The sequence below is a fragment of the Coenobita brevimanus genome, chromosome 49 (genome assembly GCF_032717465.1).
Source record: "Coenobita brevimanus isolate Jiangsu-jjx chromosome 49, ASM3271746v2, whole genome shotgun sequence".
Taxonomy (NCBI): domain Eukaryota; kingdom Metazoa; phylum Arthropoda; class Malacostraca; order Decapoda; family Coenobitidae; genus Coenobita; species Coenobita brevimanus.
This window is the reverse complement of record NC_137002.1, coordinates 5,639,417-5,711,505: the sequence shown is the minus strand read 5'-3', so window position 1 is coordinate 5,711,505 and position 72,089 is coordinate 5,639,417. Positions and strand designations below refer to the sequence as shown.

At 40.5% G+C, this 72,089-nt stretch overlaps 3 protein-coding genes, 1 non-coding gene and 1 pseudogene across 4 annotated transcripts; 1 reads left to right on the top strand and 4 right to left on the bottom strand.

The window, feature by feature from the left end:
- Window positions 1–25: 25 nt before the first annotated feature.
- On the bottom strand, window positions 26–10,290 carry wfs1 (wolframin ER transmembrane glycoprotein wfs1). Its single transcript, XM_080272122.1, has 6 exons — window positions 10,089–10,290; window positions 8,987–9,094; window positions 8,266–8,388; window positions 6,228–6,324; window positions 4,897–5,017; window positions 26–4,592 (listed from the first exon to the last, which is right to left on the bottom strand). The coding sequence occupies exons 1-6, from the start codon at window positions 10,183–10,185 to the stop codon at window positions 2,649–2,651; spliced, it is 2,490 nt and encodes an 829-aa protein (XP_080128248.1). The 5' UTR covers window positions 10,186–10,290; the 3' UTR covers window positions 26–2,648.
- A 753-nt stretch (window positions 10,291–11,043) lies between these two features.
- On the top strand, window positions 11,044–28,411 carry Nelf-A (Negative elongation factor A). The gene is made up of 10 exons (XM_080272030.1): window positions 11,044–11,253; window positions 15,154–15,275; window positions 16,338–16,482; window positions 17,050–17,215; window positions 17,729–17,892; window positions 18,675–18,948; window positions 20,661–20,965; window positions 22,828–23,064; window positions 23,330–23,429; window positions 25,464–28,411. The coding sequence occupies exons 1-10, from the start codon at window positions 11,044–11,046 to the stop codon at window positions 25,640–25,642; spliced, it is 1,902 nt and encodes a 633-aa protein (XP_080128156.1). The 3' UTR covers window positions 25,643–28,411.
- On the bottom strand, window positions 15,653–15,771 carry LOC145399570 (5S ribosomal RNA). The gene has a single exon (XR_013897321.1). It is a non-coding gene; the product is annotated as a 5S ribosomal RNA (ribosomal RNA).
- Window positions 28,412–37,240: 8,829 nt separating the features above from the next.
- Window positions 37,241–67,030, bottom strand: LOC145399471 (solute carrier organic anion transporter family member 74D-like). The gene is made up of 15 exons (XM_080272079.1): window positions 67,026–67,030; window positions 52,243–52,400; window positions 50,834–51,001; window positions 50,059–50,286; window positions 49,100–49,183; window positions 48,129–48,224; window positions 47,499–47,604; window positions 46,617–46,819; window positions 45,271–45,435; window positions 44,915–45,116; window positions 44,266–44,442; window positions 43,514–43,654; window positions 43,146–43,322; window positions 41,759–41,978; window positions 37,241–37,276 (listed from the first exon to the last, which is right to left on the bottom strand). The coding sequence occupies exons 1-15, from the start codon at window positions 67,028–67,030 to the stop codon at window positions 37,241–37,243; spliced, it is 2,166 nt and encodes a 721-aa protein (XP_080128205.1).
- On the bottom strand, window positions 48,598–48,714 carry LOC145399587 (5S ribosomal RNA; annotated as a pseudogene).
- Window positions 67,031–72,089: the final 5,059 nt, after the last annotated feature.

Genomic DNA, 72,089 nt, shown 5'->3' with positions numbered 1-72,089 from the left:
CAGAAAAATACAAAAAACTGCTTTATTCAGTAATTTTCCACAAAGCACACAGAGACAATTTAAATATATAACAGCTTTGCTATTGTAATTACTGAAGTATAATGGAGCTAGGAACAAATTACAGATCACTAATTGCCCTTTACATCAGTATCTATTTACAATGTTATTCACAGCAACAAGCAATACAAAGAATACTTGAACTATTATTTGTACAAAAATATAATTTGTACCTCTGAGGTTAGAAAGGTTAGAAAAAGATAAGGCACCAATAATACAGAACAGCACTACAAAACTTGTTACTAAACGGTTCATACTGTGTATATTTTTTTAATTAGTGTTTCTTTAAGCTTTATGATTCACTGACCAAAATATCTGGAACCTTGTATAAAATGTTATTCCTCTGTCTCTTCTTACAGTAGTCCATAGTAAAATAACATACATCCACTCCCATAATACCCACTTGTAAGGTATAACGGCCCAAGACTAGGCTACCACAGTCCAAAACACATAACGGTAGGTGACTTGCTCGTCCCTAGTGGCAGCATACAATCATAAAGCCTTCAGTCACCTCTTACGGATTTCAGAGATGACCTGCACATGCCCCTGATGATAACACAGTCATAAAAACAGTGTCTAATTTTTACAGATTTGAATGGTGAGCCGTACATGCCCCTATTCTATCTATCTATTGCCAGACGTCTTAATCCCTTACGGGGTGGCCACAAACATATCGCCTCCACATTGTCCTGTCCCCCGCCATTTCACTGCCCCGCTCCCAACTCACACCCCCCCTCTCTCATATACCAGTGACTGCACATAATTGTAAAACCTTCAGCCACCTATTACGGATTTATGACACATGACCACAGTGCCATTTTAAGTCATTACACCACCAAATGTCTAACTTTGCCAAAAATCCTCTAAACTTAAAGTCAACTAATAAGAACTACCCGACACATGACTGTACGTACAAAAGTTGTACCATGTTCATTATATACATACAGAATTCATTCATGCAGCTAGCACTCCAAAATAAATACAATAATAGTAATCAAAACAATCACTGTTCTAACCCTAATTCCCAGTAATGAATGGGATGGTTAAGACCAGAAGTTCTACGTTGAACATAACTTACCCAACTGGATAAAAATAACATTCTAAGTAGGTTATCTGTACTAAGATTTCCCATTAAGCTCCACTCACAGCCAGTATTAATATCAATGAAGGAAAATTTCCAAACATAAGGAAAACATGGTTCCTCTACACAGAAAGTAATGCGGTGCAAAAATATATCTCAGTTGTAACTTATCAATTGTAAACAAGGCAGTTGTAAACATATAAGCAAAATATAAATCGGTAAAGTGAGATTCCAAAGTCTGCCACTCAATTTACAATAGAGGTACATATGCTGTAGTCACAAATCCTTCAGGAAGAGTGTCTTTAATTCAATTTTTGCTACAGCCATAATTTTAAACTTTAGGGGAATGACTCTTTTTAGTTAACCCTTTCGCATGATGACAATATCTCTTTTAGTGAATCCTTTCCCACGATGACACCTTGTCCTTACATGACATGATTCACCTTATGGGGCCATTGTATTATGATCATGTTAACTCATTCTCCATTATTTGAAGGTGGTAGGCAAGATTAAATCATATAAACTGCACTTAATCTATTATCTGACAATTTAAATGAACTTAACAGTTACTATTTCAGTATCAGTCTCAGTCATTCCTCACTCTCATAAGTCTTGCCCCTCGGACACACTTTCTGTCAACTTTTCATTCTACATGCATGTCATACATCCATATTGCCTCAATGCATTCCTATTAGTAACAATGTTATTCATAGAAAATCCACATCTAAAACAGTTTACAACATGGAACTTGGCTGCAAAGAGTTTGACTCCAAAGTTGCATATATAAGGTACTTAAGATCAGTCAGAGAATGCATACACCTCTGCTGAACTTTTTATATGAACACACAAAAACATGTAAAAGATATACGATGCATATACAGTACTAGCTCTGATTTGTTAAGAGAGAACAATCTCAACTATTCATAAAAGCTGCATAAAACTTTCATGATGTGTTTTATAAAAAGCCAAATACCATAGGTTTGAATGATTACAGACAGGAACAATTAATAGTAACTATCTTTTACAATTTGCAACTAAAGGACTGCCACAGCTCAAGTACAGGTATACCTTTAAAATGTTTAAGTAGGGTGCATTACTGTGGACAGTAATACTGCTAGGCTAATCAGTTATATGTCACTGCCCACCATCTTGTTATTTATTGTCAGAAGTGAATCATTACTAATGTCCACAACAGTACAGTCATAACTAAAGTATACTTAATCAGCCAGCAGACAAACCTTATGGCTAAGAGGTTAGAGCACCAGCATTAAAAACAGGCACGTTGCTCTTGCTGCACGTATAACTTCCATGCTATCCATCTCAAAATAATTACCCTCTACTTTAATAAACTGTGACACTACATTAACTATCATGTAGAAAGAATTGTAGTAAAGCATTATTTTCCAGAAATTATATTAGTACTTAAAATTACACACAAGACTCATACACTTAGAATTTCAGAATACAGTAGTCCTTAAGTTTTTTTCTTGGCATAACTCACTCAAGCGTGTCATATTGTTAGTGTTGGTCCCATGAGAAAGTTGAAGACGAAGATTGGAGCGGTATGTAGGTTTGTGCTGGCTGGTGGATCCTGCTTTTGGACAAACCCTAACTTGGCCTTGCAGTTAATGCATCTCACAGCCGAGAGCTCAAGTCCAGGTGTTTTTGTCCCTACGCCTTCCGATAGTGATGCTAGGAACTCCACTTGATCCCCAACACTAAGTCTGAAAAGGAAATCACGGAAGGTGTCATCGGCTAGGAGCGTCACATCAAAACCCTGCATCATCCCAATCCCGAACCTCCAATATGATGGAGTCATAGAGATACGAACCTCAAACGTGTACTCATTCCAGTTATCAAGAGTACAAGTGTCTGAGCCCAAGACTGAGTGGAGAAGCTGGCATCGCTCTACCTCGGTACTTGGGGTTTTAGTGACTGGACATGCTGGGAGCTTCTGACCCAGGTAGCACCTCAGAGGCTTCTCGACTATATCTGGAAGATAAGTCAGTGCAGTCTTGGGGAGGTTGCGGACTCTGGCAATATTTACGTGGGTCACGGTTCCCTTCCACCTAACTATTGTCCCTTGCAGTGGTAGGCATCCATGTATAGTAGCAGCCTCAGCATCTTTACTCGGCAGGCAGACATTCTTGAAGCTCTCCCACTGCAGGCTGGAATACCTTAAGGAACTGGTGCGCAGAAAGACGCTAGGCTGCAGCAACATGACCACCACCCCAGCCAGCAGGACCAATTTGAATATCAGCATAAGTGTGGGCCACCAGTGCCTAGAGGCCCATAAGACTAGTACACTGCTCAAGAACACAACCACCAGCATCTCATAACTAAGTGCAACATGTAAGCTCAACCCAGCGCAAATGACAGCCGGCCCAAGGATGAGGACTAGACTCGATGCTGTGGGGAAAATAGCTACCAGGGACCATCCAGCAAGGGGGTACAGAACATCTACGGGCGTCACAACCTTCTGTGCTGCCAGAACAGTCAGATGACACCACACTAAGCTCAGTATGTGTGAAGGGAGATGTGCTGGGCCACTTATAACAGCAACACAAACCTGTAAACAGCACCACAGCAGATGTAGAAGAGGTCCAACACCAAGATGTACAGTCATTCGCCCAAGTACCTCATATTGCCCCTCCACCAGCAGCTGATCTAGACCAATGTACTCCAGTTTCAAATGACTAGCGATGGATTCCCGAACACCTGGGGTAATGGCGGTGAGATAGAGGCCAAGTGAGATGAATTGCCACATACGAAGCCGCTCAGGAACAAGAATGAAAGTGAGGACAAAACAGGCAAACATGACTGGCAGACATATGACCATGAGCCTGGGAGAGGTGAGGGGGATAGTGGCAAGGTATAGGAGCACTGCCACAAAGGCCACCAAATAGGGCATCCTACACCGAGATCTGAACTTCCCCTCAGCTTGTTCGACATCCAGCTCGGGGCAGAAGTGTGAGAAGACAGTAGACCAGGTACAAAAGGCATCAAAGCGGCGTCTGTTCAGCAGGATACGTGCCGTGGAAGCAAGCATGACAGCAAATGCAGAAATAGACAAAACGGCTGGTAGAATGACAGCTGCAGCCTCTGTCCCACCAAACAGGGACACCAGGGCAGCCAGCAAGCATAGCACCAGCACCCCTGTCACAGGATTCACTGCCCGCCAAACCCTCCCAGTGCGAGTCGTAAGCGTGACGCCCAGGAAGTGAACCGAGGAGTGATAAACAGTGACCAGTATCCTCCACGGCAACCACACAGTTTGGCTAAGAAGTGAGGAAGCCTGGGGTGGGTGTGCTGACTCAAGGAAATGGTGTATGGGAGGAAGTCGACCCTGGCAGTATAACACAGCACCAGACACCAGGTGATCCTCAGTGAACCTCTCCCCTCCGTACAGCTTCTCCAGATTGCTGCCACTGCTACCAATGCCATCACTCTGATTCTGATGAAATAAAGATCACAGTAAGCATTAAAGGTATGTGCTATCTGCTGTTTTAAAGTTTTGGTATGGCATACTAGAACCATCATGCAATGCCCCAAAGTAGACATTTCAGTTACTCTGTAATTTCATATCTGTGGTACTAAGTTCCTACAAACTGCAATTGTGACATCATATATGCTTGGAGACAACATTATATCATCATCCTAGCCACTGTTGCATTATCTGATAGTACTAGGGATGATTTAGAAACAGAAACAGGATATTATATATATAAAAATTAAAAAAGTGCTTCATTATGACTGACCTTGTTATCTTCCATTTCCTCTTCCTTTCTCTCCTCATCCTCCTCTCCTCCCCCACTCAGTATCTGGTTCACTTTGCTGGCCAGGCTGCTGCTGCTGATCACCTCATTGCCATCGCTGATACTGCAATCCCAACAATTGTCAACAATTGGCATTTATGAGTTTAGTATAATCAATAAACACAAAAAGTTTATCAATAACTGTGTCTTTAGTCTGACGCTCAGGCCTGTATTTCCAAACATCTTATCTTTTCTTTATATCTGAATTATGATGATGAAAATGTTCCTCTCAATGACAGCAAAGATGTACTGTACATAAAGCAACTTATCATCTGATGGTAAAAACCTTATCTTAAAATAGAAATGTCATTCAAGTAAGCTGGCATCATTATAGTATCATGGAATCCTGAGTGTGCACATCAGTAAGAAGTCACGTTAATTACATTTAAAGCTGCTCACTCTCAGGCTATGAATTAATCCCTTCATGAGAGTTGATCTATAATTATTTGGCTGGTAATATGGTAATTTCTACCTATCTATATATCTACTGTCTGATGCCTCAATCCCGTAAGGGGTGGCCACAAACAAACAGTCTCCATGTCGCCCCGTCCAATGCCACTTCACTGCCATGTTCACACCTCCCTCTCATATACCTCTCCACTCCATCCCTCCATCTCATTCTTGGCCTCCCCCCCTCCACCTAACTCGCATACACTCTTCTCGTTAGTCTCTCACTCTCCATCCTCTCCACATGGCCAAAGCACCTCAATGTATTTCTCCTAATGCTTTCTATCACATCCACACCACAGTGCTCCTACATTTCCTCCTTTGTTAGTCTGTTTCTCCATGTAACTCCACATGCTCCTCTCAAATAACTCATTTCCACTGCTCTCACTCTTGACTTGTGTCTTTCCAACAAGGTCCAAGCTTCACTTCCATACGTTAAGAGTTGGTATCACAATAATGTCATGCAGTGACTTTTTTTTACTTTCGTGCTCACATTATACAAACAGTTAAAAACACAGTACCGGGTATACATCCTAACAGCTACAGTTCAATCGCCTTAAACTGGTCTCAATTTCTGTCCTTTTGCAGTTTATTTCCTGTAGCTTAATGGCAGTGCAAGACAATAGTACAGCTTTATTCTCTTCCACTGCACTTCTTTGTGGCAACATCATATTCTAATGTTAATCTAATGCTACAGCTCAGCATTCAAGATTAAGAGGTAGCACTTTTAGGTCAAGCTAAAATAAAACAAGTGTAGCTGTCTGACATAACCAACAGTGAATGCAAATGACTGCCAACAAATACAAACATGGTGATGGCATACGTACCTATGGAAGAGCATATGAGCTGAGCGTCTAGCCAGTTTCTCCTGCAAGTCCATGGCTAAACACTCTCGTACCTCGTGGTAGTTATGTTCACAGATTCCTGAGGGATACAGTTCAATGGAATATGAGTAAATTTGATTACTCATCCCTGACACAAATGGATATCTGTACAGTGCACACACAATTATAGCAAGACTAATACCAGCACTACAACAACTATTACCACTATTAATAAAATAATATGGTCATAAAAACACCCAACAGTATTTTGAAGAATATAAATATCAGTCTGGTGCAAAAATGCAGTCCTAAAGTTTTATTTACATGTATTACTTGAATGATGATGATGAATATTACTTGAATACGGTAAGCACTTGATTATCCAGACACTCTGTATTATTCGGATGCTCTATATACGGATGTTAGGCCTTGAATCAATTATTTCTGTATCCGGATATATTTGTCCGAATCTGAACATAAATGTTCCAATATTGGTCACTGACAAGTTTTAAAAATTGGCTGAGTGGCTCGCTGGCCTCTCTGTTCACGGGTGGGTAATGGACCGTAACCCATAAGGCGAGCTAAAATGGCTGTCAGGATCCCTACCAAATGGTCGGAGTCCCTTGGCCATCCAGATCACTTGGATGCTAACAACCACACATGAGTAATACAGACCGCAACACACAAACTGACTGAAAACGCCCATCTGGCAACTCACTGAATGGTCAAAGTCCCCTGGCCGGCCATATCAATGGGAACGTACCTGTTTTGCACAAGTAACACAGAGCCTAACCCACCTGCAGAGCAAAAGCGCCCATCTGCCTCCTCACCAAACAGTCAAAGTCCTCCAGCAGCTCCCACTTCTCTCCCACCCCCCATCCCTCATTTATCCCCTCTCATGTTCACCACTGCCAGGCGTATCTCCTTCCCCATCCCTCAGTCTTCCCCCACCCTAATGTCGCTTGCCGGGCCTTCCAACCTTCCTGCATCACCACCAATGAGTTTTTTAGTTTTTGGCGATTTACTCAAATACTATTGGTCGTATCAAAATTCCAAAAACACCAAGTGAAAGCTCATGAAATTCTGCATCTGGACATATCCTTAGTTCTTGCACAGTATGGGCAGAATTTTGCACTGGGATGTTGGGAAATTATTTGAAGGTATTTTTTACTCTAGTATATTCTCACTCCATTTCTGCACATTTACTCATCATATTTTGTGTTTTTATATGCTTATCATATAGTATAAACACCAGCAAAGACGATGGTAGGCAGTTTATACCAAAATAATCTATTGACGAGGCCATATATGGCCGTGGAAATTATTTTCTTTGTGCTGCGGAAGCAGCCATCACTCTGTTGTTGTCTCAGAAACTTTCTGAAAACTTATGGTTCCCGAAAGGGTTAAAAACCCTTACCACAACCGTCGTCTTCATTGATTTTTTTTGTGGACTTTTATTCTTTATGCACTGCTTTCTTAGTGTCTAGGATTCTATTGGATATTCCCATGTTTGTTTTGATGTCAAGTAATGCCGAAAGACCGGAGGACACTGCCAAACTTTGGAGGGGTACGGTACCTTATAGGTAAGATATTTGTGGATTTTTGTTGTTTATGCATTATTTTCTTAGTGTCTATCATTACACTGGATATTCCCATGTGTGTTTTGATGTCTAAATATAGCTGAAAGACCGGAGAACACTGCCAAAATTAGGAGGGGTATTGTATATATATAGGTTGGGTACTGGTAGGGTAAGGGTGCAGTAAAGGATATTGCTCCGTAACCAGATTTTGCACGTATCCAAACATGCCTTTGACTCTATTATGTTGGATAAGCAAGGGATTACTGTAATTGTACACGGTTTCCATAACAGTGTCGGGGATAATTAGTGTAATATATAGTGACACCTACTGCATGTTTTTGAAAGCACATGTTGAACCTAGAGTTTAAATCAAAAGTAAGTACAAGTACAGAGAGAGATTCATCCATCGTCAAATTACTACCGTAATGTCACAGATATATACGACAATGCTGTGTATTAACCAATATTGTTGTTGAGGCACTCGGTCAGCAGAGTGGTGGCCTCAGTGCTTCCTTGTAGTGATGCTCGGGTCAGCCAGAACACAGCCAGACGTGCACCCTCCTCTCCCTCCTCACCTCCGTCTTCTGCAAAATGGGAGATAGAAGTTAAGCAGTAGCTACTAAAGTAGCAGATCCAGAGAGAGGGGAAGGAGTCCGGATCCCCCCCCCTCACCATTTTTATGTGTAAATTTTATCCAAGAAACAAGTATACTGGTATTATAAAGAATGAGTGAATGAAATACAAAAACACGTTTGAAAGTTCTTAACAGGAATCTGAGTGCTGCAGTATATTGATGAAAATGGAGGATGAGAAAGAGGAGTATTTACTGTCAGATATGATGAAAATTGCCCCTATTAAGGTTTGCAGCTCATAGTTGTAAAACTTACTGTGTTAATGTATACTGTATAAATATTTGTTACTACACTAGAAATTTAAGTGTATGACTAACATCAACAGGTACCGTAAAAACATTAAGATTTGGAGGATTCTTCCTCCATGAATGCTGGATCCACCCACATGGTTAGGGTTCCCTGTAAGCTGATACTGCTGTGACAGTGATTATGAAGCTTTTACTGGCACACCATTATACAACACATTCACTGTGACCCACAGAATATATCATCATCTGCCAGTATCAGGAACTCATGAAAAAGATAACCATGTGAACAACATGACTGTTACCTTGTTTGAGCTGCTCAAGTAGGGTGCGTCCCATCACCAGCTGTGACTCAGGGCACCCATCCTCTGCCAGCTGGCTCCTCATGCGCCGCAGCAGCCCTCGAGGACCACCTGTACATAAGTATGGTGGTAAAATCTAGCAATTATTCTATTACAAGAGCTCTGTCCTCAGCTGTTCATCAGATAACAGCAGTGCTGCCAGGTTTTATCAAAAACCACCAAGTGAAAACATCCCTCTCCAACACCATCATCAAAGGCAAATCAACCTAACCCAGCTTATAATAAACTATGAAAGATCCAACCCTTAAACTGGCTGTACTCAAACTATTTAGTACCACTGGTAACTAAACTAGCTACCCAGTAAGTTGGCCGAAAGCTACTGCCAGTCAGTCCTTGATTTATGAGCACATTAACATCAGTATGGTTCAACTGCATCACCAAACACATTTTATATTTCCAAGAAATTCAACTGGACATCAAATGCAAGGCTGAATCACAAAACCAGGCTTAGCTCCTTTGAGGTATAAATGTGCATTTTTCATGCATGGAAATCATCATCTGATTTGGCTGTCGTTGAATTATGACACTCCGTTCATAATCACTGATCTGCGACTAATGTTCATGTTAACCTGCCAGTACATATGGAAAACATACAATTTCCTAATGTATCTTAAGACCTTTTTTTTTTGGCACGACTAAGGAAATGAGGGTGTACAATATTTTCCCATCTATTCTTTTTCCAAACAGCAAATTCCATTTTTTTTTTTTTTTTTTTTCATGGTTTCAAGTGAGTTTATGCCTTGTTCAACTGTCAGACACTATTTTCCCATCATATTACTGTATTTTCTGTATCTATAATACACAGTTAGCACCATAACTTCAAAAACCTCACGTCCAATGCAAAGAACAGCAAGATTTCACCCATTCATAAAAAAAATACTACTACAACCTTAGGGTACACTAACCACTACGCGTCATTCTAGTAAACGTTGGCACTGTTTAATCACACAAGCTTCTCACATAAACACATACGTTCTCTGAAGCACTCAAAATAACACGAAGAACACGAACAGTAAGTTACAGAAGGGAAAAGTCAGTTAATAACCTTGAATACTGCTCCACTGCTTTCGTGTGGTCTTTTTGATAGTCTCCTGTTGGATGGTCGTGGAGGTTGTGGTGTCTGTGGGGAGAGTAGCCGCCATATTTAACTCCCAGCGTAGACGCCAAGCACAAATATATTCACTCGTATGCTGTCAGAGGGGCGGTTAAAATAGCGGTGACATAGGCCACACGTTACAACCCGTCCACCCCGCCCACATGACTGACTCCGGTAAAGGTAAACACACACAGCGGGGCCCCCTCGCCTCGCTTGCTACGCACCTCAATATTCTGCATTTATTTTGGCCATTTTCTGGAAACTGGATAGATTCATTTGTAAATATATAGGTTTGCTTTATCAACATCGGCAAAATATACACATTGGGAATTTAATCAAAGGTTCCATATCTTCACCCATTGAATAAATAAAATGCTGTAGTAATATGGTAACCCCTGGCGTGGGTGCACTGTTAATATATTCCAAAGTTACTGCAGAAGGGTTAAAATTATTAAATTACAGCTAATATCGTGTTGAATTGAATTGAATATCGTAACTGACAAGTAAAAAGTACATCTAAGCAACCAGAATTAATAATTTTCCAAAAAATTCCATTTATCAGTATCAGTTCTTGATGATGCAGTGTATATTGTCCCAGTTTGCGTACAATTGCATAGCCTACTACTTCATGCCTGGCCAGGCAGGTGGTATCCTGTTAAAACATGTAGGATGGATCAGTGGCTATAGGAACCTAATGTTAATACAGTATTGGTACCATTACCTCTTTCATGGTAGGAACAACTCTAGTATTCTATTCCAGCTAATACCAGACGATTTTACTGAATTGGGACTCAGTTATTGGAGTCCGAGAGTGTTAATAACAAAACCCCGCAGCCATGATAATTTTAAAGTTCGCGGGTCCGCATGGAACAAGATGGTGGCGGCTGTGACGTCACTATCAACAATGGCGGCTGCAAGGGACAACGACATTTCGCTGTGGCTCCATAATAAGCTGGGAACATCCTCTGACACGTGGTCCGAGGGCTCTATATGTGCACAGCTCAACGTGGAAGTGCTCAGGAACATAAAGGAGTGCTTCGTTGAGCTCCAGACCCAAGTGAAACTCAAGTTGCTGCTATCTTTCTTTCACATTCCCAAACGCAATGTTGAGGAGGTGATTGAGCTCTGTCCTATTTTCCCTTAATTTTCGGTTTTTGAGAGTGAGTGAGGGGTTGGGGAGTGCACTTTTGGTCTGCTAGTGTGTGTAGAGTACGTGGGAAAAGAGATACGATGAGAAAAGGGTGGAATAAGCGAAGTAAAGGTGAATATGTGTTTCGGATGGTACAAGTGGGGTGTGTCGTTATTGGGCGTAAATGCAAGATTGATGGTTGTATTTGTTATACATGTGATTATACTGATGTTGGTGGTTAACTGAACTTTAAAATATGATAATGGGATGAGTGACAGCAGTTAGCCATTTATTGCTTGCCACATTGCATTGTATCAGTGGAATGTCCAATTATTTATATGCTACAATGTAACATTGTATGGAAGTTTGTGTAGACCATGAAAATTGGTAGACTTATTAAGTTCTTTATTGTGGCTTTTTTCTAAGAATGCAATGAAATTCCTTGGCTTTAACTGAAATAAAAAACTACAGTCAGAAGGGTTGTTGGATGTGCATTTACAGATTTTGCAGTCTTTGTATAATGCAGTGTATTTCCAGCTAGCATTTGTGTGTGTGTGTGAGAAAGTGTAGGAGAGTTCCCATGAATATAATATACAACTGTAGTGTATCTCAAATTATAGCCACATTATCAAAGTGATGGCTTAATGAAGCTGGGGAAATGTGTAATTTTGAAGCTGTTAATTATGCAATTTTGGTAAACATATGAATTTAGTTAAGGCAGCAGAAACACCTTAACAATTCACATCATCTGCTTCCAGGTTGTTTTCAATGTTTCTTAAATAATTTTTAAGGTGGTAAATGATCATTTACTGTGGATTTGTTTTCCCTGTTCTTTTTATGAATGTTCATTCTGATTCACTGGTGTTTATTCCAGTTCACTTCAGTAATGCTGGATTTTCTAAAACGTACTCTATCTCTCTACACCCAGACGCCATAATCCCGTAAGGGGTGGCCATTTGCCTTTGAGTTAGTGGGTTTCAAATTTACCAAAATTTTTTGTTCCTAGCCTAACCTTACATACTGATAACCTTACCAGTATTCTTACCAGCTCCACCTCAGCATCAGTGAGCTTGAGGTGGTCGGTTCAGGATCGGGGCAGTAAGCCTTCGCTGGCACATGCGGTGCCCCTCCCATTTTGCCTTATTAATGGATTGATCCTTGCCTGAAAATCATTCACTGTTTTTGCCATTACTGCCTCTTGGCAAGTTGTTCTATTCGTCCACTATGCTACACGTGAAAAAATACTTCCTCACATTTAGTCGTGGTCACTGTTTCTATATCTTGTATGATGTCCTTTGCTCTCTCTTCGGTCCATAATAAAGAAATCCTCCACCTTCAGTCCCTCCAGTTCTTTCATTATCTTGAAGACCTCAGTAAGATCACTCCTAATTCTCCTCATTTCTAGTGACACCAAACCAGTCTTCCTGAGCCTGTCTTCATTGGTGACCTCCCTTATAGTGGAGATCATCCTTGTCATCCTTCTCAGCACATTTTCTATGTTATCTATGTCTTGCTGGTTATATGGTCTCCAAGCCTGTTGACAGTACTCTAAGTGGGGCCTAACCAAGGATTTATACAAACAGAATATTGTTTCTGCTCTTGTACTCTATGGTTCTCCTTATGCTTCCCATCACCTGATTGGCTTTTGATACCACCTGTGCTATTTGGGCACTTGGACTCAATGTTTTACATACTTTCACTCCCAATTCCTTCTCCTGGTCTTCATTTACAATCTCCTGCTATACCAGTCTGTATGTTTGTTTACTGTTCCCATGACCTATATGTAAACATTTACACTTTCCCACATTAAATAACATTTGCCACTCCTTTGACCACTGATTTAGATTATTCAAATCCTCCTGTAAGTTGTCAACTTCTTCATGGGTTGCCACTCTACTAAAGATCTTTGTGTCATCAGCGAACTTGAGGACATGTGAGACTACATATTATCAGTGTCATTGATATATATATAGTAAACAAGATGGGCCCCAGCACTGATCCCTGGGGCACTCCACTTTTTTCCCAAATCTAATCTGATTTTTGTCCTCTTACAACAACTCTCTGCTTCCTGTCTCATACCTACTCACCAATCCATCTATGGATAATCTCCCCAATCCCGTACACATTTGTCTTCATCAGTAGTCTTTTATGCGGAACCTTGTCAAATGCCTTTGAAAGTCCAAATATATCACATCCGCTGGGAAACCAGAATCTATGTAAGACGTCATTCTTTCCAGAAAAGTCATCAAGTTTGTCAAACAAGACTTTCCTGGCACAAAACCATGCTGTGTCCCCTTTATTAGATTATTGTCCATGAGATGCATAAGAATTGCATCCCTAATCAAAGACCCCATAACCTTGCTCACAACTGAGGTCAAACTTATTGGTCTATAATTGCTCGCAAGTCTTTTTGATCTCTTCTTAAATATAGGGGTCACATTTGCCATCATTCAATCTTCTGGCACCTCTCCTATTTCTAGACTTATCCTGACTATTAAACGTAGAGGATATGCCACCAGGGGCACACCCAGGAATTTTCTAAGGGGGGAGCCTGTAGTGAGGTGAGGTCAGGTAATCCGGTAATTACCGAGAGGTCATAGGCAGGTTTAGAGTCAGAGAGCTGCTGGCTCATGTGTTACTCTTTGTTTGTACTTGCCAATTTTTCATGTTTTGCTGTTATCGAAATAAATACAGTATATATAAATTTTTAAAGGACCCAGAGAGCTAAGGCGGGGCCCAGGCCCCCCCCCTGTGTGCACCCCTGTGTGCCACTGTCCCTTGTATGTTCCATAGTACTGCAGGATGTATATTGTCCTTACCAGGTGATTTTTCTGAATTCAAATCTTGTAATTTCCTCCTTACCTAACTGTACCTAACTTAAACTGTCTAAGCTAACAAAACAGTATAGCCTAACCAACCCTAAAATAACCTAATTTACCACACCTAGCCAGATCTAACCAAACCCATTCTATACTAACTTTACATAACCATAACCTAATCAACAGTAACTTAACCAAACAACCCAAAATGGAAACATAAGTGAGTTTTGGTATAGTTAAGTAGTTTTTAATATGGTAAGCATCCACCATTATGCTCAAGAAACGACGCAGGTCAGGAAAACAACAGGGAAACAAAATCACCATGAAGCAAATGTTTACCACCATAAAAATAGTCAGAAAATTATAGATAACAAACTGTAAGAATAAGTGAACTGATTAAGTGTTTCTTCCTCATATACTAAAGCATACATTTACCTCCAGTTTTTTTACAGTCCACACCCAGTGGCCATCCACCATCTTGGGCCTTGAGGTCAACTCCAACCTAACCTAACCTAACCTTGTCACTGTTTCTGACTCCAGTGCATGCATTTGTGTATGGGAGGGAGAGTATTAATTTGTTTAGATACTGGATTACTCAACAGTCCAGTGATAGAATACTCAGGTCAGAGGAGATGGTCACACCATACGTGCGGTGACTTGAATCTTTCTTGAAGTGACTGGATATTTTTCTGTCCTGTAAAGTGCTACCAGAAGTTTAGGTTGATCTTCCATTGAATGTTCTGAACTAAGGTAGCCTGGTTTTGGTTTCCATTACCTTGAAGGATATATTACCATTTTCACTTTATTTGGTGCTGGAGTGGGGTGCGTCCATGCTGTGATACTGATAAACATCTCTGAACTTCCTCTCTGTCTTGGAAATGGAATCTCTCAACTCCGTCTCATCTCACGTACGAATTCCCTTAGCTCCATCTCTAGTCCACATATGGAAGATGAAGTACAAAAGGGCAGCTTCAACCTGCAATCCACTGGGTTCACATTCAGATAAGTCTGTGGCCATAACAGCAACAAATTCAGCAGTGTTTATGCCATTTTATTGTGGTTGCAGTGGCGTGGTGAGCTGGAGGAGATCCTTGAGGTTGCAGTTGTTGACAGTGAGGCGTGGGTGGCCATGCTGGCGGAGATCATGCGCACGTGTCCCTCCACTGGCAATCTCAACCTGGACATCAGGTAAGGGAGGGGTAGTGGCACTGTAGAGGATAGAGCTGTGACAGGAAGAAGATTCATCGGAAACCTCGACAAAGGACTTAGGCACTGGGTGACTTTGTGGGTCGTATGAGCAGTCTCTAGCATCTTCATCATACCAGTTTACATATGTGTATGGCATGATAATATTTACTTGTGCTGTTACTTTTTTTTTTTTTTTTTTTTAATACTATGAAGAAAGAACCAAAGGCAAGAAACCTATAAAGTTTTCATTCATTCATTCATTCATTGCCAGATGCCATGTATCCCAAACGGGGTGGCCAAGGGCTTAGAGTTAATTGTTTTACAGGGAGGGGCACTAATCCTCCACCAACCCCACTTGACACGTAGGGAGAACATTATGCCAACAGCATCTGGTGTTCCCAGGCGGTCACCCATCAAAGTACTAACCAGACCCAACGTTGCTTAACTTCGCTGATCGGACGGGAAGTGGTGTACTCAACGTGGTATGGCTGTTATTACCTTTAAAAAAAAAAAAAAAAAAAAGAGAGAGAGAGAGAGAGAGAGATTCAGTCATTGCTAGATGCCTGAACACATAGTGTTTAAAACATGTAAACTGTTACTATTAAAGTTAAATAAGATACAAGGGAATATAGTCATAATACAGTACTGTATACAAAATAAATGGCTTAGAGGATGTTACAAAGTGTGCCAGTCCCATGAGAGAAAAATGTTAAGTGATTCATCACAGGAAAAATAGTGTAGCAGGTTTTTGCCATCAAATTATCACTATTTTTGTGTCTTACTAAGGAGTTGTCATGAACCACTTCCATGACACAACAGAAGTGAACTGTAGAATTGGGCATCAGAGTTGACAGTTGTAAAAATGCCCTAAATTATACCTTGAAATAGTGTTATCATCAGCATATACATATATGTTCCTTCCCAACTATTACTGTGTTGTAAAAGGTTGAATCTTATATTGTCTGTATCATAACTCCAGTTCCTTACGTTGAGGAGACCCACCATCCATTATTCCCACCACTTCAAACCATTCATGAAAATCCCTCATTCATTCCCCTTCAGAGAGCCTCCAGAGAACCAGCGGATCACCCACGACTTGATAACAGAGCTGCGGAAATTGGTCAAGAAGCACAGTGAGCTTGGTCTTTTACCCATGGAGTGTAACTACCTCAACCGTAATGCGTTTATGGCTGCAGCAGGCAGTCAGGTGAGGGGAAGAGGGTTTTGTTTTGTTTTTTACTCCCTTCGCTTTCCTTCCCTTCCCTTCCCTTCCCTTCTCTTTATGTCTCTCTTTTCTTTTCCGTTTCCCTCCCTTATTTCTGTGTATGCATATGAGAGAGAGAAAGAAGAAAAAGAGTGAGGAAGCAAAGAGAAGTGTGGGAGTGCATGTTGTTATAGGAGTTCCCAGCTTATGTAATCAGTGTTTCTGAAGGCAGTTCATAAATCAGAAGTTGTCCCCCAAAACTGTGTATGTAGCTTTCAAAAAGATTCCTAATCCCTGTTTATCTTGGTTGATGGAAAGTGTAGTCAGACTGGAGAGTAAATCTGACTGGTAACTAAGGAGAATCATTCCTGTTTCAATTAAGGCTCCTCAAATAGCATGCAACCATGACTTAATATTTGTGCAGGGGGAGTGTCATCAGGTAAAAACATACCACCTATGAAACTTAGTAAATGTCAGTCTTATGATATTCTCCCTATATCTCTGATGCCTGATAATATAATTGTCAGTGGAGGTCATGTTCATCATTTACATCTTTTGATCCCTGCCCAGGCACCACTGACGAAGCACTTTGCCCTGAAGCGTAAGCCAAAGGCGGCAGCACTGAGGGCAGAATTGTTGAATCGTTCAGCTGATGCCCAGGCCAATGTGAAGAAGAGTCAGCTACCCACAGTACCTGTCAGGTCCAGAGGCATGCCACGCAAGATGAATGATACCAGTAAGTGCCAGGATTTCAAGCTCTTTCACACTAACCTGGCCCCGATGTTGGTCGTTTTGCAGCTTGTTTCATGTAGCTCAGTGGCATTGTTAAAGTCATACTGTGGCTTTTCATTCCTTCCATAGCATCTCTTCCTTAATAGCATCATGTACATTTTAAGATAGTTTTAGTAAAAAGATGATAGTCATTTTCTCATATGCAGTGTAAGCTTATGTTATGTTATTTTATTCTGGTTACAGTCAGATGATTTCATTCAGAGCAACATACCACATATTGGTAACTTGTAATACTGGGTGATCCATATATATGGCTCATTTAGTATTGCCAGTGTCTACCCAACATCGTTTATTCATTTGCTGCACCCACTGCCACATCCATGCCCACACAAGCAGACTGAGCTGTCCCTGCAACAATTAAAACACTGCCAAGTGAGTTTGTAGCAGAGCTGTATTCATGGGCCATCCCGTATATTACCCCATCATGCCTCCTAACAGTACCTCCTCCTGTCCTCAGCACCTCTCAAAGGCATTCCCAGTCGGCTACCAGGTTCGGGTCTGCGTGGGTCTGGTCTGGGCTCCACCCCTCTGAGTCGACCCCTTGCCCGTCCTGCCAACCCTCGCAAGGACGGTGGTATCAAGCTACTCGAGATCTCGGAGACACCCATTGCTGCACAACAGGTATGGTGAGGGAGTTTTTGCCATAACATTGTCCTCTTGAGTCTGAGTTTCCCAGTGTGTAGTTAAATCTTCACATTTTGGTATAATTATTTGTTTTTGTTACCCTTATTATTGTTGTCATTATTATTATTACAGTAGTCACGATTAAGACAAAGGGAAGCAACGATTATACAATAATACGGGCATTTAATTTCTCCCATAATTATTCAATTGTATGATGATATCGCACAGTTGCGCGAGAGAAACTGTGTGGGAAGTGGGTGCCACTGCTTGTAATGTTGTGTGGATGGTTGCTGTGATTATAAGCATTTATTTACAGTACTGTACTTATTTCCTTGCTCCTCATTTCCTATCAGAACTCTAAGCATGTGGTTCCAGACTAACTTTAGTTATGCTTGAGCACTTTTTATTGCATGGTTTAAATCAGTGGTTCTGAACCATTTGTAGGCCTCAGGCCACCTGTGGACTACAGGCTGGGGATTACTGGTTAAAACAATTGGTTTAAAGCAGCCAACCCTAGAACATTGTTTAAGAAATGCTTTTTATTTACATTGAGGGATGGAGGGTAATTATGATGATAACGATGATGATGACTATATTTCTAACTGCTTCATCAGTGACTATACTTCTAAGTATATGTGACCATGTGTACATGTGGGGAGAGTATGTATGATATGCATTATAAAATAGTACAAAATGCTGGTTACACTACCTTAACAGGTAATATCTTTCAAACTGCTTCATCAGCGAATATATTTCTAACTGCAACTGAATATTTACAGGCCAAGAAGAGAAGAAAAGCACAAGATGCGGCAGATGCCAAAGCAGCGGATGCCGAGGAGAAGCAGCGTCGGGAACAACAGCAGCAGCAGGCGGAGGGGAAGCAGACGGCAGCACAGACAACACAGCAACAGGCACAGACTACTACCACACAACAGGCACAAACCCCAGACTATGCAGCTGGCCTTACCCCATCAAACCCACCCACTCCTGGACCCCCCACACCCACCACACCACTTCTCACAGCTGCGGCGGGTGGTACTTCTACTTTACATAGTACGTGGATACAGTATGGTTCTCGGTATTGCACCTGCTAATGCCTTCGGGCAGGGTTATATCCTCATTTGTTTATTCTCATCACATTCAGTTTATTCTTACTCCTACAAGATAATTTTATTCAACTTGGGAAAAGTTTCAAACCCATCCACCCTTGGACTCCCACACCCACAATGCCACTTCTTACAGCTGTTGCATGGTACTCTTATTCTTCTTAGTATGTTGAAGAGCTTTTATTTTTATAGAGTGAGGTTGCTGTTTTATTTACTCATTTATATACTTTTTACCCACTACTGCATGGTATGTTGATTTCTCACGCTACACAGGACATTGACGTTAATTCCTTTTTCAGCTGTTAGCATCTTGAATACAGGTGATGTCCTCCATAGGATATTTCTGCTACCAGATAGTTGTATCCAACTCAGGGAATTCTTAAGCCCACACTACTGGTTATAGCTGAAGAAGACGGTATTTCAGTTCTACATAGTACATTAATGTGTTATATTTTGACATACTGTATTTACTTCCCTTCAGGATGATGCCTTTTCCATTGTTATCACCAGCACCATTCACTTCTGTTGAGCTTGGTAGAAACCCCTTGCACATTGTTTTGTTTCACACTGAAGGTTGTTTCCTAGGTGCAGATGACACCATACCACTTATTGAGGAGTCAGCCCAATATTTCCTGCAGAACTCAATCGTTCTCCTTTGGACTAGAGTATTGAGGGAATTTGGGTACATCACTAAGTAATAGAAGTATTTAGTATTGTTATTTTGGATACAGCAGGAGTATTCTCCTTGATACCTCACCAGGCAGCCATGGGTTTAGCTCTTTTACTGTATGTTGTATGCAGAGAAACATGGAATTCCCTCAGGTAAGAATTTTGGGTCACCTATACTTTACTCAGTGGATCCTACCTCACCCCATCCTTAAGTGTGAAAAGAGGTCTTGATGATGATGGTTGTGATGTATAACTTCCACAGTCCTGCGAATAGTGTGTCATTCCTTGCCAGGACACTTTTTTATGAAGTTTTTAGTGGTAGGTGGGGGCGCATACCATTCGCTCAATGTAGTGCTGCTCTTGGGTGACTGCCCTTTCTACTCTTTCTTCTGTCTTCCTTCCTCTTGCCTTTCATTCTTTCTTCTTTCTTGTGTCTATGGGTGACTCTACACTGAGTGACAAATGAAATGGTTTCCTGTACACCAGGAAACCATTTACTACGCTGGGTGGTAACCATGTAACCAATTTGTGGCACCTGGTGGTTTAGTGGGTAATTAAGGTGCTCCAATCAGATTGAGCCTTGGCAAGTTTATATCCAAGGGATGGTTGGGGTTTATTGCTCAAGTAATGCCACTTAGGGATGAGTGAGGCTGGTCACTCTCAAATGTCAGGACCAACTTGCCTAGTCCCGTGCTCCTATGCTGCTCTTGGGCCAGTGCAGGATTGAATGATGAATGAATGAAATTCAGCCACAGTTTTCCCTAAACCTTTTAACATACTGCTGCTATTGTCACATAGTGATACCGTCTTCTGTATTCAGAAATGAAGTTAATTGGATGTCTTGCCATATGTATGCAGGTAATAGCTACTGTCAGGTCCTTTGTTCATACACTGTAGGGTGCCATAGTACATGGAGATTGCATAGAATTTTTATGATGATGTGTATCATTTTTTACTTGCTTGATCCCACAACTGTCATATGTACTGCAGCAACAGCTGTAGCGGTGGGCACCATAGCAGCGCGGACAACCCTACAGCAAGCAAGTGGTGGCGGGGGTAGTGGTCGAGCCACCCCATCCACCCCCACTGCGCCGGCCACCACTGTCACTCCACAGCGCATCATTGTCACCCCCAGTACACAGGCTGGTGGTACATCCACAGTGGTGTACCGCACTGTGCACACACCTGTATTCACTGCTGCAGAGGTTGTGCCGGCTGTTACACCAGTTACGGTAACACCTGCTGCTGGAGAGGCCTTAACTCCGGTAACACAACCACAGTATGCCACATTACAGGTATTACAATTTTCATTTACAGTATTCATTTTGAAAGGCTTTTTACATACTTCAGTGTGTCAGCCATGTTTAACCCCTTCTTTACCGACCCCTCCCCCCAATGTAAACATTACGTTTACCCCCCCATACCGACCTGATAGCTCCCCCTCCCGTAGTGTGAGGGGTAGTGTATATTTTTTGCCACGTCGAAACTAGTCACTCTTTTTTATTTTTTTGTATACTGATGACCACATAAACCCAGCATGATGTTGGTAATAAAAAAATATTATAAAATAAACCATAACGGTATATAAGTTTACATATCTTATGCTAAAGTACTGTTACCCAGGTAACTACTGTACAAACTGGCTTGAAAAAAATGTCCTGCACAGATGGATGGCTTATTTATTTACCTTGTAAGCTGAGCATGAAGTGTGTGGACACACGTGATGGTGATGGCGACCTTGACCCACTTGTTGCCGAGAGTGCAGCGTCACTAAGCTCGCTACTAAGTTCCTCCTCCTCCTCACTCACATCAACTTCGATCACAGTCATCTACCGACACATCAGACACTGCTGCATCATCATCTGATATATCTAAATAAGTATCCTCATGAGGAATAAACTCGTCAATATCGGAATCTGCCAGAGACGCCATGACAGAAAAATATCCTGTACACCCTCTCTCGTGGTCAAGTGCGTGGTAACTGACTCTCTCAGGCAGGCCAAGGGGTGTAAATTTTGCCGTATGTCAGCAGAAAATATAGTACGATATCTGTAGTAGAAATTATAAATAAAATAATGATTGGTCTAAAAGAGGTTACATCACAGATGAGTGAGCAAGCCATTGGTGCCACCGCAACTCAGTCATGACGTATCTTATGATGTCAGAATTCGTCAGAACTTCGTCACAGTCTTTGTCGTCAAAACACAGAGCTGTTGCTAACACGAGGTCCTCAGAAACAGCCTTACCAAGCTACCCTGAGGCCCATAAGCTGCCATTCATTAGAGGGTGTACCAGCATACCACGGTAGCTGTTCCGGTGTCTCACGGGTGTTTGCTGGCGATGTATGGGGGTACATCAAAACACATATTCGGTAAAGAAGGGGTTAATGGTTGGTAGCTCTGCTATATAGGCATTACCCATGTAACCTTTTCAGTACAGTGATATCTAATGTATCTTCTGTTTAAGTATCATAAGCAATAAGAATCCCTAGGGAACAAAGAAAGAACTACCGTAATTTCTAGAGGTAAATGCCGTCATACTCCACTCCAACTAACTTGCATGCAGGCGGATGCTATTTTATTTTAACAGTTTTGAGACTGTTTCTGGTTTGTTGCCAAGTGGTAATAAGAACAGGCATCAGTAGTTTCATATTTCAGCCTTATAATGAATTATTAGCTACAATAGGTGAAGAGTGTTTAACTCATTAGCATCTTAATATGAAACAACTTTAAATGAGGATTTACTGTACTGAACTAATAGCTTGTTGTGTGAAAAGTTTTCGGTGTTGAATAACAGTTTTATCTTGAGATACATGTGAAGTGACTGTGTGTGAGCTAGCTGATGAGTTAACTGTATCATGTCAACATATACTGTAGTTATTAAGAGTGTCAGTGAGCCTAGGCAGTGAATATGGGTATTTTGAGGAGAGTGCTTCAGTTTTGTTCAGTCTTCCAGGAATTATTTTGTATTTTAGTAATACATTTATCTAATTTTATTTTCAGGCATTAATTAAATTCTCTTTTGGTAATATATTGAATTTACATCCCCAGCAGTTCTCTACATAGATGCAACACCTTGGTCCTTCAAGAGGGGTTGTGCGTGGCATAGAGCTGCATCATCTAATCAGTTCTAATTTATTTTATTTTTTCCATTGCAGCCAGTACAACCAGAACTAGTTTACACCACCACACCACTGACCACCACCGCCTTAACCACGGCACCTGTACAGCAACAGCCTACACAGCAGACTCAGCAGCAGACACAGCAAACCACCACACAGGTTATTACTGTCACGCCACAACCAGACACTCTGCAGCCTCAGCCGGTCGCAGTTAACCAGGCGCCAGTCACTCAGCAGCAGCAACAGTCACAGAAGAAGGGGCTTTCACTTACGGTTAGTTTTGGGTTTCCTATTTTGTTTTCTCTATTGCTTTCTCTCCTCTTACTCCAGTCCCTCTTGACATTGTTTCTCTTCACTGCCTTCTCTTCGCTTTTCGTCTTCCCTTCTCTTTCCTCCCTCTCTCCCTTTCCTGCTTTTGCCATCATTTTTCCCTTCAGACACAAAGGAAAGTTTCTGATATATGATATCAAATAAAGCCATCAGAATGAAAGCTTCAGAACATAAGAAAATTGTCTACTATCAATAATCTTTTTTTCAGAGAGAACAAATGTTGGAGGCGCAGGAGATGTTCCGTACCAGCAACAAGGTTACCAGGCCAGAGAAGGCTCTTATTCTGGGTTTCATGGCTGGCTCCAGAGGTTAGTATACTTTCTTTTGACTCTGTATTCAGTATGGCTTCACTTTTTCATCTCTCTCTCTCTCTCTCTCTCTCTCTCTTAGGAGGGGTGTAGGAGAATTGCCAACAATTTAATATTCAGGTTTATGGTAGCCTAGCATTATATTCCTACACCTTGAAGAGACTACTACAGATTGGACTTATGTTTTATAAACATGTACACTGAAGTTTATGTGCTGGTGATTATCAGTGCATTAAAAATAAAAGCTTGATGAATTGGTATGAAAGATGAATGTAGTACACTGTAGTGTATATATATATGATCATCATCATCATCTGGAGCTCCTTTCCCGCCCTAGGGCAGGTGAGGAGGAGTAGTAACGTCCAGACAGCCCAAGTTTGCGCAGTCCAGTGGGCCATGCTTCCATTCACTCATCGTTCAAACCTCCTGAATCCTGGCTTTATCTGATATGCCAAAAACTCCCACCACATTCTGTAGCGTCACATAAACGTATCCGACAGTCAGTCCGGACGCAGTCTTATTAAAAGGGGTGCCAGATCCTGATCATGCACTTTTTCTCACAATATTCATCCAGCCAACTTGATCTCTTGTCAGTCCCCCTTGCCTTACCGGCTTCCATACCTCTCTTCCTCATACACTCATTCACCATATTCCTCTCCTTGTCTTTGGCCTACCTTGCCTCCTCCCTCCTTCAAATTCGTTCAGATATACCTTTTTCACTGCTCTATTGTTATCCTTTCTTTCCACATTACCATATCTTGGTACACTCTCATCATTTCTGGTGTCCACAGACTTCCTCATCCCATGTCTTTCACAAATCACATTATTTCGTATCCTATCCACTCTCAGTACTCCACATACATTCCTCAGCAGTACCATCTCCACTGGTGTCACTCTTGACTTTTCATTTCCATGCCACTCCATAGTCTCACATCCGTATGTTAAAGTTGTCACTAACACTCCTTCATGTAAGCCTCGTGGATTATAATTTGTCTTCCATGCAGGGTACTTGTTGCAGAATTCTGTTTTGTGAATACTGGTATAATGTTCAGGGTTGGCCACTTTAAACCACTGGTTTAAACCAAGCAAAAAAACAATTTTTTTTTTTATACTCATTTTTGGTTTGTATATATTTTTTGTTATTTTTTATCAATTACTTGTGGTTTTCAGTTATGTACAGCTGTATTCCTAATACCAAGATTAAAAATAGTAAGGTGGACTGAAATTTTTAATTAAATGCTCTAACCAAAAACATGTTTATGGTACATCGGAGTCCATAAATGGACAAATTTATCAATCCTTTCAGTAAACTATAGCTAATTTGTTTTAAAGAAATCCTTTCTAGCCTTGTTAACAGAAAAAAATGCGGGTATACAGTACATTATAATGGAATGCTGCACATTTAATTAATAGAATAAATTTATACTGAGAACTGTTACGGAGAGAGATCTCAATACGGTAGGGTGGGAAAGGAGGTTCTAATGATGATGATGATGAAAAAAAAAACACTCAACAAACTAATAGGACCACAGAAAGATCTTCAGTTAACTGACTCATCCAAATTATAATCTTTGTTCAAAATTTTGGTGAAGAAATACCAGTTCCCTAGCCTTCTCCACTCCCAATCTGTTTCTCAGTTTTGAGTGTACCAGTCCAAATGAGGAAAATATTCTCTCAACACTTGCACTTAATGTAGCTGGAGTATGCAACCCCAAAATATTTTAACTTTTATAGGCATGGCAATTAAAAAAAAAAAAAAACATCCTAAACCCTTCTTCATACTATATCTGTGAGTAATTGTTTGTTAAACTGATATACATAGGGGTAGAATTGCTGGAATAAAAAAGAATAACATCAAATATAATTGAAAAAAAAAAAAATGGATTTTGTAAAAAAAAAGAAAAAAGAAAATGGTTTGTGCCAACTCTGATAATAAGCATCTGTGGATTTTATACCACATTGCTTTTAATACTGGTATTTACTCATATGTTTATAGTTGTAAGAATAACTTAAATAATTATCTCCTGTTGCCAGAAAACCCATGCCCGCACCTGGGTAATATCGTGACCATAAAGCTGAGCGAGGGTGAAGAGACGGTGACGCAGCCAGAAGGTTCATTTGTAAACATGCTGGCCGAGACACATTTCCAGATGAACTACAATACGGGGGAGTGGAAGCGCATCAAGAAGTACCGAGCCTTGCCTGCGGAGTGATGTGGAGGGGGTGTGCCAGAGGGAGGGGACACCATAGAGGCCCTTGGACGGGGGCTTTAGGTCGTGTTCTTGTTGGCTGACAGGGCTTGCTGGCATGCCCTCCTTAGTGGTCCGTTTCTGTATATGGCTGGTTAATATGCTGTGTGTTTTGCAGACTGTTCTTATGGTTTGAGTTGCACATGAGAATATTGGAGTATAATGTGCAGGTTAAATCCCTAAGAAAGATGGGAGACTTAAAATCACATCCTCATTAATTCCTACAATATAGTAAAATATATTAGTGTATTTTTGCCACTGACAGTTTTATTCAGCTTAGGAAGTATCTTTAATACTAAAAGGATGGTAAGTCTCTCCTAAACTGAATATGTTATCCTGAGAGAGTAGGGATCAAATGAAAAAAAAATGTGTTATCACATTGGGGGGGTTTTGTTTTGCATGTTACACCTTAATATTTCTCTTATGTAATACTATTCTGATACTTATAATAGTTTGTATAAATAGCATAATAAACTCAACTTTTCTTATACAGAAGCAGACTAGTAAGGAAGAAGTGTCAGTGGGACCCCTAAGCCTGTGAGAATGTCCCTTTGCTCCTGTAGGGCCATGTACAGTTCCCAGGACTGGTTCTGGTGCCCCAGGGTGGTTACACCTGCCTAGGGGTCGTTTGAAGCAGCTGGGGCTAGATGAAGGTACAGGAAGGTTGTTGTAGAGAGAGAGCAAGAGGTAATAGGTAGATGGATGCATGTGGAGAGATGGGTAGAAAAGGGACATGTAGAATGAGGGAGGTAGAGACATGTAGAGTGAGAAGTTGAATGTAGTTAGAGGGACATGAAAGTGGAGGTTTGGAAAGTAGATACACAAGAGAGAAGGTGAGACAGGTTGAGGTTGAGAGTTGTGGAAAGTAGATTCTGTATATGTAGAGAAAGAGAGTGTGGTTGAGAGACATGGTAAGTAGTTTGAGAGTTGTAAGAGGAAGGTGAAGAGACCTGGAAAGTAGTTTGAGACATGTAGAGAATGAGGTTGAGGGACATGGAATCTAGTTAGACATGTAGGGAGATAAGGAGAGAGAATTGACATTGAGAAGTGTGGAAAGTAGACATGTAGAGAGGTAGGGAAAGAAAATTGAGGTGGAGAGACAGGAATTGTATTTTTATAGTCTTAGAAGACTTCCTAAGACCTCCTCCTCCCCCTCCCTACTAATTTTTCTATGGCTTGTTCATATTCTGTATATATGTTATTTATTTAAGAGTGTACAGATCTTTTGAAAGTTGAGTGATGTACTAGAAAATACCAAGTGTAAAATGCACCGTAAAACTCTTCAGGAGATGCAAGGGAACTTCATAAGACCATGAAAATGCAATTTGTAGAAGAGACAACCCAGTGAGCACAGAAATAACCTTTTCAATATATTCTTGCCAATTGAGAATATTGTTCAGCTTAGGATAGATTTGTTTCTGTTTCTGTTTCTTATAAAAGCAAGAATAAGTAAAAAGAAGGGGGGGATCACTTGGTGATAAAGATAAGCATTTTATAAGGAAAGGCAAGCCCACATTCTTTATGATTATTTGATCTGTGAAGCACATCTTGTCTCCGTAGCTCATTGTTGGCTGTGCTTTATTGCTTGGCTACTGGCAACGATATCAAACACACACACCTGTTCCATTAATGACCTTGAGAAAATGAGACTGTCCTTATACCTTCATGCTTATAGTTTTAAGAATTGGTAGTAAAGGCACCTCACTCTGAAACAACAGGAAGGGTGAATGCAGGCTTCCAGATGAGATACCTAGTTCTGGAGATGTTGCAAACATTAGTATGGTGCATATCATATACTAAAATGCAATCTTCAAGAAGGTAGGGAAGTCATATATTCTACTCTCATTATTAGTTTGGCAGAGATTGAGCATTATATGTGCTTAGTGTGTATGCCAGATTGCACAGTGCAATCAGCAGGGAGATAGAGACACCCAACACACTTTCTTATTGTGGTTTTAACAGTTGACACTGACTTGGGATTGTGCCAATATTCTCATGATCTCTCTCTCAACTCCTTTCATGAGGTATAGGTGAGGGCACTCACCATCCATTCACTCGATGTAGTGCTACTCTCGGGTATCTGCCCTTTCTTCCCTTCCTTCCTTTTCCTTCCTTCCTCTTCTGTCTTTCCTTCATTCTTTCCTCTTCCTTCTGCCTATGGGTGATGTTACACTCCCTCTTCTGTCTTTCTTTCCTTAATTCTTTCCTCTTCCTTCTGCCTGTGGGTGAGTCTACACTGAGTGACAAGCCAAATGGTTTCCTGTACACCAGGTAACCATTTACTATGCTGGGTGGTAACTATATAAGCAAATTGTGGCGCCTGGTGGTTTAGTGGGTAATTAGGGTGCTCCAGTCGGATTGAGCCTGCGTAGGTTTGTATCTGGGGGATGGTTGGGGTTTATTGTTCACATAATGCCACACAGGGATAAGTGAGGCTGTTTGCTCACATCTTAAATGTCAGGACCAACTTGCCTAGCCCTGGGCTTGTACACTCTTCATGGGGCAACACTGGATTTAATGATGGATGGATAGATGAATTCATCCAAATGCCAGTTAATTTATTCAGCTCAGATGGAGATGCCATTGAAAAGAAAGAAAAGTAATCTGTCACCTTTAACTTGTTCAGTCTGATGATCTGTTATATCAGTATAAAAATACTCATTACTTTCCATTACTACCTAAAAATCAGATTTGCCAGTTCCCCCCATCATACAGTACCAGATGTTAAGAAAGAATGTGATACTAGCTTAGTAAATTATAGAAAAATTGCCTATTTTTCATTACATCCTAAAAATCTGATTTGCCGTTCCTCTCAGTTTACAGCATCATGTGTAAAAATTTTTTTTGCAGTATTCTGTAACATGCACTCCAGTAATGAGCATAGTAAGTTACAGAAAAATGGCTTGTTACAGTTCTGTTGCTGCCATAAAGAAAGAAAAAAAAAAGTTGTATGAAACTCTGTAATCGCTTTGTAACTTAAAAAAAAAAAGTCTCATTACTCCCCAAAAATCTGATATGCTATTTTCCTCCAATTTAGCAGTTGTATGAAAAAAGTTGCAGTGTTTTGTAAGACACCCCTTATCTGTAATTATTAATAGTTTTAGTTTAGTAATTTGAGAAACATGAATGGACAGTAGAGGAGGCAGATGTATTTGAAAAATGGAGGAGGAAGAATGGCTTAGGTATACATAGTCGACTTCATTAACCTCTTTAATTCAGTTATGTATTTTTCATTTAATTCTTGCTTTTTTCAGACAGTTTTATCCCACTTTGGAGAAATTAACCAAATTGGAGGGGGTTAGATGTAGCCTTCAGTAACCCCTTCACTAAAAGAGGTCTTCCTAAAGCTGGAGGAAATAATTTTATAGCAAAAATGAAATTAAAAGTCACTAACGAAGAAGTTGATAAATTGTCTGGCAGTGGGAAGAATATCAAATAATAATACAGGTACGTCAGATGTTGGTAGGAAGAACGTAAGAAAAATATAATAGAGAAAGAGGTGATGGTGGTTGTTTTAAACCCTTTCACCATTAATAGTCCTCCATGGGTAACGTTCTCTGGTAGTGGCAAGAATAACAGGCATTGTTGCGCTGAAAGGGTTGATGGAGTTTTAAATTTGAGGGGGAGAGAGACTTTGAGCTTAATAAAATTGTTTAGTAGAAGTGGTAACCTTAGTGAGGGGAATGAATTACAGAGAGGAAAGTAGGAAGAGAAAGTAGAAGATCTGTTCACATCGTCTGTTCATCTAGGTTGTCAGTTCTCCTGTGGGATGTATGATTAACTGTTAGGTTTTACCTAGCTGGTAAATGCCTTAAGTCAGGGTCTGGAAATGAGAGCCTTGTTAGAAATATGGCCATGGTAGAAATGTCAACTGGTTTAGAAAGAGGTGTGGATGAATTGCATGGGAGAAGTTAAATTCTTTCTCAGTTGTTTCACAGTACACAGAGCTCACCCTTTGAAAGACAGACTGAAAAAATCAGACACACACAATGGGCAAACATCACCTTGATTATGCTATTACTGGATGCAGAGGATCAGGAAAAGTGAAGTCTGCTAGACATTTTTGTGGGTATTTGTTTCTGTCTGTTCAATTTTTATGAAGATGGGCTCAGTGTAGTGTGAAATATTAGAGAAATAAAGAATGTAAGTCTTTCGTGTCTTCTCTTCACAAATTTATCCACATAAGAAGCATAACACATCCAGGTCAGCAGGGCACAAAATCAGTTGCTTTAAGTTGTGTGCCAAGGAACTAAAAACTGCTTTGCTGTAGATCTTAATTTTAAGTGACAGGTTATATGTTAAAATGCATGCAACCAGCACCTTACCAATTAAATGTAAGTAATATTTGCACATATGCATAAAACTGTGTACCCAGTTTTACGTTCATGAATGTGGGTGAAGGTATCCCACACTCAGCACCCTGTAGGGTTCCATAGCTTACAGCTGCAGGGCAACTGCTTCGTGACATGGCTTTGACAGGTGGATTCTTGACCACACCTGTATGATGCTGGTTTTCATCAATTTTCTGCTGGTTACTTTAAGGTGGTGTTAGTCAGGTTGGGAGACAGTTGGTGGTCAGAGAGTTAGAGGCAGTTCCATAACTCTCATTGCAACCAGACCCCTCCAGGCTGAATAAATTAAAAACATTTCCATAACTCCATTGGAACAGGGCTCTCCAGACTGAATAAGTTAGCATTTTCATAACTCCGTTGCAAGAGGAGTATTCCAGACTTAAAAACCTTTCCTGGTGATCACATGAATACAGTAAAATGAGTGTACTGATGTGGTTGAAACACAGAGAGTGAAGGTTTATATATATAAGCCCCCAATTTTTGACAGTCATTTCTTTTTATCGCCAAATGCCTTAATCTTGTAAGGGATATCCACTGACAAATTGCCTGTGTCATCCAGTCCTCTGCCATCTAGTTCCCTTCAAACTCACACCACTCCCCCTTGTTTAACTGAGAGAATAATGATGTGTTCAAGTTCCCCCACAATTAATGGTCGTATTAAACTATGATGCATATGAAAAATCCAAGCTTTATTGATAATTTAAGCTGTGAGGAGCCCAAGATTTTTATTGTAAGTTTTGGGAAACCTTTAGGAAGTGTCTTTACTCTTGTGTTCGGGATTGCCATTAATAACAAAATTGAACTCCATTGTATCCTCATACCCTTGACGTAGAATAGCCCTTATTCCGAGACCTATTTTGCAGTTAATGACAAAGTTGAACTCTGTACCCTCATTGTGTTTATGGTTAACAGCAAATAATAGGGCATTGCCATCCTGATCAGAGGCTTGGTTTTAGTCCTTTTTGTATGATAATGTCTTTATTTTTGCTACCACCAGTCAGTTTTCTTTGGCATTCAGGAACTGCACAGGATACAAGGATAGATTCTAGCAATGTAATAGGCACCTGTGCTGTTGGGGTTGCTAAAAGCTAAACAGTACCTGACTTCTCCACTTTCAAGAGTCTCTCCTAAGCTGAATATTCTGTTGGTAGGAAACATAATATGAAAAAGAGTAAGGTCATAAATGACAGTTGGACCAGAACTGCCCTCTCCATTTTAAGTAAGAAGTGAGCAGAAATAAATATTTGATAGGAAGGATAAGGTAAAAATGATCAGGACCACAAATGATGAACTTTGCACCAACCTTGTCATGTAACTGTGACATAGAGTACTGTGTAGGAGAAGATGGGACGCTACGGTAGACTCTGAAATTTTCCTATGTTGAAGCTGGATGTGTGTGTTTGTGTTGGTTGTGAATGCTGTTATTTGCACCTGAACTATGTTAGGAACTAATGGCCAAACTCTCAAAGCAAAGGTCTTGAAGGAAAGTTCATTCCTTTAAATTTTATGTGGTTGTTAGTCGCGAAATCAGAAAGTTGGTTCGACGAACTATGACAAAGTTTAATTATTACATGTTTAAGAATACTGAGAAATTGCCATCGAGTGAGCACAAACAGTGAATAATAGTGTCTCAAGTTTAATGGAGGGGGAGGAAAAAGTAAAGAGGAAATTAAGATAGTTTTGAACACTGAGAAATGGTGTCTTTATTTTAAGGAAAAAAAGTATAGAATAAATTAAGAAAGCATAGAGTAAACAAATGTTTAAGGGAAGAAAGAGTTACTGCAAATGCAGAGAATTAGTGTCGAATGTAAGAAGATAAAACAGGCTAAAATTGTTTAAGGGAACAGAAAAATTGCCATGAATGCTGGGAACTGATTTCTCAAAATATGGCAGGAAAATCGAATTACATTACAGTGTGTAAGGTTTTGAGATAATCTCTATCTATAATAGAAGTTGATATTGGGTAACCACTTCGTCCACTGTGATACTGTGTACCACTGGTGATTGTGTAAATATATATATAAATATTTAAATATATATCCACAGCTTCCTTCACATACTGCAAAAACCATGAGGCATTAAGTTCATTCACATACACAGAGATGAGTTAGTAGAGAAGATATGGAAGAATTATGCCCATAGATTGATACTGTTTTTGTTACGTAGATTAGTGTACCAACATATCTGTATATGGGTATGGTTCTTGCCTTTGAACAGTTTTTAACACTGTAAAATGAGGAGATTTTGAATTTTGGGAAGTGGTGATATGAGAGGATGGTGGGTTGTGGAGACTCCCCGGCATCACTTCCTTATTAGTTTATTTTTGCATATATGAAGCAGTGATTTTATGCTGTTCACTTGCTCATGTTGAGGGGCTAAGGCATTGTTGTCATTTAGAGGACTTTTTTTTTTTACAAGCATGTAGCAATTTGCAACCAGATGCCCTTACTGATGTTGATCAGTAGTCCTAGGGTGGGATTGAATCCCCAATAAGATTTATTGCATGTACTCTGATGCAATAGATCATAGGGGCAAATACAGTAAATTTTTCATGTATGTTATTTTTATAAATAACGTTCATAGTATGCTTTGCTCATTTATAAAGGCTCCAACATGCTTGAATGCATCAGCCTTGGTCACCTAATGGCAGTTGTCCATGCTGCATGATCACTAGTAGCCACTCAGTTCAGTCCCTTATCCCTGATATCACACTCGGTGACCTTGTTCCAATTCTTTTTCAATATAATAATAAGAACTAATGCTAAAGAATATAAACATCCCTCTGTATGAGAGATCCTTCTTGATCTATGAAAATTGGTGTTATAATAGGAAGAATAAACTAATGAAAAACATCTTACAGAAGAGTTAAGGTGTGATGTGTAAAATAATTCTTGCTACATAAGAGGTGCCAGTGAGCCTCCAGCTATATAATAATGTGTTACAGAAGCCAGAATAAACTAAAAAGGCATGTCCTGTTACTGAAAGGGTTGTGGTGTGATAGAGTAAATCTCAAAGTAAAACAGCTGTATGCTTGAAATTTACATTGCAAATGGAAGGGCAAGCCACTAATTTTTGAAGCACGTTTGTGGAAGTTGTATGTTTGCATTTACATTTATGTTTATGTTTTGAAGGCCTTAGCCATGCAATTGATTTTTTGTCTTTTTTTTATGGCACTTAATGGTGCTGGGTACTATGTAGTTCTAGCTCCATCAGTGTACCACCAACAGGTAGATTGGCCTTTTTGTAATTACAGGTGTTATTATTGTTTTTGCTTTCATGTCCAGATGCCGTTATTGTCACCATCCCTTCTTTAGGGCCATAGAATTGAATTACAGTAGAAGCTTGACATAACAGAATCATAGAGCCAACCTCTGTTCCATTATATTACACTTTCTGCTTTATCAGGCTTCCATTAGAAAACCACACAGTGAAATTTTCTTGAAAATTGCAATTTTTCCTATGTTTTTTCCCCTCCCTCGTGACCTGAAGCCTACACACAGTTGCGAGTACCTACGTTGCTAGTAAATTGTAGTTAATTGCGAGTACCTAACAGAAAAAAAAAAAGTTCCGGTTGGAACAAAGTGGCTTGTATCTGTTAGTGACACCCCACGCCTCATGACTGACTGGAAAAGTTCTGGTAAATTGCGATTACCTAAAGGGAAAAAAATAGTTCCGCTTTTTCAAGGTTCCACCACATCCCGCTTCCGTTAAATCAAGCTTCTACTGTATTAAGTTTTCTTTCACTTGGGCCATTGCCATCCAAGGCTAATAAGAGTTCAGCCTACAACAGGGAACAGATAATAGTTTAGTTGTGTTGAATAGTTATGTACTGTATGTGTAGTACTTTCAGCCTAGACTTTTGACAGTGTACAGTATAAATGGTTGACTTCCCTGCATGGGAATGTAGTGCAAGGCCATCTACCATTCTTTTGGCCCTACACAATTTTCATGGTAGTACCTCCCAGGGATGATGGTAAGCATCCACATCCTACCTGTGGTTATTAAATATGATCAACCTGAATCTCACTTTACAGAGTGTAGCATCAGAGATATGGAAAAGCCAGACACATTCTGTCTTCATCGTGTATTAATACACGTCTGTTCATCTCGACTGCCTCTCATTTTTGGAGTCATACATGCATGAAAGGCATGTAGTGGTCAAAGATGCATATCATCACCTGCTGATGGATGATGATATCCACCTTTGTTCTCTGTGTCACTTTTAAATGTTTATAAATCTATCAATGAAGTGGAGGCAGAAGCAAAAATGGTAGAGTATTTTGTATATGACTTGCATTTCGTAAATTATTTTTAAAAATTGGGTGCTTGCCCTGTCCTGTGTAAACTCAGGTTCAGTAATGTGGCCCTTAGATTAGGTGATGCCAGTGAGCCTCCCATGTTCCCAAGGATGCAGCCTCGAGTGTTTGCCAAGTACAAGTTATCTCAAAAAAACCACGACCACACGGGTCTTCAGGCGACCCACCATATTTGTACCTGTACCCTTGTAATTTCACATTGTTTTAGTTATAGCATGTTGTTTTCACCCATCAGAACGATAACACCTTTTCATCTTAATTAATGGCAAGGTGTAGTCAGATTTGAGGATACATTTGACTAGTGACCAAGGAGATTCAGCTTAGTTGGTGGCCATGTAGTGTATAGTCATATTTGAGGATAAATTTGATTAGTAACCAAAGAAAACATTTCTTCTTAATAAGTAAGGCCCATTGAATTTTACAGAACCATGACTCAGATTGAACATTTGAGGATAAATTTGACTAGTAACCAAGAAGGCTAATTCCTTCCTCATAAGCAAGACTCGCAAAGTTTTAAGGAACCACAACATCGTACTGAAGTAATGGCAGTGTTCCCGTTTTGTCGGATGAAAACAAACGGACTGTAGTTAGTTAGTTTGTATTTTGTGTCTTCCCTATTCAGATTCTCTCACAGCCTGTACATAACCCACAGTAGTTTTATTTGATTTGATAAAAAAATTGTTAGCCCCTTGAGTATGAGGATGTCTTTAATTTTACAGATTTATCATTCTCAGACTCCTATGACTCACTCCCAGTGGAGTAAAATTTCCTGCTGTTGGTTAGAATAGAGCACTAGAATTGTTCTGACCATGAGGGGGTGGCAGTATTTACTCCCTCAGGCTCCTATGACTCATTCAGCTGAATAACACTGTCTGACAGTAGCTGGAGTAGCCATAAGCCCATATGCTCGTCACTTAAGGAGGGTCCCTAGTACCACTTCCTTAGTGATTTGTTTTTGGATATGACTTGTTAATTATTCAGGTAATATTGTATGTTATTTATGAAGAGTATGGTAATATTAGAACGATTTAAATAGCAGAAAAGAGGATAACAAGGTGTAATAAGCAAAATAAATCACTTAGGAAGAGGTGTTGGAAAGCTTCTGGTACTGTTGAGAATACAGGTCATAGAGTTTCAGTCAAGAGAGGGTTAAGTGCTATCTCAAGAAATATTTTACAATAGCCAGAGTAAAACGTAAAAGGCATCTTTGGGCTGAAGGGGTTAAAGTTAGCCTCTAGTCGAACAGCTGTGTGGCAGGGGAGAGAGAGAGAGCAAGGAGGGAAGAAAAAGAGAGCAAGGAAGGGAGAAAGAAAGAAAAAAGAAGGGAAGCATGGGATTACTGATGTCATTAATATTGTCACATTATTGAGAGAGAGGTCCTTGCTCCCACCCTCATTCCCAGCTCACGGCTAAACAATTATATGGGATTTTGTCCACTTCCTTTATTTTCACATCATTGAGGTGCTTGGAAACAGAGAGAAGAATTAGCTGACCATGTAATGTTGAGATAATGTAATTTTTCTGAGTGGTTCTGAAGACTAAAAATCCATCCTGAGCTGAACATAATTGTCTGGAGATACCAAGAAAAAGGTAACACATCTTTGGACTGAAGGGATCATTGTTGTTGCATAATCCAGGTTTTTGTGGTTGATTAGACCCATTGACTACAGGTGAGCAGCTGCTTCTGTGGGGTCATCCTACAGGTACAGTACAGTACATACACCTGGAAGGGAACTGGTACCCCCTTGTGGTGGACAGCACCTCACCAGGGTCAGACCAGGGTCCTTCCCCGCTGTGAGGTGTGGGGAAATTTGAGGTGGTTTGGCTCCTGGGTGGATGCTGCAGTTTCTTTGCTTCATTTGGGGTACACAGCACCATCACGCATAGGCACTTGAATTGGTTAATGTCTTGAGCCCTGTTGAATTTTTGTTGATCTCTCTCTGTCTCTGTGTACCTCAGTTGTACATTATACTTTCATTTTATACCTTTCAGCTGGAAATCTTGAATGTCTTGAAGGTTTTCGAGAGTAAGTTGAATTAATTTATTAACCCTCATTGAAGAAAATGTGATATCCATTTAAAAAATAGGATGTATATTTTTGAGTTAACAAACCCAAGTGAGAAGAGAAGTTTATTATGGTGTTTTGTAAGGATGAAGTGTTCAATGGAGGAAGTAACATCTTTTGTCAGGTTATTTAAAGCTGACACAGTAACTGAAGTCCCAAGTTTGCAAATTACACCAAGCACTCCATCTTGACTGGTGTGTGTCTTGGATGTTTTGGCATTTTCATTTTGTATTGGGATTGCTGAAAATAATATGTTTTAAAGTTTATATACAGTTGGTGAAACAGAAGTTTCATTTTGGTTAATGTTTATCTTTAATGGTTTGACTTTTCTACCATGTACAGGTATGGTTTCACAGTATTGAAAATACTGGTGTTGCCATTGCAGTTGGTGAAACCAAACAAACTACCATCATGAAGCGTATCTTCAGTTGTCATACTTTTCCATGATATATCGCTAGGAAGATGTTTATTCCTCTTACTCTGCATTCTCTGACTCAGAGTAGCACATAAGATGCAAGGATGCCTCATCTCACACTGTCACATCAAGGGGAGTTCATGAATGCCAAAGGTGTTGTTGCAGTTGAATCTTGTCATCCCCTGGTGTGGTACAATGTGCAGAAAATCCAGAAGCGGAGTTCTTAAGTTTGCCCACCAGTTCACCAAGACATTATTACACAAGTAGTTATTATTTTATTATTTCTACAATTTTTGCTATCATTGGATGATTTTGTGGAGAGGGTTTCCAGATTGGAGGAGCCTTTTTTATCCCTCCACCATAAGAGGGATGCATTCACATGGTTGCACTGACATGACTGGGCTGTGGAGCTGCTTAGTCACCCATAAGCTGAATACCCTGTATGATAGTCTGGAAGCAGCAAAAATATAGTTGAAAGTTATTTTGTCATAATGAAGGGCTTAATACACTACTGTATCAAATAAAAAGCAACGTCTGTATATTATAAGGAGAACTTACTCTGGTCATAATAATACTGAAACACTTTTAACTTCTTTTGCCACTTGGGTTTATTGATACTCTTCGTAAGCATCACTGCACTGTGATAAAAGACGTACATATATCTATTTTTCTTTTGTACATAAGCCTGTATTGGTGTCTGGATATTTAGTAAAAGCAAATCTACATTTATTGCAAAGTTTCTGTCACCTAGTGAATTTGTATGTGTATGTGTAGGGGGGGGGCAGGGGTTGATTTTGTGTGTGTGTGCGCATGTGTAATCACTCCGTCTGCTCGTATATTACTGTACTTCAGTTCTTTTCATTTCATAAACTCTAACAATACATAAACTTGCCATATACAGTAGTAATAATATCATCATTATTGCCTTGTGAAATATAATAACTTAGAGGGTTTATTACAGGTAATTTGGTATCCTAACCTGATGTAAGGATGTAAACAAGCTGCCAGCATGGAGGCAGGAATGAGGCATAGGATAGGAGAGGCTGTATATAATTTTTCAAACCCAGCAAGTGGCCATGAACTGGACTACATTAAATGAGGAAGTGGCCATGATGCTTAATTGCAAGACAAATACGGTACTCTGTTGTCTGACCCATAGCTTGGACTCTGCTAGCAAAAGAAATGGTCCAGTAAAATCAGGGAAAGGTATTTTGATACAGGTTTGTATTAAGTTGAAACATGGCAACCTTTCTGTATGGTAGATTCAAAAGAATTTTAATGATGTATGGATGCAGTACTGCAGTAACAGTTTGTTTTATAATGGCTAATACCAACCTATGTACTTTCATCTTCGAGAATCTGGCCAGCAGTTGTAAAGCTGGTACTCTTCCATGACAAAATGAGGTATTTAGCTTGCTTGTTAGCCATAGTCTATGTTGTGGTGGTCACAGGAAAAGTGACAGGCAACTTATGTAATACTGTATATGATCCCAGAAGAAAAATGTTTCACTCCTAACAGATGGATGCCTGTTGATTCAGTAAGTTATGACTGCAACAATATGTGACCCATAAAGGTTTATATCCAGGAGTAGTGCTCACAGCTTGCTACTTGGCCAGGTGAGTGGCCACTTTTGCCTTAAGTATGTAGACTGAGGAGCACAGCCCCAGGTCCTTACATTGCTGATCGGACAATAAAAAATTGGATGAAAGTGTGATGGACATTTGGAAAAACACTGCTGTCCTGCTATAGTAATAGAAGAAGTACAGTACACCTTTTAGCTTAGGTCAGACAACCGGGTATTTTCCATCACCATCCTAACCCTGCAACAGCTTAAATCACTGAAACATGTGCCTTGCAACCTGTATAGGAGAGAAGGTTATTTAGGGACACTTTATCATTTTTATATATACATAGAGACATTGTATATGTGGCCTGCCTATTCACGAATTAGATAAATTTTATTGATTATACTCAGGTTATGGCCTAGAAGTGGGTAATATCCAACCAGGTAATGGGATCCACAGACTTCACTAGCATTTGCTTTGGGTTAATACTGCAACTTAATATTTAGTTATTATTATTATTTTTTTGTCCTATTATAAAAGTGCAACAATATAAAATTACATTTTTTTTTTTCTTTGGTAGGGCATATTATATTCATGCATAGTACAGTACAGGTAAAGTAATACTACTTTTCATTCACCCAGGTACAGTACACAACAGCACAGGTACAGCCATGAGCAAAAGTTTGCCAACACCTCTGCCGGCTATGTCAGTGGAAGGTGTTATGTGAAGTATTTGGCATCAATGTGAAGTACACAACAAGTGAATATGAAAAAAGGATACTCTCTCATTTGGGGAGAAAGGCAAAATATGGAAGGCAGGACATAATGCCGGCAGAGGACTATCAATAATTCCTTTACACATTGAGTTCTGAGCATACTAAAATATTATTCCAACCCATTCAGTTGTTCAGTAGTTTAGTGGCTTATTAAATTCATACACAGTTTAAAGATGATGAGAAACTATTGAATGGAACTCTATATCACTTTCTTAGGAATGGGCCTATTAAATAACACCAGTATGCAGTCTGTGGTGAGTATATAACACAAAGGAATAAGAATGTATTGTGATAAACATTGCACCTACAGTTCCTTATGGATACAGTAGTACTATGTGGGACTGGTTGTTATTCTGTTATATATTTATTTTTATATCTTTTTTGTGCTGTGTTGACAGTTTGCCTGAACAGTACTTAGAACACAGTACTTGTTTGCCATATGTCGAAATAAACTGGTAAAGATTAGGTGCTAGGGAGCCTCCAAATTCCATCACAATATGGAATGAATTACAATGACGTTTAGTGAATTTCCAGCATTATTTGTACTGTACACATGTCTTGAGCTATTTGACATGCACTATGAGGATATTTTTTTTTTTTTTTTTTTTTTTTTTTTTTTTTAGCTCACGTCTGCTTGAATCTGCACAATATCAGAAAATAGCAAAGAAGATACCTTATTATGTTTCTTTATGAATTTGATGTACATTCAAGCCCCTACCCTCACTGATGGTCTAGAAACTAGTAGCAACAAGTGGCATCTCTTGGAACTATGGTGGGCCAGTAAATACTGTGGTAGGTAACTGATCTGTGACAGCCCTGAGTCTGGGATTTAAAATCCAAGCCACAGTAGACATTTAACCCCTTCAGTCTGATGATGCGCCTTTTATTACCGGTATAAATATTTGCTACCTCTGGGCAATTTTAATTATATACCTTACGATAGATTTTTCAAATGAGAGGTTAAATAGATCCTTCATTAACTCCTTTACTACAAGATATCTGTAAGTTGAAAAACTGTGTGGGGGTAGCAAGAATAAATAAATGAAGTACATTACCAGACTGAAGGAGTGAATGTGGGTGCTGGTATTTTGTCCTTTCATGTGTGAATATATTTTTGCACAATGTATACACAGAAAACATTATCATTACAATACTATAATTTTCACATGCACTCCTCTCACTTGCAGGCACCCTTGCTAATTCATACTTGGCTGGCATGAAGAAAGGTTACCCAGTATATCTACCACTATGGTATTCATTTAAGGAGAAGATCCAGTTCTGCAGTGGATCTCATACTGACAGATAAAGATACAGTATCTTGTTCAGTAGTACACTGATCTCATAATACTGTCAAGCACAGTACACTAACACTTGACTAAATGTTCAGATTATCTTATGCACCATAGCTTCACAATACAGTATGCTAGCACTTTAGTTAATACAGTATTAAAAGTTTCGTATCTTACGCCGCAGTTTCATAATAATTTTAAACACAGTACAGTGCACTAGCATTTTAGTTAACATTCAGAGTTTCTAATCATACATCATTCATGTCAGGTTCAGGGAAAATGGACACCCCTGCCCTGCATAGTCACGGGTCACCCTCAGGCAAGATGTAGCGCCCATTAGCCCACCAAAAAGGAAGTAGGTGGATGGTTACCATCATCCCAGGAGGTACATCCATGAGGGTGATGTGGGGCCACAGCCAAATAGCTGACTGCACAACACTCCCAAGTGAGGAACTCAACCACTTTTACCAAATTGTCACAGTCCAGGTTGAGGCTACTACTCATACATATTTCTTAAACATTGCTCATCTGCTTGGGGGCTATGCCTCCTCCATTTTCCCTGTGCAGCGACATGTGGAAGGACCCTGTTTTGACCCTGGCAAGGCACTGTCCGCTTGTGGTTGATGGGTCTTCTTACCCGGACAGACCAGGATAGAGCCACAACAGAAAACACTAACACTTCACTTATTATTCAGAGTATCTTAAATACCATTTGTTCTCAAACACGTCATTATTACAGCTCATTTCATTTAGGTTACAGAATACTTTGAGTTCCTCTACTTTGTCACTAATCATACTGTAGTCTTAAGGCTCACATCATTTATATCACTGAAAACCCTAGTACTTCAAGTTTAGGGACTGGAAACTGTTCACTGTGAAAGCTGTTGTAACCTATAAATTCCTCTTTAACTGCTTCACACACCATCTGTCTCCTCCTCAGCTCCATCTCTTTCCTCCTGAGCCCTCTTCATCTGTGATCCATGTCTGTCTGTTACTGACTCAAATCAGCATAAGGCTGGTGCTGGATCTCCCTCTATTCAGCTCTCTCTTTTTCTTCCTGCCTTCTCTCTTGCCTTTCTGTCCCTCTCTCTTTCCTCCCTGTTTCACACCCCCGTCGTTTTCATCAGAGAGACAGGCAGGACATAAACCCGAGGCTGGGGCTGGCTCTCGCTCTCTCTGGCTCGCTCTCTTTCCTCCCTGTCTCTCTCCCCCTCCATTTCTTCTGCTTCTCCATCCACCTCACTCCCTTGGTCTGTTTCTCCTTGCCTCTGTCCACCATCTTGAAGAGTCATAGGGGGTACTTTCCACTTCCCAGATGACCTCCGACCTGTGGCCAGACGAGACAATTTCCGGAAACTGCTATGCAAACCAGGACTTGAATTATGATCAAAGATGGAGAAAGATGGGATGTCCTGTGATACATCATCCAAGATCTGTATATCTGATGCATTGTGAGCCACCAGTGCTGCAAAAATACTGGCCAGGATCAAAATTGCTCCTGTCCCTCCATGGAGTTTAAACCTGTAAGGTAAGAATGATCTTGTCTTTCTTAAAAGTACTTAGCTGACATGTTATTATTTTTACCTACATTATCTATACAGTATTTATTTATTACTTATATATTTTTTGTCTGTACTTAGTTATCTTTATCTGTTTAGTTATAATTTTACCTATTTTATACTGTATATACAGTAAAACCTTGATATAACGGACTTCAGTTTATCAGCTTTCGTTATTATTGGACTCAAGGAGCTGACTGGACTAAATTCTTATATGTCAGGAAAAGTTCGATAAAGCCAGAAGTGGTCCGGACTGCCTGACCTCAGCCCAGAGTGGCTGTAGCATCACTCTTATTTTTCGATTTTTTGGAAAAAGTCCGCTAAATGCGACTCCAGTCTCAGTTTCACACCGTGCCTTTGGCCCTAAGATTATGTCTCCCTGCCATCTCTTGCCTTGATGTCGTCCCTGCACATCATTTCCCAGAAGTCTGATATACTGCTCGAGGATGATGAGTGGTATGTGAAATATACAAAGTGAACATCTTTAGTTTGTATGATCATAAATAATAAGGTACTGTATATAAAGTGTACAGTATAGTATTTGATAAGTGTTTAAAATTAAGTTGTAACAATATAGTATTTTCTAAGTGCTAAAAAATCAGAAAAGTGGTCCACATTAATAGTAAGTGCTAATATTAATAGAACATCTTTAGTTATAAGAGTACAGTACTGTACATTTAAGTTTCAAAATTAAGTTCTGAGTGTGTGTCTTAAAATACATTACAGTACAGAACCTGTTTAGTATAAGTGCCTTTAAGTTAAATAAGTGCATCACCTACCTCTCCAGTACAATCTTCTCTACTGTAATAAGGTAAATAAAAGACATCTTTATCAATGTATGGTACAGTATTATTATATATTGTAGTGAATATATAATCCAGGACAGTACTTGCAATGATAGTGAAAACAACTGGTGATGCCATGGTAAGAAACCGTTGGTGTGATCCAGATTAATATGTGACATATCAGAAAAAGTCCGGGTTAGTAGGGGGAGGTCAAGATGTCGCTTTTTCTGGACTGGCTTGGGCCCCAATTAGTATGTTATACTGAGGTTGTACTTATACAGTATTTACTATTCATATGGTTTGCTTTATCATAGTACAGTACAGTAAAAGTTTTAATCACTCACGCTATATCATCAGTGTCATACAGAGCACATGAAGACTGTTGGCCACACTCCTCAACCCAGGCCAGGCAGGATGCAGCTAGTATGGGATGCAGTATGGGAGGGGCCAGCAGGGATGCCAGGGAACATACAGTTACCTTTAAACCCACTGCTACAGGCTTGTCATCAGTATGGACACACCTAATGTGGGGGATGGAGAACGGGTCTGGGAATTATGAAATTAGTTTATTGTTTTAGGAGATTATTGGGTAGTAGTTTTGAGTAGAGTTTCAGGAGTTACTGAGAATAATGGTTTAGTTTCAGACTAGTTTCAAGGATTATAGGAATAAAGTTCAGTATGATGATGATGATTCTCTACATACTCGCCCCACCTGAGTGTGATGAGCAGGCTGGCTATAACGGCAACCAAGATGAGGGAGTTTGTGAGGCATGAGATGGTGGTGTAAAGCAGGGCAGTGGGGCAGGCCGGCTGACAGTATCCCTCCGTCACCAGTGCACTGGGGCTTCCACACCTACACAAACACCACACCACACATTAAGGTAGAGGTAACATATTTACAGTTGGATAAAGAGATTTGGCTAATAAGTTCATTAAACTAAATGACTAGGGGTATGCGGCTGGAGCAAGTATCTGGCTCAGGGAATTTGGACGCCCCTGCCCTGCATAGTCCTGGGTCACCCTTAGGGAAGGTGTACCACCTGTTAGCCCACCAAAAAGGTAGTAGGTGGATGGTTGCTGTTGTCCTGGGAGGTACTGCCATGGGAGTGACATGGAGCCAAAGGTCGGGTTACTGGCCTTGTACAACACTCCCAGGCAGGGAGTTCAACTATATTTACCAAGTACACTAGTCGAAGTCTGGGCTGAGACTACTACTCTTACATATCTCCAGTACACTGCTCATTCTCTTGGGGATATGCCTTCTCCATTTTCCCTGTACCTCACCATGTAGAAGGACCCTGTGCCAGCCCTGGCAAGACGCTATCTGCTACAGGAGCTTGCTTGAGGTCGATGGGCCTGCTTGGCCAGAGAGACTAGAGTAAAGCAACAACAGTAACTAAAGTTGTCAGTTTACTTATATGATAATTTTTGACTCTCAATTGATGAATCCCAAGAAAAACTTACGTGCAATTAGTGAAGATCATTCCTTCCCCTGACTTGTGACTGGTGGGTGGAGGACATCCAGCATGACAAGGAGAATAGTATGAGAGTGTTATGGGTCCATCATGTACACACACAGGCTGAGGGACCGTCGAGGGGCACTTGCACCCCACACTGCAGCCTCGGTGTAACTCCAAGCTCCTGGATAGACAGTATTTGGCTATTCAGGTAAATCGCTTCACTATACTAGTGCCTCAACTTGGCCCAGAGTTTTGTCCTTTTGCAGCTTATTTGTTGTAGCTCAGTGGCAGAAACAGACAATGCTATGGCCGAATATACTTTCCATTGCACTTTTTCATGTTTAATACCATACTCAAATGTTAATCTGTTCGTACGGCTCAGCATTTAGGATGGAGGGATGATAGTTCTAGACCAAGTTAGACAGAAATAAGTATAGTACTGTCAATAATTAATCTTCCATTTAATTCTGTACATGTCATACTAATCTTATATACAGTATGACACCACATGCAGTGATGACAATTATGATGAAATGCATTACAGACCCACATTAAAACAAATCAACTAATATATTCTCGTGAGTTCAGAATGTAGAGAGGCCTAACTGTATTTGTGAAATGAAAAAATATGAACCTAATATCAGCTTCCTCACCTCAGATTAGGTGCCAGGACACCAGGCATGTCGATCTCAAAGCCACATGACACAGCCCCAAGTGCCACAGTGGCCAAGGCATGCAGTGCCAGACAGCAGCATGCCACACACGCCACAGCACGGCCCCCAACGCCACCACACCGTGACACACACACACCACCCACACCCACACCAACGATTACCGATGAGCTACTGCAAATGCCTGTAGGTAAGAGAATGGATTTTCTGTCAATCTGTCTACTATATATCTGTCTGTCTATCTGTCTATAAATATAATTTTCAGTGCTTTTTCCCTTGTTTGTGACATTCCTACTTACTCTCTGTTCGCTCAGTAACTATAAAACCCAGCTTCTAACCAGTATAAAACAGAGATGGTGGTTGTGTGATCCTGAATCGATGTGTGAGGTACGTGGGCAGCCAGAGTGAGGTGAGGGAGACAGCCAGGGCCAGACATGCATCACTCAGGGTGCTGAATAACAACACTTGTTGACACACCAACCGACCCACTGTGCTGCCCATGTCTGTAGGAGGAAAGTTTCCTTTGATTAAATGAAGTTTTATCTCTCATCATTTTTGATATCTCCAAATGATTTTATTGAACCTTGGAATGGTGCCTGCAGTAGCTGTGACATGGAGAATGAAGGCTCTGTTTAACTCTTGTGGTTCAATAAGTGGCCCACAAGTTATCTGTTTGGCAGCAGACATAAAATAAAAACTTTTTATGTAATTTGATGGGGGTACAATCCTGTTCTGTTTATCAATAAATTTCTCCTGTGTAAAAATGACTAAGTACCACATGTGCCTACTTTGTAGGTGATGTACATTTAAAAAGAGCAGAGTATTGCAAAACTAACAGTAAGTATGCAGAAAGAAAAGAAACATGAAGATACAGAGACACAGAATATCTAGCAGATGTTTCGTTTCGTTTTCGTTTTTAAAGGCTCCAACATGCTTGCATGTGTCGGCCTTGGTCACCTAATGCCGTGTAGTGAAATCTCCTCAGTTCAAGTTGACTTTGCTGCTGGACATTTCCTTTGTAAATGTATTTGTCTGTTTTATTAATATTGTTTGTGCCAGTGTTAGAGACACGGAGTTCCACATTAGAGCCTGTGAATTTTTGCCTGACAGAACCAAGCCACCCACAGAACTTGAATATTAAATATTCCTTGCATGAAATTCAGTGAGCCTTAGTTATAAAGTAGGAGTCAGTCTCATAACTGATCCTACAGTCTGAAAACATTTGGTCACCAGCTGAGCTAAAAGAGGTTAGGGATCTTTATCAGGTTAGAGCAAATGCATCGTAGTACAGAAGTGTTCATATATCTGTCTGTTTCTCTCACCTCTGACTCCAGACGTAATTTCATAACAGGTGATGTATCTTTTCTTCAGTATGTCCCTCACCACCTTGCTCTCTTCTTCACCCTCTCCCTCCTCTTTTCTCTCCTCTCTCTCCTTCCTCCGCTTCTCCTCCGCCTCCATCTCCTCCATTGCATACCCACTGTCTCTCTCATCTGCAGCATACCTGAGAAAAAGAAAAATCATCATCATCATCATCATCATCATCATCATCATCATCACAACTTACTGTCATCACTGTTATCACTAGTTGTCATCATTATCATTATTACTTTTCAGGGCATTAATGATCATCATTCTCATTACTGTTAGCCATAATCATCATTAATCACTTTTCTCATTACACACCCAATCTCTAAGTCTCTATCCAGGTCGAATTCCATATCATATCTTCTTTCCCTCTCCTCCACCACCTCCTCTTCCTCTTGACCCCTGATATGTGGTTGAATGTTGTTATCGTTGATGTTATTGGTTGGACGGTCCATCTCTAGGGTGGGGTGAGCACTGGCTGACATTGGTCTCTGATGTTGCCTTACCTTCCCAAGTGTCCTAAGAGCAAAGAAGGGAATTAGTCAGCATTTTAGGGTTAGTCATGAATTTAATGTGCCCACCATAATTATATGTAGCCTTTCTCTTTTGCTGTGATGTTGGAGAGGGATGCCTTCATGACGTAACACCAACGTAGCCCGGCAATGTGGCTGCTCATTTATATACCGGTAAATGTCCCTCAACTCCTTCCCCTTCCCCTGAAAGGAGAATGGTGAACTGCAGGAAAGGGCCAGCTTCAGTCAACAGTCCTCTTGGTTGACATTCATATGAACCTGGGATTGCAACTACAACTCTTCTGCTATGCAAATAACTCCTTTCCCCCTCATCATTATTTTGTTACAAAGCTATGTAATTTACCTTAATCCCTTCACCCCAAGAGAATGCTCCTTGGATAACTGAAATCATTAGGTGTTGGCTAAAATATAAAATAAGATATGTCCTCATGCTGAAAAGACTGACTGGATAGGATGATCATTCCCATTCACATATACATTATTTTATTGTTTGACTATGAACCTTTCACCGTCCACAATACTTTTGAAACAGAGAGAAATTATGACATGCTCCTTCCAGTCACTGTCAGAAGGAAAGCATCATAAAGCTGTGAGATAATTTCTCTCTCCGCCAAGTTACAAAGACTGGATTTTATCAGTAAAATATATCTCTTACGGCACGGTACCTTGGTAGAAGAGTGAATAGAGCAGCCGTCAGCAGCATAAGGCCAGACAGCACCAACTGACCCATCCACCACCCCCCAATCCACTCACTATCACCTGGGAGGATACCTGTATCATCGAGGAAATTGTATAAGGTTAGCGTTATCTTAATCATCATCATCATCGTCTTTGGCAGCTACTTTTCTAAATTTATTATTCCCCTGTGTTTTGTAATTACTTTATATGTGCCCAGCAAGTTAAAGTTTGCAAAACATCCAAGGGTAAAATTCACCTTGATGTTTGGCAAAGTTTAGCGTGTCTTTCAGCAGTCAGAGTGAGAGAATGAGTATCATCTCATGTGTGCAGTACTTTGAGTTCTGTGGGTATGGTATGTATCCCTTAAAGGATGCTGGAGAGGGAGGCCTTCATGTAGTGGCATAAGTATAGCCTGGCAGCACAGCAGCCTGGTTATGCAAGTGTCCCTCATCTACTTCTTTCTTCCCCAAAAGGAGAATTGTGAACTGCAGAAGGGCAAATAAAACCTGCAGTGTACTGGGTTCACATTTCCAGTTAGAGTGGGGTTGTAACTGCCTGATGAGCCTGGTGTTGCAGCTGCTACAACTGTACCACCCTTTAAGAACACAGTGACGTACCTGGGTTGTGGAATGGGTTGACATAGAATGCGAGCGAGACTGATGCCAGGTAGAGTCCCAGAAGGTGGCCAATTGCACCCATTGACACGATCACAGCTGTTGGGGGTGGGGCAGGTCAGGTCAGGTTTTCTTAGGGTAGGTTAGGTGTTATGTCAAAAGTGCCCCAAAACATGCTATGTGTTAATTTGGAACTAATTTTAAATGGTTCAGATGCCAAGAGAGCAGTGCCATAAATACTGTTTGACATTAAAATACAGTGCAACCTCACTACAGCAGACTAATTGGGGCCCAAGCCATTCCAAAAAATGTGAAGTCTGATCAAAGTGACATCTGGACTTCCCCTTGCTAACACTTCATTCATTCATTGCCAGACGCCATGTATCCCAAACGGGGTGGCCAACACCTCAGAGTTAATTGTTTTACAGGGAGGGGAACTAATCCTCCACCAACCCCACCTGACACGTAGGGATGCCAACAGCATCTGGTGTTCCCAGGCGGTCACCCATCCAAGTACTAACCAGACCCAACGTTGCTTAACTTCGCTAATCGGACGGGAAGCGGTGTACTCAACGTGGTAACACTCACCTTTTTTAATAGTCTGGATCGCACCGTTTTCACCCAACTGTTTTCGCTACTATTGCAGTACTGCACTGTATTATACATTTACTACAGTATATCAAATGGTATAATGTATATATAATAATACTGTACTGTACCATTAAAAAGGGGGAAAGTCTGCCAATCACCATTCTGCACTGAATTTGTATTTATCGGACTTTCCCCAGTGTATAAGAATTTAGTCTGGTCAGCTCCTCGAGTCCGACAAAAGTGAATTCCAGTAGATTGAAGTCTGTTATATCGGGGTTTTACTGTAGTCAGAAATGTGATGACTGTTTGATTACTCTTGTGTGAGAATTGCCCGTACATGTGTCAAGTATGTCAGTATCAGTTTTAGATGACTGTTACCTTACCAAGGTAGACTGGAGCAGATTTCCTAGTGACCCCATCATCAAGGTAGGGTAGGCCTAGTGTGAACCCCAGTGATGCTCCAGCTCCTGGAAGTAAAATAATGGATGTCAGCATAACGTTATTATCAGCTTCTGGGGTATGAGGAGGATGGTTATCACACTTCATGAAATGGGGAGAGGCATGGAGCTAAAAATCCTGTACCTGGGCTTGCACAACACTTCTAATTAGGGTACTCAGTCATATTTATGCAGTCAGAGTGCAGATTGGGACTACTACACATGCACATCTCTTCTGAAGAATTACAGTCTATATCCTAGGACAGGCTGGACTCATTAGCCTTGTGTGGCAGCTGACTTAAGAGAAGGAAAACTGATTTCAGACCTTAGGGCTTTGGTATGGGCATATGGGTAATAAACTTTCCCAAGCCACCATTACTTGCTGGGGGCATATTGGTGGTCTGAATCTACAGTACACGGCACCCGGCATTACTGTCGTTTGCAATCAGTAGGGGAAAATAGGCCTAGGCATGAATGCACTCATGGCCAAGGCCTTCAAAAAATATGTGTAGCTATCATTGTCATGACTTCTCCGGTATGCCTCAGTTCACCTTACTAACTATTGCCTTTGTCTTACATTCACTTTCAGATCCCTAGATTCCATACCATCCCTCCACTTCTAAAATTTTTCCATAGCACCCTCTTCACTATCACCATTCAAAGCCCAATCATGCATGTGGCATCTACCATGGGATTTGGCCTAGATTTTCATCCTTATGCAGCCTATTTCATGCAGCTCAGTGGCAGAATAAGACAATTCTATGGCTCTGCATGGTTTCCATAGCACTTGCTCACGACTAGACTCATATGCTGATGTTAATCTTTTGTTAAGACTCAGCATTTAAAATTGAGGGACAACAGTTTTAGACTAAGAGTAGAAAGGGTACAATGTAAGGAGAAAATACCTGTTAAAATGGATGCTAGAATCCATATTAGAAGTAGAATAGCATCACTTTCTTCACAGACTGGCTCAAGGCTAACACTGCGAGGGTCTGAGTGGAGAAACGTGGCCATGGGGGGGTGGAGGGATCGGCCAGAGGGGTTGAGGGAGGTGTTGGTATAGGTGGCAGTGGTGGAGGTGATGGTAAGGGTGGCCATGCTTGCCAACATCTCCACATTACAGTAATATGGACCTGTGGTGTAGAATAATATGAATATGTTATAGTTCATTTGAAATAGGCAGAGGTTTTTATCCTTTTGCAACTTACTTTCCGTATCTAAAAGACTGAAAAAGATATTACTATGGCTGCAAATCCTTTTGTATTGAGCTTCTTTGTTACTAGTACCATATTCTAGTCTTAATCTCTTGTTACTGCTCATTATTAAGATGGAGAGATGGCAGTATTACTCCCAGTTAAAGTGACCAGATTATAGTATAGTTAAAGTCACAGATGCATGATACAGTGAGTGGCACATCATTTAGGTTAAGAGTCTGTATGTCACTGTATATCTAGCTGAATGGCCAGATATACTCTCTTAAACATTCACTCAGTATCTGCAGAGTCAGATATTTCAAACCATTGTACCAGGAATTTTTAAACTCGACTTTTAGGCAACTGCACATCTCCTTACATACTTCATCCATCCACTTCTGTCCTTTGTAATTTTTTTCTTCTTTCACATTTTGCATTCACTCAAAGTCACACCAATCACTCATAATTTAATACTGAAATCTCTCACCTTGCAGTGTGTAGTGAGCGATATGGGTGTTTGCAATGTGAGGATAGAGTGCAGTTAATGTAGTCAGCCCACAGGCCAGTGCTGCCATCAACATACCACCACCCACCCAATGCACTCGCTTCCCACGCCCACCCACATATCCACCCACAATACCCGTCAGCAGTGGACCTGGGTGAGACGAACCAGATTAGAGGTACTGTACGTTTTTATTAACTGTTTGATTGACTGACTGATTGGTTGGTTGGTTGGTTGACTGTGTGACTGATTGATTGATTGGTTATATGCCCCTTGACTGGATAGAAATAAATGAGTAAGATGTAATTTTAGAGGTAAGATTTAAGTGACTTACTGATTGAGCAATTATGTTTGTCCCTTGATAGGATGGAACTAAGTAGTGTAGATGTACTTTTAGAGGTAATTTTAAAATGATTTTAATTGACAGATTTTTGTTCCTCTTGATAGGATGGAAGTATGGAAATTTTATGTAGCTAATTTTCAAGGTAGGTTTTAAATGACATTAATTATTCAGTTTTTTGTGTTCCCTGATGGGATGGAAATAGCTTAAGCAGATTAGATATACTTTTAGTTATCTTCAGTATTTATGTACTACATAGTGTTTAGATACTATTTATATACTGTATTTATATATATATATATATATATATATATATATATATATATATATATATATATATATATATATATACAGTATATATATTATTTCTGTGCTATATTTACAGTATATATATTATTTCTATGCTATTTATATACTACATTTTGATGTTTGACAAAATGTTATACCTATTCAATCCACCCATTTAGTTTCTCATCTGTTTATATTCTTACTTTGTTACTAATGATGTGCAGGAATGGTAGAATATACACTCACTTGCAAAACATAATGAGGGTGTGTTTACTGGAGATGTGAGAAAGAGAGGATAAATATGTATGTCTGTCAGTATATAGTATTTTAATGCCATATCCATGCATATATCACGACCCCCTCCATTCAGAACCATGAATAATAGCCTTATTAAAGCATACTGTTAATCCATATGAATTGTATGTACCAGTGTCTCTGTTTAACAAGCATTCATGTTTTGTACATTATGTTTGTGCAGTTGTGTAGTAGGCCTAGGTTATTGAGATCATGGATTGAAGTTTTATCAGACTTCCTTCATACTAGATTACCTAACTTATCTACATGTACCTACCTACTTACCAGATAGCCAAGTTCCACCAACCTACTATGCCTACATTTTAACCAGCCAACCAATATACCTGCCTAGTTACTTACCAACATAGTAAAATACCAGTTGTTCTGCCAACCCACCTACCCTCTTACCAACCTACCAGCCTGTCTACATACCCACCCATTTACGTACCAACATGCCTACCGCGCTACTTACCAATATAAGCGAGGTGTGTGAGTAGGGCTAGGTGGTGGTATTGTAAGGGGAGGTGTTTGGTGAGGTGAGGGGTGCAGGCAGACAGGTAGCTCCCCGCTGCTACTGTTATCACATGATGTAAGCTCAGCACAACACCACTGCCACACCCACCCACCACACTGTTAGGTTTGAGGAGGTCAGGTTAGGTTGGATGTGTCAAGTTAGGATTGGTTAAATTAGGTTAGGAGGGACTGGCCTAGTTTAGTGAGGTGTTGTTGGATTGTCTGTCACGTGAGTCCCAACAGAACACTCCCACAGCCGCCCAGCACACTGTCAAGCCTATTAATAAAAGATAAGTTAGTGTTGATTTGGTTTATGTTGAGTTGGGTTTGATCAGGTTGGGTTGGGTCAAGTTTAGGATGGTTTGGGTTCATTACAGTAGATTAGATTAGTGTTTTGAGTGTTTTCTGTGTCTTTGCTACTGTAGATTCACACTCAGATATTCCGTATCAGACTTCCTTAATTAGCTATGGAATCATTTGAAGGCACCTTTTTTCCAGCAGTGTGTTTTTGACCATGCCCTGTGACAATTTGGTGTGTTATGTTAGGTGGAGTGATGTGGGTGGAGAGGGATGTTGGCTTACTGTAGGTTGAGTTGTGTTAGGTCAGGTCAGGCGGTACTGGGTTTGATTCAGTATGCTTGTTTCAGGTTGGTTTGCGATAACGTGATTGATTGGTAGGGATAGCTTCAGTTAGGAGGGACTAGACTGTTGAGTTTGGTTTGGTTTGATCTGGTGAAGTCAGTTAGGTTGTCATCATTAACTCATCGTGGATTCAGTAAGCCATTATAATGTGACCTTTCTGTATATTTACACTGAATTTTACATATAACTATGTTTGGTTACAATGCCACGGCCAGATTTATGTTTATTTACATTGTACTTAAGTTTATAAGGATCTTAATACATTGTTCATGAAGATCCTCATAACTCACAGTAACTCACCGTCTTTTAAAAATGGCGGAACAAGAAAAGCAGCATTTCCCCTCGTCCTGCTGTGCGTCCTTCTCTTCCCCTTCCTTCTTCCTTCCCGTTCTGTCTCCTCTCTCGCTCCTGCCTATTCTCTCCCCTACCTCCCTTCTGCTTTTTCTCTCTCCTTCCCACCTTCTGCCTCTCCTCTGTCCACCTCCATCCCCACCTCGGAGAGGAGGAGGGGTGGGTGGAGGTGACGGGAGATCCATGTTTAGGTCAGTCAGGGAGACAAAATTTGCGTCATGAGAGTTGCCATGTTATTCTGAACCTTTTTTGTTGCATTTTCTGAAACAAAGGAAAAAAAAAACATTGAAAGACGTTGCACTGGAAGAGCATTAATTAGTATCGTCCCAGCCCAGTTTACCGCTATTGGAAACCCTCTAATGGTGGGAACAACTTATTTTACTCAGCTCCTGCCGTCTATCGCCAGATGCCTTAATCCTGTAAGGGGTGGACAAATCGCCTCCATGTCGCCCTGTCCCCCGCCATTTGACTGCCCAGCCCCCAGCTTACACTCCCCTTTCTCATTTACCTCTCCACTCCATCCCTCCATCTCAACCTTGGCCTCCCCCTCCCTCTCCCCCCCTCCACCTCACTCATGTACACTCCCCTCATCAGTCTTTCACTCTCCATCCTCTCCACATGGCCAAACCACCTCAATGTACTTCTCCAAATGCTTCCTGTCACATCCTGCAAACGCCAGATGATTTTATTCAATCAAGTCATAGCAGCCTGAATGTCACATACTAAAAACAGGTGTGCTTTAGATGCGTTTTATACATATAACAAGTGAAACAGCGCCATGGTAATGATGATTTTGAAAACTGTCACAGGTGTCACCTCGAATGGACGTGCGAAACAGTGAAAAACGGGAAATAAAAATGTTGTTTATGTAATATGAAATAACAGGTCAAAAAAAGAGAATTGAAACATCACCAGTGTAGCAAAAAAATCTATGTAACACCCCCAAATGCCGAAAATTTTAGCAGAATAATAATCTTTTTTGTAATGGACGTAGGTTAACTGTAATGTGTTGTCAAAAATTATACAAAATAAAGTTTAAACAGGGTCATTCATTCAGTAATACCAGCACCTGAAATTAAGTGTAGCGGAAAAAATAAAGTACAATTTTACTGATTATATCCGTCATGTACTGCAAACAACTGTAAACTGTAGCGGAAAAGATGATCAAGTGACTGTACCAAAAATATGTGGTAAATTCAAGCGATAAAGAGAAAGAGAGAGAGAGAGAGAGAGAGAGAGAGAGAGAGAACACGGGTTCCTAGTTAAGCACCATCATTACAAAGGAGAGAGAGAGAGAGAGAGAGAGAGAGAGAATAACACGGATTCCTAGTTAAGCACCATCATTACAAAGCAGAGAGAGAGAGAGAGAGAATAACACGGATTCCTAGTTAAGCACCATCATTACAAAGCAGAGAGAGAGAGAGAGAGAGCATAAACCCCATCATCGTCACGTAACCACCCAAGGTAAAATAAGAAACACAAGGTTATCGTCTCGGCAGTTTAGAATATTCCTAAGTTCGCATCTTTTCTTAGCAGTTTATTTTTACGTATGAAAGTCTTGTATTTTATTTACGCATACTCTGCCATGTGGAGGGGATAGATAATGTGAGACTGACTAGAAGAATGTATGTGCTTGAGATCAAGGAGGTGAAGGGGAGACTAAGGGTGAGATGGAGGGATGAGGTGCAGAAATAATGAGAGGGGTGTGAGTTACAGAAAGGACGGCCTGATGGTAGAGGACAGAGTGACATGGAGGCGATTTGCTTGTGTCCACTCCTTACAGGATTAAGGCGTCTGGCTATAGATAGATAGATAGATAGATAGATTGATACAGCACGATATAAACTTATGTAATGTGGCGTTGTTTTTTTTTCGTATATCCTTCCCCTAAACCGTATATTAACTCCTGTTGAGTATCATCTCTTCGTATTATATTTTTCTTTCTCTAGATAGTTGATTGAAGCGAAGGGGTTATTATCGTACAAGAGTTTCAGGATGCTAAAAAGCCAGCCAGGTCAACAAGAATACGTTCCACAAAACCAGAACGTAGTACTGTACCGCACGCTTGTAAAAAATGTGTAATATTGCAACACACACACACACACACACACACACACACACACACACACACACACACACACACACACACAGCGGATTTATATTTTTACACTCAAGATGACCCCCCGTGACTGAGCAAGGCCAAGGGAAGAGGGTGCGCGTTGGCCTAGATTTGGGACTGCTCGTGCGCGGTTTGCAAGATGAAGTTGGCTGGTTCTCGGTGCCTTGCATTTATTAGTTACTACTATTGCCCCTGCTGCTGCTGCTACTACTACTACTACTACTATTACTACAACTACTACTACTACTACTATTACTACAACTACTACTGATCGTAATATGAGCACTCGTACTTTGAATACTCGTAATTTGTTTTAGAAATGTTTCAACCCTGAAAATTTTCTGATCTTAGTTCAGCCCTGAAATTTTTGCTTTTAATGCAGACCTGACTTTTTTTTTTTTTTTTTTTTAGCTCAGCCCAGAGAAATGTTTGTAACGTTATATTTTGATACTGCAGTGTTTAAATTTAGCCTATAGAGAAAATTTATAACCCATACGACCACTCTGCCAGAAACTTAACGGCTAAAAAAAACCCTGCAAATCACTATGTTTTGGTCACGCACACGCGAAGTTAACAGTCATGCTGTGAAATTAAGTCCTTTCTTTTATATTGCCATTATAAAATTAAGCACCATAATATAATGAGCTTTAAAACGCATAATCTTTCCTGTGTATCGTGTCATCTCCGCTTCCTCTCTCTCTCTCTTATTTCACTCTAATTTTGCTTTAATTGCCACGTAACTAAAACAATAAGGCAGTATATTCTTAAGTGTTATTGTACATGACCACATACTGTAACGAGAGATTTTTTTAAGTATCATGGAGTAAAGTACCATGTCAGTCTATAAAAATAATACGGCAGAAGTATATAAACAGTCTATCTATCTATCTATAGCCCGACGCCCTAATCCCGCAAAGGGTGACCGCAGACAAAACGCCTCCAAGTCGCTCTGTCATCCACCATTTGACTGCCCTCCCCCCAGCTCACTCCCTCCTCCCTCACATTCCTCTCAAACTCCAGCCCTCCACTTAATCCTCGGTCTCCCCATCCCTCTCCCTCCCTCCACTTCACCTACAAGCACCCTCTTAGTCAGTCTTTCATTCCCCGTATTGTAATTGATGGTTAAGGCGAATACACAGAGAGTCATGATAGAGACGGTACCCTTTTTACTCTAACTTGGCTTAAAATTACCATCTTTCCCTCCTGAATGCCGAGTTGTAGCAATAGACACTAGAATACGATGCTAGTCACGAAGAAGCGCTATGAAAAAGACGTAGAGCAGGACCATTGTTTTTAGCATCGAACTATACTTTTACCCTTACTTGACCTAAAATTACCATCTTTCCATCCTGAATGCTGAGTTGTAGCAATAGATAAAAACTAGAATACGATGCTAGTCACGAAGACGCGCTATGGAAAAGACGTAGAGCGGTACCATTGTCTTATAGCATCGAACCATACCATTACTCTTACTTGGCCTAAAATTACCATCTTTCCATCTTGAATGCTGAGTTGTAACAATAGATTAAAACACTAATTAATGATACTAGTCACGAAGAAGCGCTGTGGAAAGAATGTAGAGCAGTACCATTGTTTTATAGCATCGGGCGACGTGAATCAAGCTGCAAAAGAATGAAAGTGGGCCAAGTTACGATGAAAAGAGTATATCCAGAAGACTTATTTTTATCTCATGTGTAAACTTTAAATCGCAGTGTGGAGTGCAAACCCCTAAGATTTGATGGTCTTTTATGGAAGCTTGTGGTTAGTACACATGGTTAGCCTGCATCCCATAATACAGAATACAGTCAGCAGCAAAATGAGAAGGCCAGACATATACCATCTTCGTTATGTTTCAGAAGTTATCTTTAAATCTCTCTCTCTCTCTCTCTCTCTCTCTCTCTCTCTCTCTCTCTCTCTCTCTCTTACACATGCATTTATTTACATTCTTACTGATCACTTCTTTATTTCTGGTACCGTAAAACCATCATATTTACCTAAGAAATATCATCCTCATACGGTCAGACGATTAAGTACATGAAAGGAAAGAGAAAACCACAATGGCGGAAGTATGTTTATCACACGTACTCTGTCTTGTGGGGAACGTAGGTGGTGTGTACTCCCCTTCACCAGGAAACAGTAAAGTTATGCTGGAGGTGGCCGACCATTACGCATTATAATTGCCTACATCCCTCCCCCTCCCCTCATACTCTCTCTCTCTCTCTCTCTCTCTCTCTCTCACACACACACACACACACACACACACACACACACACACATTTTCCATCCATGTTACACCCCTCCAGGTCTGGAAATAGAAGTAACACAATAAAGGATAAGGAAAATATTAAACTAAACGTGATACCTTATGTCGTTTTGTTAATAGAAGAATGAATGATGTGCATAATCCTCACCCACTTGAGTTATTATTATTATTATTATTATTATTCCAAGGATAATCTCTTTCTTCGATCCTCGCATTTGAACGACTATTTATCGCTATCTTCAAGCCATTTTATTCAGTTTAGAAAAGGCTTATCGTCCTGTAGAAAAAAAAAAATAGAAAGGAACCTGTTAGAACGAGGATTTTTTTTTTTTTTCAGTTCATTCATTACTGTCCAGACTTTTATTCAGCCTTTGACAGACCCCTCGAAGTGATAATGTTTATAAAAGTACCTTCATTTCATATTTAATCAACATGCACCAAAATCAGATCGCTTCCCATTGATACAGGGCATTTGGATATGTTGAGTTTGATGAGGCGTTCATGGCGTGCTTTGTTAACATAAATATATACGTAGAGGCACACACGACTACAGTACCTACAATAGTTACAGTACCTACCCGCAGTACCTACCCCTGCCTACAATACCTACCCCTACCTACAATACTTACAGTACCCACCTCTGCCTACAATACCTACAATACAATACCCGCCTCCTCTGCGTCACTCATAACCAAACCTATGCCATATTGCTCTCTGCTGCCACTGTCTTCTGTTTCACCGCCTTACCCCCTATGACTTTACGTTCTACACAGCCACATCGCGTGTCAGTAACCAAGCTAGTGCGAGGCTGGCGGTGTGTTGGGGTAAAGGAACTTCGTAGAGGGTGGGGAGGGGTAGATGGTAATTTGTTCCAGCGCTCCCTACCTCACTCCTGATCCTCTTGTCACCACCACCCACACTACCCACCGTAACCACACCACACCCCCTCTTCCCCCCCCCTCTCTCTCTCTCTCTCTCTCTCTTTCTCTTTCTCCTTGTATGTGTTTTTGCTTCTTACTACCTCCTTTCGTTTCCTTCACCTCTCTCTCTCTCTCTCTCTCTCTCTGTCTTAGCTCAATCCTTCTTCTAACTTCCCGGTTTCTGTACTTCCTCATAAAAGGGAAATGTATATAAAAAATAGAACAGCCGTCATGGTTTTGCTCTACTGTGACCACGCGCGTGCCTCCCCCCCCCCTCTCTCTCTCTGAATAGTAGCTTCCTGTCTCAAGCGTGGTCTTACCTGGACTAGATTGGTTAGAATAAGCTACTGGTAGGAAAAGTTAGGGTAGGCTAGATTTAATTGGATTAGGTAGGATTGAAGAGAGTAAGGTTAGGTTAGGTTGGGTTCGATTTTTTCAGCTATATTCTAGTTTAATATGGCCTATAAAGTGTGTAATAGTTCAATTTACATTTCTGTCTATCTATCTATTGCCAGACGCCTTAATTCCGTAAGGGGTGGCCACAAACAAATCGCCTCCATGTCGCCCTGTCCCACGCCATTTCATTGCCCTGCTTCCAGCTCACTCCCCCCTCTCTCATATACCTCTCCACTCCATCCCTCCGTCTCATCCTTGGCCTCCCCCTCCCTATTTGCACCAGTACCTTCATATACCGTTATTTTAGAGACCAGTGCTCCACCCAGCGGTACAGTACTTTAATATTCCTCTTCCTAGATGTTTGTATTCGTTTGTATTCTGCTTAAGGTAACTCCAATCTTGAGCAGAGTTTGGGGAAGATTAGGATTAGGGTAGGTCTGGTCGGGTCGGTAGCGCGCGTCTACCCATCCTCCAGACCTGCGTTCGATCCTGCCGATAGTGGACTTAGAAGGTGCTGTAGTTTATCCTTTTCTCACCTGTTCATAGCTTGTCCCAGTTCCCCTTCCCCCCCTCCCCCTCTCTCTATCACACACACACACACACACACACACACACACACACAGAACAAAACGTGCCATACCTCCCTCTGTCTGGGTGATTAATGGAGATCTTCCGTTGCGAAATCCGTCAGGAGTTTCACCTATAAATCCACGAACGCTGTTTCAAATGTCAGAATGTTTCGCTCCCTTACGCACTAAATTTCAAAGCGTATAGTTTTTTTCTGGTTCTTGCGTAATATTCAGGTGGTCATGTACGAGTGGAAATAATATGGAGAGAAGCCGCAAGACCATCTGACGCCATTTATGCGTTTCGTCACTCTAGGAGAGGCGTTTTCACTGGAGCGGGGAGAGAGAGGGGAGCGGTATCCTCCCTCTCTGATGGTTGGTTGGACACTGACTTCGGAATCATGGGCGCCGAGAGTTTTTAAGAAAGAATATAACAAAATGGGGAGAAAATCATAATATGGACGAGTGATTATGGGAAGCCAAACACAACGAAGTATTGCCGCAGAAGTGGGTCAGTGAATGAGTCAGTGCAAGTGATGAATGAATGCGTGGCTATGGGAGTGCAGATGAATGAATGAATGACTGAGTGAATGAATGAGAGTACAGGTGAATGAATGAGTGCCTGAGTGAATGAATGGGAGGACAGGTGAATGAATGAGTGCCTGGGTGAATGAGAGAGTGGGCCAGTGAATGTGAATAACCCCATCCTTTAACCCTCAGATCTCGGGAGGTTTATTATTGATGAGTAAAATCGTCTTACACTCGAATTAGCCGATTAAACCCCTTCACGACGATTATATAATTATTGTATTTTATTCTGGCTATCTTCAGAATCAGGGGTGTGGCAGTAGGGTGGGGGGGAGATAAGAAAATAGGGCCCCCTTGTTTACATTTCTGGTCATTTAATTTTTGCACATTCTGAAGCAGTGGACCTCCCCCAGAATAGAACTTGCCCCCATCTTGCCTTCCCCCCCTAGAACTTGGCCCCATCTTGCCCTCCCCCCCATAGAACTTGGCCCCATCTTGCCCTCCCCCCCATAGAACTTGGCCCCATCTTGCCCTCCCCCCCTAGAACTTGGCCCCATCTTGCCCTCCCCCCCATAGAACTTGGCCCCATCTTGCCCTCCCCCCCTAGAACTTGGCCCCGTCTTGCCCTTCCCCCCTAGAACTTGGCCCCATCTTGCCCTTCCCCCCTAGAACTTGGCCCCGTCTTGCCCTACTTAGAGTGTTACTAGAGGAAATTGGCTGATAGGAAGAGATTACAGAAGCGGAAGCACAAGAGAAGACATATTCCTTCCGATCTCTCTCTCTCTCTCTCTCTTTGTGTGTGTGTGTGTGTGTGTGTGTGTGTGTGTGTGAGAGAGAGAGAGAGAGAGAGAGAGAGAGAGAGAGAGAGAGAGAGAGGTAACAAAGAGCGATTTGAAATGAGTGAGAGAATGAATAAGCTAGATTCCATGTGCGTAGTTAAATGTATTGATTGTGAGAGAGTGCATCAGTGAATGAATGAACGAGGGAAGAAACAGATGAGTGAGCAGATGAATGAGTAAGCAGGAGAAGGAGTGAATAGACGAATGAATGGGGAATGCATTAGTGAGTGAATGACTGAGAGAAAAATAAGTGAATCAGGGAGTGAATCAGTGAATAGATGAGTAAATAGATAAGGCGGAAATAGTATAGGGCGTGGTGGATAATGTCACACTCTGCCTCTCCCCCACCACCACCTGCTCTGCCACACTCACACAGGCACACCTAATTATATATCACGCCAGCCGAAGGGAAAATTGTCTTAGAAGCGTGAGACAAAAAGACATAAGTTTTGCTATTGGTATTTTTACTACTACTTCTACTAAACTACTACTACTACTACTACTACTACTACTACTGTTATTATTATCGTTAGTGGCGGCGCCAAAGGGGGACTCGGGGTACTAAGCCTCCCAAATCCTCTCAGCTCCCACTTAACACCCCCCATTATATTTAAAGTATATTATTATTCCTTTCGGTAATCACTTAAATCCACCCTATGAAAAAATGCTGGAGCCGCCAGTGATTATCGTCATCGTACTACTACTACTACTACTATTACTACTACTACTACTATTACTACTACTACTACTACTACAACTACTGGCAATAATAATCTAATCCTCCTCCTCTTCATTCTCCTCCTCCCCCTCCTCCTCCTCCTCCTCCTCCTCATCATCATCATCACCCACTCTTTCCCATTGTTTTCCAGACTTAACAGGTATCTCGTATATAACATTCATTGCGTAAACACACACACACACACACACACACACACACACACACACACACACACACACACACACACACACACACACACACACACACACACACACACACACAAAGACGACAGGTGTACAGGACAGACGCATGCTTCCTTCACCCCGTCATAACCACACATCTTACCACGCCCATCATTTCAAGTACCGTCACCCTGTACTGGCAGAGAGGCAGGTGCACTAGTAACACGTTTGATAGAGATAGATAGATAGACAGACAGATAGATAGATAGGTAGATAGATGCTGTAGGTATGTTGATAGATACCTGTATACTGTACATAAATAGACAGATGGACAGCTACGATAGATATACTGATAGAGATACTGTGGATATATAGATAAATAGATACTGTAGATAGATAAATAGATAGATTTTGATAGATACTGTAGATCGATAGATAGACAGATAGATAATGTAGGTATAGATATAAACACGTACAGACATAGGTAGATAAATAGATATAATATGGAGATAGATGGGTAGGTAGGCAGGTAGACCCAAGGATCCGGTGATACATTGGTTAGGACGTCCAGCTTGCACATGAGAGAACTCGAGGTCGGTTGTAGTGCCGGTCAGACTCTTGGACAAATTGATTCCCCTTTGTCCGTTCACCCAGCAGGACATTTAGGGACCTGGAAGTAACATTGTCGTGGAATTTATTCAGGGGGAGAATTTGGACTTAGAAAAACTTGATTGCCTGTATGACCCTCGTGTAGACAGGTAGAATTGTATGGTGCCTCCTCCTCCTCCTCCTCCTCCATTCTTGTTCTCCTCCTCCTCTTCCTCCTTTCTTCCTCTTCTCCTCGTCCCTTTCTACTCCTTCGTCCTCTTCTTCTTCTTGACTTTCCCCATTCGCGCACACCACTCATGTTTAGCAATTATACATCCGTGAAATGGGCCACACTGTCATCCTTTCATCAGTCAAGCTTCCGGAATGCTGTCTCCATCTCATAGACCTAACCATCAGCACATATAATAAAACACACACACACACACACACACACACACACACACACACACACACACACACACACACACACACACACACATACACACAGGATGGAAGAAAAAGGAGGAAGGTAGTAGAACCAAGTCATGACAAGTATATAAACAAGATGATAAAGTTGATGTACTCAAATGTGGATGGAATGGTATCTAAATTACTAGAGATGAATGATTATGTCAGAGAAAATGAACCACAAATAATATGCCTAACTGAGACAAAATTAACACCAAGGATATCCAATGACATACTAAACTTAGAGGAATACAATATATGGAGAAGAGACAGAAATTTAAAAAAAGGAGGAGGAATTATAATAGTAACTAAGAAAAATCTAAAAGTCAGAGAAATAAAACTAGATATACCATCACAAGTAGAACTGATTGCAGTAGAGATCGCAGCTGAAAGTAAAGTAATTGTAGCCAATTTGTACATGCCACCCAGATCAAACACATGGGAAAGAGACGAATATGAGGACCTGGCAGAGAGTACAATTCAGGGTATAAGATCATTGCTACATAAAATGGAAGAGAAATCGGAAAGCATTATACGAACTGGGGACTTCAATACAAATATAAATTGGAATACTCTAGATATAAATAGTCAAGGAAGATGTTGGGACCAAAAGCTCCTGGATCTCGTACAAGAGTTTTTCTTAACGCAACATGTGAGGGAAACCACCAGAAAAAGAGGACTTGATGTACCTTCAGTGCTAGATCTAATATTTACTAGGCAAGAAAATGATATTGACAGTTTAATATATCACCCTCCACTCGGCAAAAGCGATCATGCAGTACTAAATTATAACTTCAGGATAGCATATGACATAGTAAACAGCAATGACAGTTACAAAAAGAGACTAAACTATAAAAAGGGAAATTTAAAGACCTAAAGAAGTATTTCTTAGAAGTTGATTGGGAAAATGAGCTTAGAGGACAAGATTTAAATGCTGTATATAAAAATTTTTGTGCATTTTATGAAATAGGAGTCCAGAAGTACATCCCACAGCACAAAGAAGCAGATAAGAAAATACAGAAATGGTTCAATACAGAATGTAAAAAATCAAAAGAAAGAAGGGATTTGTTGTGGAATAGATACAGAAGACACAATAGTGAAAGGGCGTATAACAATTACAAACAGGCAAGAAACGACTATACAAGCATAAGGAGGGAAGCCCAAAAACGGTTTGAGGAGGATATAATAAATAAAAGTAGTGATCAACTAAAGCTGTTTTACAGCTATATCAGAAGCAAAACCAAAGTAAAAGATATAATACAATCCATTACGGACGAGGGAATCACTTATGAACAAAAGAAAGATATTTGTGAAGCACTAAATAAGAATTTCCAATTAGTTTTTACAGAAGAAAAAAATTTTGAGAGGGACTATGTGGACCACGCATGTCCACACATACTACCAGATATACAAATAGCAGAAAAAGTAATACAGGAAGACCTAAGTAGATTAGACAGAGGAAAAGCAAGTGGTCCTGATGAAATTTCATGTTGGGTATTACAAGAATGTGCAAAGGAGTTAAGTAGACCATTATTTTTAATTTTCAAGAAATCCATGAGTCAAGGAAAACTACCTGATATTTGGAAAAAAGCAAATATTGTCCCCTTATTCAAGAAAGGAAATAAACAAAATCCTCTCAACTACCGACCAGTATCACTGACCAGTGTTGTAAGCAAGGTATTAGAAAAACTTATAAGAAAAGCTTGGGTAAATCATCTAGAAGAACACAGTATGATAACAGAAAGACAGTTTGGTTTCAGAAAAGGAAAATCATGTGTTACTAATCTGTTGAGCTACTATGACAGAGTAACAAACACAATACAGGAAAGGGAAGGATGGGTGGACAGTATCTATTTAGATTTCAAGAAAGCTTTTGACACAGTACCACACCAAAGACTTTTATGGAAGCTGTACCATCAAGGAGGAATTCGAGGCAAACTGTTTTGTTGGATGCAAAACTTTCTCATAAAAAGAGAAATGAGGACAGTACTAAGAGGAAACTACTCATCATGGAAAGAAGTGACTAGTGGAGTACCACAGGGTTCAGTGCTGGCACCAATCATGTTTTTAGTGTATATAAATGATATAAACAGTAACACTGGAAATGAGAGCTATCTGAATATGTTTGCAGCTGATGCAAAAATACAAAGGAGAATTACTAGCACAGACTCTTGTAGGGAGCTACAAGAAGAAGTAAATAAACTTCATGAATGGAGTAGTACATGGCAAATGGAATTCAATGTGGACAAGTGTCATGTAATCAAGTTTGGTAAAAGTGGAAAAAGACCTGATTGGGATTATAAGTTAGGAAATAAAACCCTATACACATCAGAAAGAGAGGAAGACCTAGGTGTGATTATCAGTAACAGACTATCTCCGGCTGATCACATCAGCGAGAAGGTACGGAACATGTACAGTATACACTGCTTGCAAATATGAGAATAGCATTCACATACATAAATGAAGACATGCTAAGAAGGATAATAACATCATTCATTAGACCAACCCTGGAATATGCATCAGTAGTCTGGAGTCCTCATCTCAAAAAGCATATAGACAAGATTGAAAAAGTTCAAAGGGCCGCTACAAGATGGATACCAAGCTTAAGGGACCTAAGCTACGAAGAAAGACTAAATAAACTGAATCTACCAACACTACAGGAGAGAAGGAAAAGAGGTGACATGATAATGCTATATAAGTGCATATCAGGAAAGGAGAAAATAGACATAAATGATTACTTAACATATGGAGAAGCATCAGCAAGAGGACACTGCAAAAAACTGCATACGAAGAGAGGTGATAAAGACGTAAGGAAATTCAGTTTCCCAAACAGAGCAATTGATCAATGGAATGCACTACCAAATGAAATAGTGTGTGCCAAAACAATTCACAAATTTAAGGATATGTACGATAAATATGGTTTAAGACACGGGACAGTACGAGCTTAACTCATTCCTGTAAAGATACAATTAGGTAAGAACAATTAGGTAAGAACACACACAGGTAGAGGTGTGAGGGAGCCTGCTAAGACCACTGGAATAATTATATAAAACGTGCTGGTGGATGGAATGTGTAGAAGAAGCATTAGAGGAGAGATTTATGTGACTGTACTAATTATGAATTTTGTGTGTGTGTGTGTGTGTGTGTGTGTGTGTGTGTGTGTGTGTGTGTGTGTGTGTGTGTGTGTGTTTTGAAAGATAGTACGTAAACAGAGAGCGAGAGAGAGGGAATAATCCACGGGTGCACAATCAACTTTTTCTCAACATCAAGCAAAACCCTTCAGGCAGTGCATTTAATAACCGTTAACTCTTTTTATATCCCTCTCTCACCTCTCTTTTTATCTCTCTGTTTTTTATCATTATTACGATTTATTAAGACTACAGTTATTTGTGGCACAATTTTTTATATGAGGGCGGGGCTTGTGTTGTGTTTCTTCAGGGCGTGACGTAGATATCTAATGTTGCCGCCACATCGCCGCTATTGTTTCTCTCTCTCTCTCTCTCTCTCTCTCTGAAATATTACAAGTGTATCCTTTAGTGTAAGTTTGTGATAGAGTGAAGAATTGGAGACTGTTTTTATTTTCAAGTATTACTCAATTATTATTTCTTCTACAATCTTATATGGGATAAATTTGGATCTTCAGTCCCTCCCCTTCCTCCATTAGTCATCTACCGCATCACCACTAATCTCTATTCTCTTTTAGGTGTTTAATTCTAGCTGACGGATCTCTCTCTCTCTCTCTCTCTTTCTGAACTGCTGATCTCTTTAATTCGATTCTGTATTTCTTGTATTAATCTTGCTCTCTCCAGACTATTTTATTCAGAGCTGGGAAGGTGTTTTGTAGTGAAGGGATGTTGCTGAAGGCTAGATTTTTTTTTCTTTTTTTTTTAAAGACCATCAAACCTCTCCTGTTCAGATTTCTACCAAACTAAATAATAATAATAATAATAATAATAATAATAATAATGGTGGTGGTAGTAGTGGTAGTCGTAGTAGTAATCATCATCATCATCATCATCGCCTAGTCACGAGCTGAAAGTGCTTATATTACGAACTAATTGATGACGTCATAAATTAGTGGAACTTATTGATGACGTCACGAACACTGGTGACGTCATCATAAAGACAACACCCCCATCCTCTCATTCTATGGCTGGCTTACCTCATTCTCGGTCTCCCTCTCATTCTTCCATTATCACACCTCTCGTCAGTCGAAGTCGTTCTGCATCATGTACTCTCTCTCTCTCTCTCTCTCTCTCTCTCTCTCTCTCTCTCTCTCTCGTGTTAGGATGATCTACATAAGCAAAACAGAATAGAGCAGCCAGAGAGAGAGAGAGAGAGAGAGAGAGAGAGAGAGTGAGAGAGGAGGAGGTATGTATGTATGCCTGGGTACTGTATATACTGTGTATATGTATGCATGTATGAATGAATACGGGTATGTACGTACGTATGTATGTATGAATGTACGGGTACGTATGTGTATGACAGGAAGTAATCACTGCTCCATTATATTTCATCATCCATTAATTTATTATGCAGATCCGGATGCAAAAGGTGGGGAGCGAGGGAATTCATATTTGGGGCATTTCCTTCCTGACCTAATAAAAAGACGTAATTGGGGAAATAACTCAGTGTTGTGTTTTATATTGCTTAGCGTCCTTTTATGCTGCTTTTTATAATAGGGAATTAAGAATGTCATTATTTGTCATTTATCCAGCTTGCTTGCTCTGTCATTGCCTGGCGTTTGAGTGTGTGTGTGTGTGTATGTGTATGTATGTGTGTGTGTGTGTATGTGTGTGTGTGTGTGTGTGTGTGTGTGTGTGTGTGTGTGTGTGTGTGATGTGACCCACGCGCCTCTTAGTGGCGTGACGAAGAACCACGCCCTTCAGAATTGCTCGGTTCAGCTCCCGTGCACTCCATCACCACACCTTAGGACACACATACAGACTCTCTCTCTCTCTCTCTCTCTCTCTCTCCAGACGAATTGTTAGGCTACAGAGATTTTTTTTTTTTCAATCTTTTTTTAAGAACGTAGGAACCCGAGGCTAGGCTACTTAACCTGACATTCAAGGCGAGTGACCAGTCGTTCTTCGCTGAGTGGCGTTTTGTGAGACCTTAATCCACTAGACCACCGGGCGTCATTCAGTTTTATATATATATATATATATATATATATATATATATATATATATATATATATATATATATATATATATAGATATATATATATATATATATATATATATATATATATATATATCCAAGCGTAATAATTAACTGGTTTCCTGGGTTACAGAAAAAAAATAAGTGTAGAGACCTGAAGGAAGCACTATATCGAGTGAGTGGATGGTGGAATAATTTGGCTCAAGCATTTATTTTCGCACGCAGTTGAGAGTCCATCTTTTTCTGCATTTTAAGTATGGTGACGTGAAGGAAGCACTGTATCGAGTGAGTAGATGGTGGAATATGGCACAAGCACTTATTTTCGCACGCAGTTGAGTTTCTCCAGTTTTGTGCATTTTTTCCTTGTCATGGAGGTTAATTTTGCTGGGGTGATGGGAGAAATGGCAGGAAATTGTGAGAAATATTGCAAATCAGGTAGAGTGTGAGCGTAGCTTGACCTGTGTGGCGCGAAAATGTTAAAACAAAAACGAATAGACTGAAGTACTTTGATAAACAGGATTATGTATTCGTTTTTAGCTGATAGCCATTTATATGCTCATGTTCTTCTGCTCTCCACCTACCTTGTATATTAAAGTGGCTACCGTCAGACAGGTTTTAGGAATATTGCACTAAAATGATACTAGATAAGTGGAAAAACAGATCAAGGGTAATCAGTCTGTCGGTCAGCCTATCTATCCGTGTGTGTGTGTGTGTGTGTGTGTGTGTGTTAAAATGAATATAAGCGAGTGATTATTATTTATTATTATTATTATTATTTATTGGTCTGGCACTCGGACCTAGATTACCTGTTCTGAGGTCCAGCCTTTCTCCTCTATGCCACACATCTTCACATATCTCGTAGTATCTGGAATTAGGAATCACATTCTCCCTTTAGTATTAAGTTTACTCGTTATATCTTCTTATTTTTTTGTCTAAGTTTTGTGGAAATAAGATTTCATTAACGCAGTCGTGCTGAAATAAGGATATATGGCGTTGAATTTTATTGGAACTCGGGGAAAAACGTCGGTATATTGCGTTGTGTGTGCATCCTGTGCTTCATTCTTCGCGGAAATGAGAGAGAGAGAGAGAGAGAGAGAGAGAGTCGTATGCTTTTCGTGTGTGTGTGTGTGTGTGTGTGTGTGTGTTTGTGTGTGTGTGTGTGTGTGTGTGTGTGTGTTTGTGTGTGTGTGTGTGTGTGAGAGAGAGAGAGAGAGAGAGAGAGTCGTATGCTTTTCGTGTGTGTGTGTGTGTGTGTGTGTGTGAGAGAGAGAGAGAGAGAGAGAGAGAGAGAGAGAGAGAGAGAGAGAGAGAGAGAGAGTCGTATGCTTTTCGTGTGTGTGTGTGTGTGTGTGTGTGTGTGTGTGTGTGTGAGAGAGAGAGAGAGAGAGAGAGTGAGAGAGAGAGAGAGAGAGAGAGAGAGAGAGAGAGAGAGAGAGAGAGAGAGAGAGAGAGAGTCGTATGCTTTTCGTATGTGTGTGTGTGTGTGTGTGTGTGTGAGAGAGAGAGAGAGAGAGAGAGAGAGAGAGAGAGAGAGAGAGAAAGTAACCCTATATGTTCATTCTCCCTCCCTGGTAGGAGGCGTGAAGTTACCGTACATGGAATACATGTTCTGTGCGGTGGGGTCGTTACAGCAGTGCAAATAGAAGGGGATTCCGGACTTTTTTAGTCGCTTTTTACCACGCTCAGGGAATACGTGGCCTTCTGGCGTCTGGGAGTTAATTAACCCTCTGAGGACAACAAAATTTTAAACCTTAAGTTCTTTCAGTTGTCAAGCGATTTTATTTAGCTGTTCTCCTGACAACTATAGGAACCTATCCATTTAATTCTTATAACCACAAAAAGGATCCTTTGTGAGTTCTTGCATGGTGTGGTGGGTGTGCCGTCCTGTGGTTTAGGTGCGATGGTTGGGTGGATGGGCGGGCGGTAGGGTGTGGGAAAATGATCAGGCCTAATTCTAGTCTGGTGAGGCGTGGGTGGCGGTATTTGTGTGATATTGACAATAGTTTTCTCTCTGTCGCTTCATGGAGGCACCTGCGGGGAAAAAAAAAAATGGTGTGTAATGTTAGGTACTGAATTAAGTACTGTAATGTCAAGAAGTACTCATGAGTGTCAAGATGTTCCGAACCTTGAATATCACTGGGCTTGGACATTTTCTTTTTTCTTATGCAAGGAAGGAACCAAATGCTGGAAGCATATTGTGAAGGGTCTGTAGGCTATGTGCAGGGATCAAAGCCAGATGTGGCCCTGTAACCCATAGGCCTATACGGAGTTCACAAGATGTGATGCATGGGGGGGGAAGCAGGGGAAACTTGAAAATCAGCAGGTTGGGCCTTTAGATCTGTTGTACATAAAATGAAATAAAGAAAGGTGGCCCGGTTACTGAGGCAGTGTTACCATTAACTGTGATGCTAGGGCAGCTGATCTGGTATATTACAATAAAATCATATACAGTTGTGGTCGTTGACAAGAACCACAATGATATTGTCTCACTCCTTGCCTCTGTTCCACAAGTGCCTGATATATCCCACGGGAGGGCTGTTGGGCTGGGGAGGTAAGTGGAAGAGGAGACTTCCCAAATGTGTAAATTGATAACCAAGGCCAGGTTTGATGGTGGGAGCATTGGATAATAGCCCGTGTTCACTATTGTAGTTTATCCCCACACACAACAGAGCTTGCCACGGGAGGGGAGGGATGCTCTTTCGAATGGACACGTTTCAAACACCGTAAGTTAAGGATTTTGAAGGAGTCGGTATTCCCAAACGTGGAGTGGACAGTTACCGATGGACAAACAGTGTTGCCACCAAAAAATTTGGTAAATCTGAAGCTGGATGCCAAAAAATCTGTGGAAATCTGTAGATCCCTCAAAGTGACCATTCCGTGGGGGGAAATGGAGAACTACCCCGTCCGAATTTTCCACAGCCTTCCCCTTGAACCTCCCGAATTTTTCCCTAACTGACCACAGAAATGACATACCACATGTTGAAGATAGAATTTGGTCATAATATAATAGTACCATTGAGCAGTTACAAACTAATATGGCATTTTTTTTTTTTTTTTTTTCAAAAATAGTGGACTGTGTATAGCCAGTTGTTACCTCATGGAACTAGGCCTGTCACACAACTTGAATACAAAATTATGGTTACATGAATTTTGATCAGCCTTCCTTATCAAATAGGAATGGTTCTCCTTGGTTACAAGTCAAATTAACCGTCCAGTCCGACTACACTTGGTCATAAGCTAAACTGGAAAGGAGTGTAGGCCTAGTATCTTTGTTAAGTGATAGTAAGTCGAATTCATATTAACTCATTATAGCACAGGAACCACACCAGAATTAGAGCATATACTGTACAATGTATTTCCAAGTGAAATAATGCACTTCTTTGCACTGTCTGATTAAAAAATGCAGCAGTTGTTTACTAAGCAGCTCCCAGTGCAGGTGGTAAATTACACAGCATGTGAAATATTGTCTTAGTGTGGAACTTTTAAAAATTTTTCAAAAGGCAGATGCAGTATTTATATTTGATAAGTTTCTTATCCACAAAGGAAGCAAAGCCTGTAATACATTGAAAATATCTTCCAATATGAAAATCTGTAGATTAACCCTCTTTATCAAACAAATTCTGACAATCTGAAAATAGTTACAAAATCTGTAGATTACAGATAAATCTGTAGAAGTGGCAACACTGATAATAACAAAACACCACAGTTTTCTCAGTGAACAGCATTTACAGCCAGTCATGATACTCAGTCGGCTTTGGTCATGTTATTTCCAAGCAGCCGATTTTTAAATCTTTATCTTCAGTAGTGATTATTAAAATAAAACTACAACTTTAAAACATTACATTAACATGGGAGCTTACTGAACTAATGCCCATGCCTAGGTGAATGACTGTAGTTGAGTATGTCCTCAGAAGGCATCGCCCGCCAGGGACATGGAAGAAATTGGAGACGAAGCGAAAGCAATGTCATGGGGTGATGTCAGGCGACGGTAAAATGTTGACGGGTGGGAGGTAAAAGCATCTCGCTGTTCAGTTTTTTGGTTGTCATCATTGCAGCTAAGCTT

Coding starts and splice junctions, on each gene's coding strand:
- wfs1 (XM_080272122.1), bottom strand. CDS start 10,185: ATGGCGGCTACTCTCCCCACAGACACCACAACCTCCACGACCATCCAA. Junction 9,095..10,088: donor GCAGTGGAGCAGTATTCAAG/GTTATTAACTGA, acceptor ACTTATGTACAG/GTGGTCCTCGAGGGCTGCTG. Junction 5,018..6,227: donor GCTCATATGCTCTTCCATAG/GTACGTATGCCA, acceptor TTGGGATTGCAG/TATCAGCGATGGCAATGAGG.
- Nelf-A (XM_080272030.1), top strand. CDS start 11,044: ATGGCGGCTGCAAGGGACAACGACATTTCGCTGTGGCTCCATAATAAG. Junction 15,276..16,337: donor AATCTCAACCTGGACATCAG/GTAAGGGAGGGG, acceptor ATTCCCCTTCAG/AGAGCCTCCAGAGAACCAGC. Junction 17,216..17,728: donor ACGCAAGATGAATGATACCA/GTAAGTGCCAGG, acceptor TCCTGTCCTCAG/CACCTCTCAAAGGCATTCCC.
- LOC145399471 (XM_080272079.1), bottom strand. Junction 47,605..48,128: donor CAACCCATTCCACAACCCAG/GTACGTCACTGT, acceptor TCGATGATACAG/GTATCCTCCCAGGTGATAGT. Junction 45,117..45,270: donor ACCATCTCTGTTTTATACTG/GTTAGAAGCTGG, acceptor TCTTACCTACAG/GCATTTGCAGTAGCTCATCG.